The 68441-nt window shown below is 34.5% G+C and overlaps 3 protein-coding genes and 1 pseudogene across 4 annotated transcripts; 2 read left to right on the top strand and 2 right to left on the bottom strand.

Moving 5' to 3' along the window:
- Positions 1 to 25246: 25246 nt before the first annotated feature.
- On the bottom strand, positions 25247 to 31490 carry LOC129879519 (putative late blight resistance protein homolog R1B-16; annotated as a pseudogene).
- Positions 31491 to 32628: 1138 nt separating this feature from the next.
- LOC129880018 (prolycopene isomerase, chloroplastic) lies at positions 32629 to 39139 on the bottom strand. The gene is made up of 10 exons (XM_055953823.1): positions 38903 to 39139; positions 36738 to 36961; positions 36127 to 36237; positions 35817 to 35870; positions 35347 to 35634; positions 34834 to 35025; positions 34590 to 34748; positions 34130 to 34366; positions 33382 to 33523; positions 32629 to 32945 (listed from the first exon to the last, which is right to left on the bottom strand). Exons 1-10 carry the CDS (start codon positions 39027 to 39029, stop codon positions 32773 to 32775), a joined length of 1707 nt encoding a protein of 568 aa, XP_055809798.1. The 5' UTR covers positions 39030 to 39139; the 3' UTR covers positions 32629 to 32772.
- Positions 39140 to 56796: 17657 nt separating this feature from the next.
- On the top strand, positions 56797 to 58778 carry LOC129880019 (protein SLOW WALKER 1). Its single transcript, XM_055953824.1, has one exon. The coding sequence runs from the start codon at positions 56941 to 56943 to the stop codon at positions 58540 to 58542; it is 1602 nt and encodes a 533-aa protein (XP_055809799.1). The 5' UTR covers positions 56797 to 56940; the 3' UTR covers positions 58543 to 58778.
- A 3805-nt stretch (positions 58779 to 62583) lies between these two features.
- LOC129880020 (uncharacterized) lies at positions 62584 to 64915 on the top strand. Of its 2 annotated transcripts, XM_055953827.1 has the most exons (3): positions 62588 to 63079; positions 63125 to 63241; positions 63762 to 64915. In XM_055953827.1, exons 1-3 carry the CDS (start codon positions 62880 to 62882, stop codon positions 64630 to 64632), a joined length of 1188 nt encoding a protein of 395 aa, XP_055809802.1. In that variant the 5' UTR covers positions 62588 to 62879; the 3' UTR covers positions 64633 to 64915. The 2 variants fall into 2 exon arrangements, with proteins under 2 accessions (XP_055809801.1, XP_055809802.1); XM_055953826.1 differs by having other exon boundaries at positions 62584 to 63241.
- Positions 64916 to 68441: the final 3526 nt, after the last annotated feature.

Here is a 68441-nt window from a genome sequence, read left to right on the forward strand (position 1 = left end):
CCATCGCTGATCCCTTAAAGTTGGTGATAATGATGATGATGATGATAATAATAATGATAATGATGATGATGATGATGATGATGATGATGATGATGATGATGATGATGATAATAATAATAATAATAATAATAATGATAATAATAATAAGGCCAAACCCATCGCTGGCCCCTTAAAGTTGGCGTCAACTTTCACTTAGACACCTAAACCAAGATATGTTCATTTTAGATACCTAATGTAAGGGTCTATTGTGTCATTTTGATACTTTTTAATCAATCTGAAGTTTGAGTGTAGAACGTGTATTACACTTTCCTCCACATAGATTAATTGACCAATTAAATCCTGCCAATACTATCAACTTTACATGTCATATAACTTTAAAATTAAATACCCAAAACTTGATCTTCAACACAGTTCATTGTCTCTTCAGTTCAAAAAAACCCTCTTTTCCTTCTTCACCGATCAAAACCCACGCAAGTGTATGGTGGTGCAATCTTGATTTTCATTCAATGCCCAGAACTTGAACTTCAACACACTGTGTCCATTGTCTCTTCAGTTCAAACGAAACTCTCTTCTTTCTTCACTGATCAAAACCTAGGTAAGTATTTGAAAGTTCAATCTTTCTTGATTTTCATTCAATTCTTAGTTTGTACTAACTGTTATGTTTGTTTATGTTGCCAATTTCCAGGTTTAAAGGTTGAAATCAAGTGTTGGAGATTGCATTTTTGTTGGGTGTTTTGACATTTGTATCAACTGCTTCTTGAAGTGACATTAGTTTGTGTTTGCATGTTTCATCCTTGAAGAAGAAGGTGTATGTTCTGATTTGGTTGTGTCTACTCTCTGTTAGCATTTTGTAACTAGGTTTTTTTTTGGAAATTGCACTGATAAAGTAAGGAGCTTTTTGGGTATTTCCTTGTTGAGATATGAAAGACTATATATTGACATATTTTCATCATGGGGGTCATGTTATCGTAGACCCTAATCCTAATTACAGAGGAGAAGTAGATGTATTTTCCGTTGCCATTGATAAAGATCATTTTAGCCTTGTCGAATTTCTTTCATACACTGAAGACCTTGGGTACACAAATGTGAAGGATTTTTATTGTCAAAATGAAGTTAATAATGAATTTGTCCAAGTTACTTCTGATATTCAGTTGTTAGACTATGTGAAAGACTTAATAGATGGTGATGACTTTCATGTTTATGTGGTCCATGAAATTGATGAGTTAGAGAAATTACCAACTCCAGCTGGTCTTTTGCCATGGCCAGGCTCTGTTGATGTTGGAAATATGGAGAATGAGGTTGTTTCAGATGTGAATGAGACTGAGGATGTTTCAGATGTGAATGAGTCAGATCTGCATAGTAGTGACTCAGATATAAATGTCATTCCTGATGAAAATGGTTCAGATGTTGATAAAGAATTGAGATCTTTTAGATCTGAAAGGAGGAATAAAAGAAATCTTAATCCTAAGAGAAAAAAGAAAGTACCTGAAGAAATACCAGTAGGTGAAGCTGGTATTGATAGAGGCTTTGAAGATATTGAAAGAAATAAGAAGGATAAATATGTTGGCAGATTAGGAGGAGATGAAGAGTATATTGATAGCTCAGACTGTGATAGTGTTAATAGCACATATATGAAAAATGTAGAAGCTGTTAGGGGTGTTGATCAACCAGAAAGAAGGAAGAGTAAAAATGTCAGGTATGATGCTGAATGTGAAGTCTCTATTTTTGAACTTGGAATAATTTTTGAAAATGCTAAACAATTTAGAAAGGCTTTGACAAATTATGCAGTAGAAAATAATTATCAGATTAAGTTAAGGCTTAATGAAACTCATAGATTGAGGGCTAAATATAAATTCAAAGAAAAATAGAAATAGTTATGTTATTGTGCAACATAGAGATTCTGGTAATTTTTTGATCAAGAACTATCATCCTATACATAAGTGTTCTCCATCAAATAAGAAAAAAATGTGTACAAGTAAATTCCTAGCAAACAAATTCATGAATGAAATAACTAATGCAAGAATTGTGCAGGGAGAAGTTAAAATTGTATGTGGGTAGGACCATCTGTTACAAGGCAAAGCTAATGATTCTTAGAGAATTCATGAGTGACTGGAATATGAAATTTACAAGATTATGTGATTATGATGAGGTTATAAAACAGACCAATCCTAGTAGTTCTATTTTTTTAAGAATGGATGGAGAAACTGCACCAGAAAAGAATTTGTTTGTGTACTTCTATGTGTGCTTGGAGGCATTGAAAAGGGGGTGGAAGAAAGGATGTAGAAGAATAATAGGATTTGATGGATGTTTCTTAAGGGTGCTTGCAAGGGTGAACTTCTAGTAGCAGTTGGCAAAAATGGAAACAATCAGATGTTTCCTATAGCCTGGGCAGTTGTAGATAAGGAAACTAAGCATAGTTGGAGTTTCTTCATCAATTACTTGAAAGAGGACCTGCAGTTGAGTATTGGACAGGGTCTTACTGTGATGACAGATATGCAAAAGGTAATTACATATTGCATTTGCTAAAGCTATCAAATTATCTATTAAGTATTGAATTGCATTTTATTTTCTTTGCAAGGTTTTCATGCAGCAGTTACTGAACTGCTATCAAATGCTGAAGTTACAATGTGTGCTAGACACATTTGATCTAATTGGAATCAAACCTGGAAAGGAGAGGAAAAGAGAAAACAATTTTGGAGATGTTCAAAGTCAAGTTTTGAAGTGAAGTTCAAGGATGAGCTTCATAAAATGAGCAAACTTGGTAAGGATATTTGTGTTGACTTATTACATTATCCAAATGTGTCATGAGTTAGGGCATTCTTTCAAGAGCATTCCAAATGTGATGTAGTTGAAAATAACATGCGTGAGACATTTAACTCATGGATCATATCATATAGACACAAATCTATAATAACCATGTTGGAGGAAATTAGGAGAAAGATAATGACAAGAAATGTGGACATGATCAAGTTTGCCAACACCTGAATATCTGATATTGCACCTATGGCTAGACTTATCTTAGAGAAAAATAAGGACAAGTCTAGGACATTCAAGGTGCTTTGAAATGCTGATGTTGGGTTTGAGATTGGAGAAGGGGAGTACATGCATACAGTTAACTTGGCTAATAGAGTTTGTAGTTGTAGAACTTGGCAACTGAGAGGCATTCCATGCCAACATGTTATTGCTGTTGTGTTCCACATGGAACAGGAGCCTGAACCTCTTGTGGAGCATTGGTATAAGAAGGATACCTTCTTAAAGGCTTATAGTCATTTCATCCAACCAATTCCAGATATAAAGATGTGGCCTAAAACTAACAATCCAAGGATTGAACCTCCTAAACCTAAACCAATGTGTGGCAGACCTGCAAGAAATAGAAGAAAGGGAAAAGATGAACCAAGAAAGAAGTATGAAAAACTTTCTAAACAAGGGGTGAAACAGACTTGTTCCATGTGTAAACAACAAGGTCATAACAAGAGATATTGCAAGGTAACATAATTTATACTTGCTTGTGTCTTTTTTAATCTCTTGTTGAATTTTTAATGAACATATATTTTGTGGTTAAATATTCAGGTTGCTGCTCAAACTTCAGAAGTAGCTGCCCATAACTCACAATTTACTGGTCAAAGCTTACAAGGAAGTAGTCAACCTCAACCAAAAAACTTCAGTCAACATGAACCAACAACATTTAGCCAACCTGCATCAACCACATCAAGCAAGCATGCTTCTACAACAACAGTTTGTACTGATACAAGTTAAATACCTCAGAGGAGAAAAGGGACTGTTGGACAAAAAAGAGGAGTTGATAATAATAATGATAATAATGATGATGATAATAATAATAATAATAATAATAATAATAATAATAATAATAATAATAATAATAATAATAATAATAATAATAATAATAATTTATTTATTTATTTTTTAAAAAAAACTAATCATTCCTTCGTGACAACAAAGACGGCGCCACACTTTTTTTTTCTTTTCTCGTAGTAGTCAAAATCAGTTGCCCTACATTCAAATTTTGTGTACAACATGTTTAATGTGAAACCATTAGTAGATATTTTATTTTATTGTAACATCAACATACTTTTTCATCCATTATACCTTTAACAAAAACTCTATATAAAGCTGTGTGCACATTATTTCCTTACATCAAATTCCAAAACCAAAAGAAAATATGAATCCAGCTTCATTAACCATGTCCTTCTTCTTATTAAGTATTGTTTTCATCTACATATTTAAAATAACATTACAAATGTTTCCTCAATCAAAGTTACTAAACTACATAGACTTTATATTTTGTCAAATGAAATGGGCATGGAATGTTGTCCTCTTTCAATCTTTCTCTCATTCTTGTAGTAATTACAATTTCACTATTAATTCTGAAGGTGCACCTCATCATCATCGCAATAATAATGAGCTTAGAGTAACGCGTTTCGAGCACGATAATTTGGAGGAGTCATCAGTAGAATGTGCAATATGTTTGTGCAAGATTGAAGATGGTGAAGAAGTTAGAGAGTTAAATTGTGATCATCTTTTTCATAGGGCTTGTTTAGATAGGTGGATGAATCGTGGACGTATGACTTGTCCATTGTGTAGAAATCATCTAATTAAGCCAAACACAATTTACTCTGAGCTTCAACAAGAAGTGATTAATTTGGATTTCTTCTCGGGGAGATCAAGAAATCGATGTGAATGGTGGCTAAGGTAATTAAATACATCAAGGCGCGACAAGGGTAAAATTGTAAATAATTTTTGTACACAAGAAAGTTGGTTTTTGTAGTTGGCTCCGCCATAATTGGCCGGGGGTTATAATTTTGGATTTAGTTTTATTTGTTTGATTTATTTATGTGATGAACTCTTTGAAAATTGAGGAAATTAAACAATGAATACATATGACTTGATTCAATCATTTCATTTTAATAAGGAACTTTTATAATTTCAATGTTATCTATTTACTTTGAGAAAAGACTTGGATCTCAATATAATTGTTCACGACATGATTCAAATCGAAGACATTGCGTTTGCCTCGAAATTCCAAGTTTTCGATCAATAATGGACAAGGCCAATTTTTTTGTTAGCCAGGACTACTACATTGTAAAGCACTGGATATGGACAATAAAAAAGTTTCTTTGTCTAGATATGTGGTCTATGTTACTAAAAAAAAAATATAACCACAAGTTAGTGATCGTTAACCTATATGTATCATAAATGAGTTCACTTTCCTTCATTTTCTTTAATAACCATTTGATATCTATGACGACTTATGTCTTAAATTAGCGAGTTGAGATGAATTTCGACTCATCAAAATAGGTTCAATGAATAAAGGCGAAATCCGTCGGTGACCTCCTAAAGTTGGCACCAACTTTCTCTTAGACATCTCAACTAGGCTTTGTTCATTTTAGACACCTTAAGTAAGACTCCGATGTGTTATTTTGACACTTTGTGCTGACTTGACACATTGTGTGTGCTGCACCCATTTTAAGCGCGTGAAGAACATTTTTTCTTAATTTCTTTTTGTTCTTCTTCTTCATTTGATTACAAATAGTTTTGATTTTTTATTTTTTTTAAGTTTCAGAAGCATAATAGAGAAATCCCATTTGGCTAAAATTCAAGGATTTGCAGCTTAAAGGTAATTTTTTTTTACTTTACTTCATTCTTTACGTAAAGAGGAGCCAACTGTAAGTTTTCATAGCATTCGTAAGACTATTTCAAAACGATTCCTAAGAAGTTAATTTTTTTTTCGTGATTTCGAACCACATCCCTAAATCTCTCTCTTACACCATGGTTCATCTTCTCCATAAAGATCTGAAATTGGAGGAGAAGAAGATCTGGTGGAGTGGGGGAGGGATTGGGGTTGGGATGGGTGGGGTTGGAGAAGACGACGGCGGGGTGGGTGGTGTTGGAAGACCACTGATAGGGTGGGCGTGGGGGTTAGTAGTTGTTAATTTTTATTTTTGAAAAATATTATTATTTGGATTAAAAATGCCACGTGTCATCAAATTATTGATCAATTTTTCTATTCAAAAGTCATTATTTGATAATTATTTTTGATATATATATATGCCACGTGTCTTTATTTAATTTGCTGGTTTTGACACGTCAGACGAGTGCATTACACACGCTTAATATATTTTGGTGATTGTCAAAAAAGTGTCAAAATGACACATCGAAGCCTTACTTGAAGTGTCTAAAATGAACAAAGCCTAGTTGAGATGTCTAAGTGAAAGTTGGTGCCAACTTTCGCCATTAATAAATAATAAATGAACAAAATTAACGTGCTGAAATGTTATTTGCCTTCTTAAAAAATATTACGACAATTTTTTTTTATTGATCAATTTATAACTACATACTTATCCAACTTTTAGATAATTAAGCTGAATTGCACTAGTGAAAATGAGCTACATTTGCCAGGACCCCAGTGAAACTACTAACAGATAAATTTATATATTGGAATAATTATAAGTCTGAATCATCCGATCATATAATTCATAAAACTAGTTTATTGTATGTGTTTGCACATATACAACAATAACAATCCAGTGAAATCCCACAACGTAGGGTCTGGAGAGGGTAAAGTGTACGCAGACCTTACTCCTACCAAGGTAGGACGACTGTTTCCGAGAGACCCTCGGCTCAAAGGAAGCATAAAGCTATATTTAAAAAGAACAAAATTATTTAAAATTGCAATTGACATTAAAATAAATGCTATATTTATTTAAAATAATAAGAATTTCATATATGAATGTCAAAGTTATTTTTAAAAAGGTAAACCTGTATCTTTAATATTTTCAATTCTTTTATGTATTTATTTTACTTACCATAGTTTAAGTAAAATTTATATAGTGTTATTTTAAAATTTTAAATGTTAAGACTTTTAATAGTTCAAATAAGGAAAGATTTAAGAAGCAAACTTTTATTCAATTTTAAAGTACTAAATATTAAGAGTACTTATCTATTACAAATGAGTAAAGATTTAATAGTTATAACTTTAAATAATTTTAAAGTCCTAAATATTAGGATATATTTAATTGCTAGTTTAGTATTCGTGCATTGCACGTGTATGCAGATTCAAAAGCTACAAATTGTAAATTTATTGAAATAACATGCAAGATAAATCCTGAAATCTGATTTCAAAGTTATCTCATTGTAATGACCTGTTCCCCGTCGTTAGGAATAGGACAATCGGGAAGGATTTTAGGCCAGAAAACTTCGGGTAGTAACTTTGGAAAAATTTAGCTTAGGCTAGACTTGGACGAATTCTAAGTCAGGTGAAGTCTAGGGTGATCATGTGAATGATGGGAGATCAAATCTCTAATTTGATTAGATAGGGTAATAGCCAGGACGATACAAAGCATTTACGGCTTCGCGGAATCACATTCGGGCGAGTAAAACTCCCGAAATCAAAGTTGGCATGAAGGGTATATTTTAATACGGCTTGGGAAGAGAGTATGTTGTAAAATGGGAGAATTGGAGACTCTTTACGAGCTCTCTGTCTCCACCTATCCCGCCAGAGCGGGACAGTCATGGAACTTAAGTCGTGAAAAACCCAGAACCGTCTTTTTCTACAAAAATAGTTCTTAAGTCTTCAAGAGGCGACTTAGGAAGAATTCTATCAATTTCCCATGGATTTCCACGCTTAAGGTAAGGATTTTACTCCCCAAATTCATAATTTGATTCCTAGAACCTAGAAAGTATGGTTGGTAATCATTGGGGGGGGGGGGGTGAACTAAAAACTAATTGTGGAAAATAGCCTTAGGGTAAGGTTAGGATCATATATTTGGCCTAGGGTGTGAATTGTATTAGATTTCGTGATAGTTAGGCCATTGTGTTGATCCTTTATATGTATTTACTTTTTTCTAGACCAAGTACGAGAAGAACGAACCCGAAAAGGGAAGACTTTTGTATTGTAAGTTGAAGCTTGAATTTGAGGTAGATGATGGTATAGTTTTCCGTATGTGTTTCATATACCTGTTAAAAGCCTTCATAATATGCATGTGTGTATATGAATAGGAAAACATGCTGGATTGTGTGTGAAATGATCATTTGTTGGCCTGTTTTGTGATGAACTTGTTCTTGATTGTATAAATATCGTAAATACTAAATGTAATTGTGATTGTGGTATGCTTGGATCGGGTGTCACATTTTGATATATATTTGAATCGGGTATCACGTTCCGACATACATTTGGATCGGATGTCACGTTCCGACACAAAATTGATTGTTTGTAGGTCCCTTGAGAGAACCCTTGTGTGAAGTTATAGCATGTGGAAGGTATTGAGTTATGATATTGCTAAATATGGTTGAACTTAAGATTAGTTGACTTATTTTGTATATGTATATCTATTGTATTGAATTTACTTGTCTATGATCTGCTTACTGGCTAACCACATGATTCTACCAATACACCATGGTTTTTGTGTGCTGATACTACTATTGTTCTGCCTTTTATTGAGTATAAGGCATATTCAGTCCGCTACGGAAAGGCCTCGCCTAGAAGAGTAGAAATCTTGTTCAAGTCCAAAGGTGAGCTATTATGTCATGGTGCCGTGGACTTTGTCATTGTCAAGTTCTTCGTTCGGGACTTAGATTTTCAGACACTATTTTTATATTATGACTTCTTTTGGGGAGTGTTTCCCTTTTCCTGTTTAGATATTTTGTTAGAGTTTTGGTACGGACGACTTTCAGTTTCTAAGATGTTTCCGTACTCCTTTTGATATTTAAATTGCTAGCTGAGTTTATGGGGACACACTCTTATTCTAGTTTTATTCCTGCTTTCGCAAATTTTTAATTGTTTATCTCATAAGTTTGATAAATTGGACTGAAAGAAATGGCTCTCCCACTGGAGGATTATTGTGGGTGCTAGTCACGACAGTTCGGAATCGTGACAGTCGATTACTAACACATTAAAACACACTAATGAATAAAAAGAATGATCATTTATAATTATGAGCATATGAAGATCTACAAATTGTAATACAAACTAATAAATTAAAATTGTTAAGTCATGAATGGATTTTCTTTTATTTGTAACAATATCATAAAGGATCTCAATATTTGACAATATAATGCCAAATATTTAGAAAGAAAAATTTGAGCCATTAGATACCAAAAAATAAAAGGTGGGCTACTTTATGCCAAATTTTTGTCCATGTTATATTGCCATCACAAAATTTCTCTTGGAAAAAGTATTTGAGCTATTAGATACTAAAAAATAATATATGAACTTTTTTATGCCAAATTTCAGGCCACATTATTATGAAAAAATTCCTAATTTTTCCTAATATGATTTTATTTTGCTTCCTATCTTTTATGATTCATTTTGTTTATAATATAATTTTCTCTTACCATATATTTTAAAACTCATTAATTATTAATTCTTCTAACACCTCTTATTATTTATTTTTAAAACTACTTAATTTTAAATAGTCGGGCCCTTCTCCGAACCCTGCACATAGCGGGGACTTTAGTGCACCAGACTGCTCTTTTTACTTAATTTTAAATAGTATCCATAACTTTTCCATCTATGTTTTGATCAAACTTGCTAGGATATTTTTGTTGACCAATTTCATAAATATGACTCACAAATAATATCTTATAATTCAGAATGTGTTCATTACACTCAATTTTTCAGCCACTAACTTTTTCCTCCAAACTATAAAAAGCTAAATCCCATCTCTCAATATTTATCAACAATCACATTCTCCACCAATCTACTCTCATCTTTCGAATTAAGCTTTCGAAAATGAGTCCATCTTCATTAGCCATGTCCTTCTTCTTTTCCAGTATTATTTTCAGCTACATATTTAAAATAGCATTACAAATGTTTCCTCAATCAAAGTTACTAAACTACATAAACTTCATATTTTCTCAATTGAAATGGGCATGTAATGTTGTCCTCTTTCAATCTTTCTCTCATTCGTGTAGTAATTACAATTTTACTATTGATTCTGAAGGTGCACCTCATCACCATCGTAATAATAATGAGCTTAGAGTAACGCGTTTCGAGCACGATAATTTGGTGGAACCATCAGTGGAATGTGCGATATGTTTGTGCAAGATTGAAGATGGTGAAGAAGTTAGAGAACTAAATTGTGATCATCTTTTTCATAGGGCTTGTTTGGATAGATGGATGAATTGTGGACGTATGACTTGTCCATTATGTAGAAATCATCTAGTTAAGCCAAACACAATATACTCCGAGCTTCAACATGAAGTGATCAATTTGGATTTCTTCTCAGGGAGATCAATAGATCGTTGTGAATGGTGGCTAAGGTAAATATATCGAGGCGCGACAAGGGTAAAATTGTAAATAATTGTTGTACACCTGAAAGTTGATTTTGTACACAATTGACCGGGGGGTGGGTGGGGGTGGGGGGTTAATGTTGGGTTTAGTTTTATTTATTTGATTTATTTCTGTGATGAACTCTTTGAAAATTGAGGAAACAATGAATACATATGACCTAATTCAATCATTTCATTTTAATGAGGAATACTTATTTAAATGTTATATATTTACTTTTAGAGAAGACTTGTATCTCAATATAATTGTGCGTGACATAGCTCAAATCAAATCGAAGACATCTAGTTGCATTTGTCCTGAATACCAAGTATTCGATCAATAATAGACAAGGCCAATTTTTTTGTTAGGCAGGATTGCTACATTGTAAAGCAGTTGAAATGGACAATATATAAGTTTCTTTTTGCTTGTGACCCATATTTTTGAAACATAGTCTCTGTTTTTGTGTTCTTCACTAGCATATCTGCAATTCTGTTCTGCTCACAATAGATATGTCGATGCACTGATCCTCCTTTAGCAAGTACCATGATGATTTTTTCCCTATGGTATATAAGTAACTAGAATTAAATAGGTAATAGACGATGACTTTTTCTCCAATACATAATGTAACTCACCATTTTGTTAAAGAACAATTCAAGTTCATCTAACACAAATAAATGTTCTTATACTACTATCTGACTATAGCTTCCTTTATGGACTAAGGCTTAGTTATAATTTTATAATATAAAAATCATGTTTAGTGTAGATGGTGATTAATATAAATTAAAAGACTCATCATCCCTTGTATAAATCTTACTTTGAGGGCTATGCTACTAAGAGAATTTAACCACTATTTAGTGAGCATTATGCATATGTAAAGGTGTCAACTCAACAAAATTTAGTTCACTCAATTTTATTTTATTTTTATAGTTCACACTATATGTATAAAATTAATTCACTATCAAAAAATTGCTAATTTTTTTTATGAAACGTTCTTTGAAGATTAACAATTTTCTAATAGTGATTTAAGAAGAAAATACTATCTCTGATGAATTTCTTCATTTCAAGAGTTCAAAACTAAAATATCTGATAAAAATGGAGAAATCACATTCACTCTGCACAATACAAGAAAATACAAGAAAAGCATTACAAATGTTTCCACAATCAAATTGTAATGACCTGCTCCGGTCGTTAGGGATAGGCCAATGGGAGAGGATTTCGGGCCAGAAAATTTCGGATAGTAATTTCAAAAAATTTAAGAATGGGCAGACTTGGACGAATTCGAGTCAGGTAAAGTCTAGGGTGACCATGTGAACGATGGAAGGTCAAACTTATAAATTGATTGGACAGGCTGATAGCAAAGGTGAACAGAGCATTTATGGCTTCGCGAAATCGCATTCGAGCGAGTAAAACTCCCGTAATCAAAGTTTACGTGAGGGGTATATTTTAATACATCTTTGAAAGGGGTGTGTTGTGAAATGGGGGCTTGGAGCACAAACTCCGAGCTCTCTGTTCTCGCATATCCATCCAGAGCAAAATTATTCCCGCCAGAGTAGGACAGTCGCGACTGAAGTAGTGAAAAAGACAAGAAACGATCTTTTTCTGCAAGTTCAGTTTCTAAAACCCCAATATGCGACCTAGGGCGATTTCAATTGATTTTCCACAGATTTTTACGATTAAGGTAAGGTTTTTACTCCCTAGATTCATTCTTTGATTCTTAGGAGCTAGAAGTATAAGTGATAATCATTGGAGGACGGTTTGTACTAAAAATTTAAGGTGAAAAATAGCCCTAGGGTAAGGTTAAGATCATAGATTTGGCCTATGGAATAAAATTATGTTATATTTCTTGATAGTTAGTCCATTATATTGATCATTGATATGTATTTAATGTTTCTAGACCAAGAACGGGAAGGACGAACCCGAAAAGGGAAGGCTATTGCGTTGTAAGGTTCTGAAAGCTTGAATTTGAGGTAGGTGATAGTCTAGTTTCCCACTTGTGTTTTATATACTTGTTAAATTGCTTCATGATATGCATGCGTGTATATGAATAGGGAAACATGCTAGATTATATGTGAAATGATCATTTGTTGACCTATTATTATGATGAACATGTTCTTGGTGGTATAAATGTTGTAAACATTGAATGTTCTTGTGATTGTGATATCTTGGGATCAGGTATCACATTCCGACACATATTTGGATCGGGTGTCACGTTCCGACACATATTTGGATCGGATGTCATATTCCGACCATATTTGGATCGGATGTCACATTTTGACACAAATTTGATTGTTTGTAGGTTTCGTAAGAGGACCCTTGCGTGAAATTATAGCATGTGAAAGATATTGAGCGGTGATATTGAGATATAGTTGACTTATTCTGTATATATGTATGACTATTGTGTTGAAATTTACTTGTCTAGGATCCGCTTACCGGCTAACCGCGTGATCCTATTAGTACACCATTGTTTTTGTGTACTGATACTACTCTTGCTCTGCCTTTTGTTGAGTACAGGACATATTCATCCGGTTGTAGAGAGACCTAGGTTGGAAGATTAGCAAGTTGTTCGAAGTCTAAGGGTGAGCTATTCTGTCATGCTGCCATGGACTTTTCTATCTATCTCAATCCTTCTTTCAGGACTCGGATGTTCAGACAATGTTTTTGTTTATTATTTATTTCTATTGGGAGTTTTACTCCTGTTCTAGACTTATTAGTTAGAGTTTTGGTACGATGACTTTCAGCTCCTAGAAGATGTTTACTTCCGCATTTCATTGTTATTAACATGGTTGACTGAGTTTATGAGAATTCAGCATTATTTCTGATTTATTCATGTTTCCGCAAGTCTTTAACTGTTATCTTCTAAAATTTGATAAGCTGGTCTGTTGTAATGACCCATTAAGTCATTTTGAGTACTAGAACTTTTTATTTCATAAAAAACTCATTCCGTAAATTTTTAATGAGTATTTTGGATTATTTGACAACTACGGTTAATTAGTTGAGGGGTAAGTTTGGATAACTAATTTAATTAGTGGACTAAATTGATAGTTTATTTTATACTCTATACCACTTATCTCATATTTAGTAAAATAAAGTGCAATAGGGTTTAATATTTTATTTGTGCACTACTAAGCATAACTGAAAAGAGAAAAGAGAAAAGACGAGAACTTACACGGACGACGAATACAGGTACGAATCTGAGAAATCTCATATTCTTATGAATATACAAATCAATGATTGAGTATGTGGACAAAATATATTAAACTATATTGTTGGGTAGTGGATATATTATGTTAAGATTACTTTGGCAGAAATTGATAGAAATAGTAGGAAAGATGGGTATATAATCCTATGGCCTAATCATTAGGAATCATTATGATCATATTTGGTGAATATGAAAAAAAAGAAAACTATGATCCTGTATATGTTTCAAATCTGTGTCACCACTGTTTCTAGCAGTTGGTCTTGCCTTTAGTTATTTTTATTTAATTATCATATTATAATTCAAGTTTTAATATATTGAGATAGGTAATTAAATGTTAGGTGTATTGTATTATATCAAAATCATTAGATTTATGTTATTGGGGGAATTGAGGCTTATCCCTAGGCTTGAGTTTTAGGGAGTTGATTATAGAATTTGGTGAGTTGTTGGGTATAGGTTAAACAGATATATAATGTTGGTGTCTACGAATTCGTTTTCTTACGAATATTGTATACTTGATAGATTGAAAAAGTTTCAAGGCATTGAAGAAAGAAAAAACATTGATGGATTAGTGTCACGCCCCGAGAGGGTACCCTAGGCGTGGCCGGCACTCAGAAACCATTTCTGGCTTCCGAGAGAACCACTTGGTCTCATTTCTTATTTATTCATCAGCGGAAGACTTAAGAATACTAATGTGGGCTTGTCATCATCAAAGGAAAAATAGATAATTCTTAGAAAAAGTAATTTCTAAGGAAAACTACTCCGATTACATCATCAAACTCTGTCTATGAAGCCTCTAATACTCTTAGATGGTGCCAATGACATGTCCATGGCTACCTCAAAAGAAACATCACACTCAACAATAATAAAAGGATAAGGAGTTCCTTCGAATACAAGAAGGACTCACCAAATAGCCGAAAAGAAATGATCTTCAACGATGCGCTTGTTGATGATCTCTAACACCTGTATCTGCATCATAAAATGATGCAGGTCAAATGACGTCAGTACGTGGAATGTACGAGTATGTAAAATGGCAGGAAGGTAATGACAGATATCAAGAAACTCCTCTCAAGAAAACTCAGCTCAGAACTCAACATCATCTCAACATGAATATGTAATGCAAGTTTAAAATATAATAATAAAAATAATAGTAATAAGCAATGCTTACTCAGTTGGGAGTTTCTCTAACCGACAACCATCACTTATGAGCTAGCGATGATACAACGAAATGATGTCGTTGCCACATCCATCCAATACCTTGTCAGGGTAAAGGACATCACCATCTTGGATCCACTCATCAAAGTCCTCTTTTTGGGACTTAAGAGGCACAGCCTCCGTCCTACGCTGGCTACGTAGTTCTGGGGTTTGAGTCAATTAAACTCTTACCCAACTCGGTGCTCAATACTACTCCCAAAATATGTGCTCATATTAAACTCATCATCTAGTCTCATTGGACTTTAATTTAAATCATCAAACTCATCTCATTTCATGTTCATCAATCATTATACTTCCAAAAACATCATTTACATCTCATCAAAACATCTTGCTCAAAATATTATTTGTTCAAATTCATTCAAACTCAACTCTTTTGCTTTTTCAAAACTCAATAAAATACATATATAGTATTAATTCATATAACTTTTTTTTTATCAATGAAAATAATAAAAGCCATCATCTTTACTCAAAACATGTGTAAAAATATTCATGAACATCAAATCAATTAGGATTCATGGAAAAGTAGCCATGAACAATAATTCCAATAATATGAGAGATAACAATAATAATAATATTAATGCATAAATATATCAAACTCAATAGAAGAAGAATTAATTTATTTAGAATTCAAGATTTGGATAAAACTCAACTATAACTCAATTATAATGAATTTAAATATTGGGCGCATGGACGAACTCAATCCAATGCTATGAAAGCCTTACATACCTTAAATCCGAAGGTTTACTACGAATTGAAACACTCTTGGACCCCTAGCCTTTTCTTCTCGCCGGAGCATTTTGTGTACTACCCGGAGTATAAGAATCACCGGAGTAGTATTTTTATACTACTAAAACTAAAACTATATTTGAAAAGAAGTATATAGAGAGAAGAAATGCTTAAGAAAGCTTGATGAATAAAATGAGGAAATAAGGTGGGTATTTATAGGTGGGAAAGAGTGACCTAACAATAAATAAAATAATTATAAAGAAAAATCTGAAAATTTAATGGAATATATTGATGTCATGGATGATGTTAAATGGAGTACAATTTATGTCATGAATGATGTCAAATGTATCTAGATGTTTCCATGGTAGGTAAGATGAGTTCTTTTTAACAGAATACTCTTTTTCGAAGCTGCGTTTGAATAAGATAAATTCCTTATTAGGATTTGGTGTCTCCATAAGAATTGTAGATATGGAAGTCTAGTTTCATATCGTTCAAGAATCAACCAATTTGGAGCAACCTACAATGAGATATGAATTTTCTTCTATAAACACTCAATTCCGTCATAGTACTATATCTTGCAAAGATTAATTTATTTGACCTAATTATACTCCGAATATTAAGATATGTTCTTCATGAAAGTTGTAGGTAAGGATGTTGTGGTTACTTAGAAATTTGAATCACCTAATTTGGACCAACCTATGAAAAGTTATGCCCAAAATACAGAGGCTGTATTATTTTCATCGAGAATTGAAATACCGACATACAACATTTTAGGGATTGTTGCAATTAGCTTGCTTGACTTCGATTCTTCGGTTGAGGTAGGTTATGGTTTTTATTCTATATCATAGATAGACTCTTAATAGCGATTGATAGTCATTGAGTAATGTGTGAAGTTTACTATGCATTTAATTGTCGTGATTTGGATGGTTGATATGTTGTTGTGATTGGTCTGAAATCAAAAGTGATGCCTTGAATAAAGAAGGCTTGATGAAATATTGTTAATAAAGTGGAAAGTAATAATAAAGAATGATAAATTAATTATATTTGATTCGGGTGTCACATTTCGACACGGTATATTTGAATCGGGTGTCATGTTCCAATACGATATATTTGAATCGGGTGTCATATTTCAACACGATATTATTAGATCGGGTGTCATGTTCCGACATGATATTATTGGATAGAGCGTCACATTCCAACACGGTATATTTAGATCGGGTGTCACAAGCTGACACAATATTATTGGATCGGGTGTCACGTTCCGGCACGATAATATTAAAGAAAAATAAATTAAAATGACTTAATGATACCCAATCTCAAATAACTCATTTCCTTAAAGAGCGTGATATGGAGACCTAGGTCCTCATGTGTGATCTGAATATTGTTGACTGGTTATGTAATTGTTCATTGTGCTGTCAGTTGATCTTGATCTTATTGGTTGTCACCTGTTAAGTGCTATGGTTGATTTTTCTCTATTACTTTATGCATATTGATTTCTATTTCGAATCGACTGATAATACCTACTCAGTATGTCCTGTACTGACCCCTACTAGTATTTTTCTTCATTTTTTTGTGGAGTGCAGCGAGTGTACCAGGAACTTCGACTCGTCCTCAGCTATAGCCAGTGTCCAGCACACCAGGTTTCAGGGTGAGCTATTCATTCTAGCTTGTGTCTCTCGGATATGGCATGATGTCCTTAGATTTTGGACACATTAAACTATTTATTTATTATGGTGTTTGATATTTTCAGACTTAGTATTTTAGAATTAGATGTTCTTGAGTGATGACTTTCAAGTTTTGGGAAAACGTATATAATAGACTTAAGTGGTTTTATTATTTCTTACTCTCATAAATTGAGCTTTCGCGTTATTGTCATATTTTATAAGTTAGAGTTGTATCGTTGGTTCTCCCGTCGAGGAGGTTAAGTGTGAGTGCCACTAATGGCCCATTTTGGATCGTGATATCTGTAGAAATGATTCTCTCACGAGAATAAGTATTGTGGGTGCCAATCACGGCGGGTTAAGGTCGTGACACAAATGAACTAAAATGCATAAACTTCACATTTTCCCAATTGAAAAGAACTTGGATTTTTATATGGTGTTGAATGTTGAAGTGCCACTAAGTCTAATATATATATAGAGAGAGAGAGGGGGGGGGGGGGGGGGAGAGAGAGAGGGGTACAGATGTACAATCATATAAAATTAAATAATATTTAAAATAATCAATTTGCCAAAACAGTATTCAAATTCATCCAACATAAATTTAATCAAACATCTTATGCTAAAATGCTTTTGGCGGTTGATGAATTAAAATAAGCACTACTATTCTACAAACAGCTTGCTTTATGGACTAAACTATAGTTTTATTATAATATAAATTATAACAAAACATCATGGTATTGTTGCTTTTTTTTTCTTGTCTAGATATGTGGGCTATGCTATTAAAAAAACTCTAACGACTATTTAGTGATCGTTAACCTAGATATATCACAAATGAGTTCACTTTCTCATTTTCTTTTATAACTATTTGATATCTAGACTTAGATGTTAAACGAGTGAATTGAGCTAAAAATTTCAATAAATCAAAATAGGCTCAATTAATAAATGAACACTCATTAACGCGTTGAAATGTTAGGTGCCTATTTAAAAAATGGGTAAAAAACATTTTCACCCACAACTTTACTTTTAAAATCAAACTCCCTTTTTAACTTTAAACAATAATCAAACTCCCACTTTATTTCATGCATTGTCCATTTTACCCTTGTTATATCACATCTATTTAATATTTCTTTATATTATATATAATTTACTTTTTAACATAGATATTTATAATTTTTTCTATAAGTTCTTTAACATTATAAGTAGAATAATATTTTAAAGAATTTATCACAAAATTTAATATTATTTTTATGACCCTTATTTCAATATAATATGCATTAAGTGTGTGTATATGTATGTATACGTATATTTTTTCTTTTCTCTATTATTTTACTTCATGCGTTTCATTACTTGATACATATGACACCCCTTAAAAAAATTAATTATTCTTTCTAAGTATTATTTTCAGCTATATATTTAAAATAACATTACAAATGTTTCCACAATCAAAGATACTAAACTACATAAACTTCATATTTTTTCAATTGAAATGGGCATGGAATGTTGTCCTCTTTCAATCTTTCTCTCATTCTTGTTGTAATTACAACTTCACTATTAATTATGAAGGTGTACCTCATGACCATGATCATAATAATTATGAGCTTAGAGTAACGCATTTCGAGCATGATAATTTGGAGGAATCACCAGTGGATTGTGCAATATGTTTGTGCAAGATTGAAGATGGTGAAGAAGTTAGAGAACTAAATTGTGATCATCTCTTTCATAGGGCATGTTTGGATAGGTGGATAAATTGTGGACATATGACGAGTTCATTGTGTAAAAAATCATCTAATTAAGCCAAACACATTATACTCAGAGCTTCAACAAGAAGTGATCAATTTGGATTTCTTCTCAGGAAGATTACTAGATCGTTGTGAATGGTAGAAAAGGTGAATTTATAAAAAAAAAACGTACAAGAAAAAAACCTTTACACTTGTTATTCAAGAACTTGTACGTTCAAAAATACCGTAATGAAAGTAACATAGGAGTTAGATGGGAATATTATGCTAGCCATGGAATCTACAGTGGTTTCTTTGCAAATGACTTGACTAAACTATTTTTATTTTAATGAGAAAATCATATTTCATTAGTGTTATATTTACTTAGTGAGGAGGCTTGAATCTCAAATTAATTGCTATTACTTCAATTAATTGTTAACACTTTGTTACGTATTCCTCTGTTCATATTAATGATGAACTTTATACTTATTTATTATAATTAATCTTTTATCATATTAATCTCTTTCCAATTAATGCTCTATTAGTGTTAAGGGTAAAGTAAAATTGAAAAGATATCATTATTTCTTTCTTAATTTTCTAAAAAAGAAATGTGAAATATGATAACTAATATTTGGGACGGATGTAGTATCACCTATGTGGAATTTTTTCTTCCATTATGTCCTATCTTTAGTTAAGTCTGTATTAATTTCAATGATTTGTAAGTATTCAAGAAAACTTCCGTTCATGTAATTTTAAGTCTATCCCCCCCCCCCCCCTTCCCCCGCCACCTAGCATTTTCATTCACCGTAATTTTTCACCTATAGATTAGTGCATCGTTAGGATAGTGCACTATTAGGTCAACGGAGGACATGACAAAACTCTCAAGCGACCTTCTCTCATTTTATCCTCAATGTATGCTACAGAGATCATGTATTTTGTTATAATATATCTTAATTATTAGTATTACTATGAAATATCAAAACCAATATTGAGATTCAAGTCTTCTCCAAATAAATACTAACAAATGAATAAATCAGTGTCTTTTGGTCAAGATTGAACAGTTATGTGGTGCATGCACTGTGTGACTTTTATTTATTTATTTATTAGTTATTATAAATGGTTATAAAGATGATAGTCAATTTCTACGTACTAAATAAAGTAAGCTCACATTTGTTTGTAAATTGATGTTAAGAAATTATATAACATTCTATCAATTGAACATGTTGAATTTAATCATTTTGTGAAATATGCATGCGAGCAATTGAATAACCTTTGGCTGTTACAAAGTGTCACTACTAGGGGTGTACATGGACCGGGTTGGTTCGGATTTTTTACAAACCAAACCAAACCAAACCATTTGTGTCGGGTTATTAAATCTATAAACCAAACCAAAACAATAAAAGTCGGGTTTTTCGATATCAATTTTTCTCGAGGTTTTTCGGGTTTTTTGGTTTTTTCGGGTTTTTGGGGGTTTCTCGGGTTTTTCATAGTATCTAATAAAAAGTACAGAGCGGTACTTCTTAAAAAGAGTTCTAGTACAAAATATCAACATATAAGATGGAGGCAGAACAATGTTTGAAGTTTTAACTTTATAATATAACTTTATAAGATGAGCTTTTTTTGTATATTATTTAGATGAGCTTATCAAATCCAAATCTAAATGTAAAAAAGAAAACAAAAATTATGAAAAATTTTAAAAAAATATTTATAAATTACATTTTAACAAATATTTTTATGTATAACATAATTTAAAAGTAGTATATCTATAATCGGGTTGGTTTGGGTTCGGTTTGACTTTTTTTAGTTAAAACCAAACCAACTCTATAATGGTCGGGTTTTTTTTTCAAACACCAAACCAAGTCAAACCAAACCACTAGTCGGTTTTTTTTTCCGATTTGGTTCGGTTTGTCGCTTTGGTTCGATTTATCGGTTTGCCCTGTACAGCCCTAGTCACTACTACTAGAAACATAAGTTTTTTCCATCATAAATTTCTAAGTATTTTTATCAAATTTCAAACAATTTTTTTACCCTTATTAAATGTTTGTGTTTAAGCATTACAAATATAGAAATTTATGATAGAAATGCTTCCCTCTTAACTCACTATTAGAAAATTGTTGATTTCTTATGGACGTCCCATCAGAAATTAGCTGGGTTTTTTTGACAGCAAACCTTTTATGATTCGATTTTGAATTAGACTGAGCAACCAATCTATAAATGAAATTGAGAGAATTAAATTTTATGATTTGATAGCTTACACATGCATAATGATCATTAAATAATAGTGGTTAGATTTGTTTTTAGTAACATAGCCCATAAAGTAAGATTTATTCGAGGAATGATGGTCTTTTATATTACCACCATTTACACTAACCCTAACAAGACTACGTCACGATGTTGATATTATAATTAAAATAAAACTATAGCTTAGTCCATAAAACAAGCTATTTGTCATATAGTAGACTTAAAAAGCCTACGAAGTCCCTCGATTTTTGTTAAAAAACAGAAAAAATTATATTGTTTATATATAATTAAAATTATTTTTTACGTATATAGTAGATGTTGAACATTCTTTCGCCTCTTTGTGTGTTTACTTTTTAGATTTCAAACCCCTTTAGTGAAAATCCAACTCAGCCACTGCCACTTGAAATTTATAGTATGAACTCACTACAGGTAATAAATTTGTAAGAAATATTTACATAAAATTACTCTGTTTATCCTTTAAATTGGCTTATCTTTAATTTTTCTTTTTCAAATGTGTTGATATTTAAGTTTTGTGATGACATGACAATATTTTGAGTTTTGATAAAAACAAAATGAACCGGGTTCACATTGTTGCATGACATAAACACTGAAGATGCGGGAGTAGCATAAATCAGGAATAAAAGGCAAGAAGGCAAAAATAAGAAAAACAAGTGCAATAAGACTCCTATAAGGAAAAGAATTAGTTGGGCGAATTGTTTTTCTTAAAGAACTCAACTAGGGTTGTTATTGAGTGATAATTCTCTAAAGTAGAAATAGAGTTTTGTAACAAGAAGTGGGTTTGACTTCTTGGGAGCATTTAGTTAGCGATTATAGTTAATCGTTAGGAGTTGAGGTACTAGAGTTATTCTTTGATTATTGAGTTGTAATCTAAATCCGCTTTTTGAAGTTAGTGAAGTTGATTGGAAATCATACGAGGGGTAGGTTGTGGTTGTTATTCCCTTAAGTAAGGAGGTTTTCCACAATAACTCTGTATCTTGTTTTTACTGTTTTATTATACTGTTACTCATGCACGAATCTAATTCTTGTAATCCTTAGGTGGTTTAGGTTTTTTTCTTTTGTCATTTAGCAATCGAGCTTTAGCAATTATATTGAAATTTAAGTCTTCTCCCCAAGTAAAAATAACATTGGAATACATAGGCTCATACAAATGAAATGATTCAATCAAGTCATGACAAATTCATTGTTTCCTTAATTTGAAAAGAGTTCATAACCAAAATAAATCGAATAAATAAAACTATGCCAAAACCCCAGTAAAATGGGGGGAAGCAGGTGATAGCCTGGGTGGATGATTTCTATATAAAAAAGTTGTGGTGGAGTCGACTGCAAATGTGTACAACAATTATTTACAATTTACCTACTCCATGCCACTTTTGTAAATTTATCTTAACCACCATTCACAACGATGTCTTGATCTCCCTGATAATAAATTCAAATTGATCACTTCTTGTTGAAGCCCTGAGTATATTGTGTTTGGCTTCATTAGATGATTTCTACACAATGGACAAGTCATACGTCCACAATTCATCCACCTATCCAAACACGCCTTATGAAAAAGATGATCACAATTTAACTCTCTAACTTCTTCACCATCTTCAATCTTGCACAAACATATTGCACATTCAACTGATGACTCCTCCAAATTATCGTGCTCGAAACGCGTTACTCTAAGCTCATTATGATCATGACCATGAGGTGCACCTTCAGAATTAATACTGAAATTGTAATTACTACAAGAATGAGAGAAAGATTGAAAGAGGACAACATTCCATGCCCATTTCAATTGACAAAATATGAAGTCCATGTAGTTTAGTAACTTTGATTGAGGAAACATTTGTAATGTTTTCTTAAATATGTAGATGAAAATAATACTTAGAAAGAATAAGGACATGGCTAATGAAGATGGACTCATGGTTATTTTTTTCCTTTGTAATTCTTGAAATCTTAAGAGAAAATAATAAATTTGGTTTAGGAATTTTCTATTGTGGAATAATTTGTAGACTTGGCTTTGAAATATATATAGTTGTGGCTAAGTGAGAAATATTTGGTATTAAATAAATAATATATTAATTAATTGTTTCCAACAGTAAACATATTGTGTACACAAATTTTGACTATACAGTAAGCAGATTTGACTTATTTTTGAGCCAAGATTGAACAAGTTAATTATGTGTTGCATGCACTAAAATTTTATTTATTTGATACTAATACTAACTAATATTATTTTCTTTGATTTTATATGAACCTAATTTCCTTTTTGTCTGCGTAAAAAGAAAATAATTCTTTTTAAAACGTGGTTACTCTTAATGAGAATACTTGTCAGAGACACATGACAAATATAACGACATGCGTAGTATCATAAGTTTAAAAAATCTTATAAAAACACATATAAAATGTCATTATAACATATTTAAGATCACAATTTTTTTTTAAAAATTCCTCTTAATTAATTAAACTTTGTGTCCGTTTAATTAGTTTAACGCAAATTAAAACAGAGAGAATAAATAATTACAATAGATGATAGTCGATTACTAAGTAAGCTCTGGCATTGTCTTGAAGAGGGGCGGAGCCAAGTAAAAGCAAAAGAGATGCTTCAGCGAAAACTTAATTTTCTATAGTCAAGATTATTATTTTATATATAATAGATTTTCAATTTCTTTTTATTACCTTCGAATAATTACTTTTTCATATTTTAAATGCGTCGTTGATCTTTCTTCTTTGAGTGTATTAAGAAAATAGAAAAGGAAAGAGGGAAGAAGCTGTGACTAAAGGTGAATAGGTGAGAGAAAGATAGGTGGATCAAGACAAGTCAAATACAGTAGTCTCTTTAGAACTAAAAATACTTTTAATTTTCATATTTTTTTTCCGGAAAGTTTAAAGGTAGTTTAGTCATTTTAATATTTTATTAACAGCTTATTTAATATATTTTTTATCAAATACATTAACTGTCGAAATCATTTTTTAATTTAAATATGTAATTACTTAATTTATAATCGAGAGAGTATAATTAAGGGTGGCAATTTAAGCTCGTTTAAGTAAAATGAATCCATTTAGCTCATATTTATTTAAATGGATCACTCATATATTTTTAAGGAAAAATTATCAAATTACACACATTATATTTCTATATTTTCAATTATTCCCTACCATTTGTAAAAATTTCGAAAATTCCTCTTCTGATACGTAGGAATGATGCTGATACATCGCGATTTGATACATAAGTCTTTTTCATGATACATCGCTAGTTGATACAAACCAAACACAAAATGTATCAGTAAAACATAAGTTTTACTGTTATTTTTGTTGTGTTCATGATATATTAGGTGTTATAAGCTGATTCATAAGTTTTATTGATATTACAATGTTTGGTTTGTATCAACTAGCGATGTATTATGAAAATGACTTATGTATCAAATCGTGATGTATCAAATCGTGATGTATCAGAGTCATTCGTATGTATCAGAAATCTGGGGAAAAAAAGAGGGAATTCGGTAATTTTACCATTTTCTCAAGCCCCAACACTTAAATTTTGGTATATAATTTTCTTGTACCCCTCCCCCGGGTTGTTCCTCAATCATTGAGCATGGGGTTATTTTTTTCTATAAAGATTTGATCTTTTAATCTTTGATGTATAATGACTTTAGTATTGCTTAATTAACTAAATTATTTTTTTCGTGTAATAATAATTCTAGTATTGCTTAATTGAATCCACAGTAATTTTCCTGTATATTGTTCATGTACTATGTGTTAGTGTCTATCAAGATGCGTATGTTTTAATCAAATTTATTATTTTCAAACCGAAAAAATCAAAATTGAACCAAACCGACAATAACCAAACCGACGGTTATATATATCTAGTATTAAAGATACATGCTGACTATCTCGTTCGTCTTTCTCCTATCTCGCTCACCTCTCCCCCCCTCTCTCTCTCTATGTATCTGTATTTCAAAATGTATCTGATATCAAAAATACATGTATCTAGTATAACGTGCATTTCAAAGAAGTTATAAGCAGACGATTCAACATGCTACATTTCATTAATGTAAACAAAGGCAGAATTGTAGAAAGTATAATCAATGTTGAGCTTTATACAGAATGAGTTGAAGTTTTCGAGACTTCAAACCAACTTAACAGTCTTGGCATCTCCTCGATCATACCCCTATAGCATCAAGAAGCCGTGAATGTTCTGTCACAGAAACCAATGAATTTGTGTTGCGACAATGGCACCACTAGCAGGTACTCCAATGCCAGGAAAAGTAGAGTCTCCACAGGACAAGAGTTTGTGGAATTTGTGTTGAGTGTCCTGGAAATGTGCCTTTACCTGCAGACAAGAATCAGTTGGTTTAGAATAAGTTTGATCATATTATAAAGGTATAATACAGAAACAGACACTCAAACTTGGCTCAGCTGACAAGTAAGCACTTCAACATTGATTATGCAAATCTAAACACCCTAACTCATCTCCACTTTGTCAGTCGTATCCGCTATATCCAAGCTCTTCTAAACTAGTAGGTTTCATATCCTTTATTTACTAGGTCTTCCTTAATTAAGCTGCGAACAAATGGAATTTAGTCCTTATACTTCTTTATCGAACAATACAAGATGGAAAGAGAGGTGGAAGAAGGTGGCAGAGGAAGACGAATTTAGGAGGCTGAGAAAGGAACCTGTTTCCAAGGCCTAACTGATGCCCTAATTTAACATGCCTTTCATTCCAAGAAGGTCAACAAAGAACTCTAATATACTACGAGACCCGAACTTCATATACCTCAACATAAGAAGTTCTAGTGTTCCATGTACCTACTCCCTCCGTTCCAATTTGAGTGTCTTAGTTTGACTGTAAGGTTCTCAACAAAACTCAAAAATGGACTTCTAAGGAGAGAAAAAGCCAGTATACTATCCACTACTTCTCCATGGATACTGAGCTTGTTAACTTAAGAACATTGATGCAATAAAGAAATACAAGCTTGTTACCATCTCAAAAAATAAATACACATATCTGAAATACGAACAATAGCAACAGATATGCTTGTTCTGGTGTAAAAGAAAAACAAACGAGTGAAAAATGTACTCAGAAAGAACTTACCAGCCAAGATCAAAGAGATGATCTTGGAGTCCAATCCGGAGTTTGTATGGTAAATGTGAACGCATCATTTGCTATGTTATCATGTTGTGTTGTTTGAATTTCCAGGGCCGAATTGGCAACAGACAGGCAACACCTATTTACTTCAATGCTATTTAGAGATGTAGTTTCACCAAATTGAGAAGGGATTTCCTTAAGCCGCTCACACTGGTTTTTTCCCTGTTTGCTTGTACAAATCCTTCAGCTTGCCACAACCGAAACAATTTGGAGACATGAATATCCTTGCTCTTCAAAAATCCTCCAAAGTAGAGAAAACAAGGCCTCAGATGGTGTGGTATATTCGTATAACTGAATTCGATTAAGGACATGCTCTCCTCTTCCAAGCTACCACCGTTACGTGAACCTAGACTTTCCTCTATTTCTTTCCACAAATCTTCTTCCTTCTTTTTCTCTTTCAGAACACCAGCAACTAAAACAATGAAGAGAGGCAACCCTCCACAACCTTTTGCTATTCGATATCCCATATCAACAAGTTCAGGTGGATAATGTTGTCACACCCCGAGAGGGTACCCTAGACGTGGACGGCACTCGAAGACTATTGTTGGTCTTCAAGCGAACCACTTGGTCCAATCACACCTTCATTCAATCATATTCTATCAGCGGAAGACTCAACTTAAAAGAATTTTACTCATAAATAAGGCCAAGAGCCAACCATCTATCCAATCAACAACTAGTAAGAATGAAACTAGTCAAAACGAAACAAAACAACATTATCAACACTCTAGTCTGTGAAGCCTCTATCAACAATCTAAGAGGTTTCAATGACAGGTTCATGGCTACCACAAATCAAATAAAGGAGAGCTAGCTCAAATCTAAAAAGACAATTGCGGTATCCTCCAAAAACATGAAGGACTCACCAACTAGCTGGAAGCGAATAAATCCTCAACGGTGCACTTGTTGATGATCTCTAGTACCTGTCTCTGCATCATGAAATGATGTAGGCCAAATGGCGTCAGTACGTGAAATGTACAACAACAACAACAGCGACCTAGTGAAATCCCACAACGTGGGGTCTAGGGAGGGTAAAGTGTACGCAGACCTGACTCCTACCAAGGTAGGACGACTATTTCTGAAAGACCCTCGGCTCAGTAAAAGCAAAAAGGAAAAAGAAGAAAAAGAAGTCAGATAAGAATAAGAAGTTCAAAGCAATATGGAAAAATAAGTAACGAGTAACGAAAGCAATCCAGATAAGATATAACGATCAAAATACAGAAATTAATGAAAGTAATAAATAATAACAGGCATCAGGCATTAGACCACAAGGAAATTATAGTGCGCTAATATGCCGACTAATAAGGAAGAATAACGAAATTATGGACTAGTTTTCTACCCAAATGTGGGTCCTCCACACTCTCCTATCTAAGGTCATGTTCTCGGTAAGGTGTAAATGCGCCATGTCCTTTCTAATCACCTCTCTCTAATATTTATTCGGCCTACCCTTACCTCTTCTGAAACCATTCATGGCTAACCTCTCACACCTCCGCACTGGGGCATATGTGTCTCTCCTCTTTACATGCCCAAATCATCTCAGTCGTATTTCCTGCATCTTGTCTTCCACCGAGGCCACTCTTACCTTGTCCCGAATAGCCTCATTTCTAATCTTATCACTCTTGGTATGCCCACACATCCATCTCAACATTCGCATTTTAGCAACTTTCATCTTCTGAACGTGAGATACCTTAACTGGCCAACATTCCGCCCCGTATAACATTGCTGGTATAACCACCACTTTGTAGAACTTACCCTTAAGTTGTGGAGGCACCTTCTTGTCACATAGCACACCGGAAGAGATCCTCCATTTTATCCACCTTGCCCCAATACGTTGTGTGACATCATCGTCAATATCCCCCTACCTTGTATAATAGACCCAAGATACTTGAAACTACTTTTCTTTTGGATGGCCTAGTCACCAAGCCTAACTTCCGTGCCAACCTCTTGAGGTGTCTCACTGAACTTGCACTCTAAGTACTCAGTCTTTGTCCTACTCAGCTTAAACCCTTTAGACTCCAAGATCTGTCTCCAATCCTCCAGCATAGTGTTAACTCCACTACGAGTCTCATCGATCAAGACTATATCGTCCGCGAAAAGCATACACCATGGCACCTCACCCTGAATTTATCGCGTCAATCCATCCATCACTAAGGTAAATAAAAATGGACTAAGAGCTGATCCTTGATGCAACCCCATCACAACTGGAAGTGCTCTGAGTCGCCTTCGGCTATCCTTACCCTGGTTTCGGCACCCTCATACATGTCCTTGATCACCCTAATATATACCGCAGGTACACTTTTAGCTTCCAAACATCTCCATAGTATCTCTCGTGGCACTTTATCGTAGGCCTTTTCTAGGTCGATGAATACCATATGCAAGTTCCTCTTCCTCTCCCTTTACTGCTCAACCAGTCTCCTCATGAGATGGATGACTTCTGTAGTTGAGTGTCCCGGCATAAATCCAAATTGGTTCTCTGAAATAGACACGTCTCTTCTTACCCTCATCTCCACCACTTTTTCCCACACTTTCATAGTATGACTTAGAAACTTAATACATCTATAGTTGTCACAACTCTGGATATCCCCCTTATTTTTGTATAGAGGGATCATTATGCTCAACCTCCATTCTTCGGGCATCATTGCCGTCTTAAAGATGACATTAAATAACCTAGTCAGACACTCTAAACCTGCCGAGCTCACACTCTTCCAAAATTCCACAGGAACCTCGTCAGGTCCGGTCGCTCTTCCCCAACTCATCCTATGAACAACACCCTTGACCTCCTCGACCGTAATACTACTACAATACCCAAAATCGTAAGGCCTCCCTGTATGTTACAAATCTCCCAACTCAATCTCTCTGTCCCCTTCCTCATTCAAGAGTATGTAAAATGGCAGAATGAAACATGCATCAGGGTAGAATAAAATCAACTCGAAATCTCAACTCAGAAGAAGGAACAACTCAATCAAGATATCCTATGTCTAAATAAGAATATGATTTAGACAAGACCAATCATATACAATCTAATCCAATCCATTCCAATCCGACTCAGAGTATTATCAAGACTTATATGTGAGTTTCTCTTATCCGACAACTATCACTTATGAGCCAATGATAGTATAACAAACCGATGTTGTTGCCACGTCCGTTCATACCTTGACAAGGTAGGAACGAATCAACAATCATGAATCCATAACCAATCAAGTCCTATTATGTCAGGACAATAATTTAAGAAACATCCGACTTTAACGGTTCAATCTTCTCCTACATTTGGTGACATAGTTATTGGGTTTGGGTTATTACTTACTCTTACCCAATTGGTGCTCGATACTCTTCCCAAGACTCAATGCTCATAAAACTCTATCCAATCAGTTCAATCTAGTCATTTCGACAAGTCTCATTTGGACCCTTATCAATTCATCAATTCCATCACAATCAAACCTCTCGAACGATCATACTATCCAATCAATCCCAATCACATTTTTCAAGAGTAGTTCTGATATGTATTTATGACAACATTTAATCCTATCCAACCATTTCTCCATTCATTCAGCCAATATTTTGGGGCTAAAATCTGACTCATCAAGACTCCAAATCAACAATTAAGGAGACTCAACATATTTAAGTTTATTACAAAAATATGTATATCAACTCATGCCAATTAACTCTTAAACCCAACCATAGTATAAGAATATTGTAATATAGGAATCAGCTTGGGTTCATGGGATGAAGACATGAAGTATTTATCAATTTCTCAACTCATCAACATCAACATAACAAAATCAAGTTAGTAGATGTAAAAACTCATTATGACATAGATCTATCAAAAAAACCCAATTCATATGAACATTCAACTCAAAAAAGATGTAGGGCACATGAGTGAATTCAATCCATGTTATGAGCAGCCTTACATACCTGACTTGAAGAACAAATCAAGGATTTGATGGCCTTACTTGAAGAACTTGAACTCTAGCCCTCCTTCTCTTCTCAAATTCTTGCTCTCAATGTTCTTGGTTATTTTTGGAGAGAAAACTCCTTAGAAACTGATATGGGGGCAGAATTTAGCCCTAAAACGTAGAGGGAAAAGGTGGGGAAAAGACCGAAAAGCCCCTCCCAAAAATTAAAAACGGACAAAAATTTGAACTAAAGTGGAACAAGTCAGTGTCGCGAAGTTGTTCTCCCATAGTTCATTTTTTTGAACCAAAATTGGACAAGTCCGCGATGCGGACTGGTCGCGAACCCTTCTGGTTAACTGGACATAAATCTTTACTCCAAACTCCAAAAAAATGCAATATTTGTAGCGTTGGAAAGAAGACTCAAATACCTTTAATTTGATAGGTGGTGGTCCACCTAACTCTTAATATTCTGAAAGTTATGATCGTTTGAAGTTGACCCTTATACGGACTCATTCGAAAACTTAGCCGATAGAAATTCTTTGGACTTGGCTTGGTTTTAGGGATCCCTTATGACCCTAGATCACATCTAATAAACTTTAAATACTTAGGAATTGATCCTAGATCATTTATACAATTTGAAGTCTTCGAGTTCAAGCCTATACACATACGAAGAATGGTCCGAATCTTAGGGTAGAAATTTTTTGAGGTGTAACAAATGTCTCCTTGAAACACCTGTTACTGTAATAATGTCCAACTCTCATCATCTCTGAATAAACAAAGATGATGGGGATTGCTTTCTCATTTAACATAATTGGCAATGGCAGTCACATGGGTCGTTGAAGTAATTCTACTCCCACTATGAGCACCTTTGAAGCACATACGTAAATAGTCCCATGCTGTTGTATCCCATAGATCATCAATGAGATTTAAGAATCTCTTGGTTAACAAAACTTGACGCAGCTCATTAGCTATTTCACCATCTTCTTTTTCACTGTGATCAGCAGGATGAAGAACATAATTCAAGATGGTAAGCAGCAATTCTTTCCATGAATATACTTAAGTCACATGACACTTAGCGTGAACATCAAAGTGAGGGGTAGATATGAGATCATTGTAAATATTCTCTGCAAGAGTGGTCTTCCGATTCCAGCCATACCAACTATGGAGATAATATCCAGATGAGAAGATCTTCTAAGTATCTGCTTCTTTATTTTGTTCATTGCCTCCTGAAAACCCTCCATTTCTTCATTTGTTCTTGGAGTATTACCTGATAAAGATGGTGCAAGACTAACAGGGGTATTTGCAACTTTATGCACTGTCAAAAACTGAAGAACAAGATTGGCCTTCCTACTTCTGTTGCTATCCACAGAGAGAAAATTTAGCTTCAATTGCAAAAGTTCCAAAATCATTCTGCTTCATGCATTCAATGCTCTGAACTTGAGGATCAACAAGATATGTTACTAGGAGCAACAACCCATAGTAGTACTTTTTAACCTCATTTGCAACAGTAAACATCGAATAACTTTCATCCTTCAGTAGCATGTTGCCAAAAATTTATTCATGAAACCCCATCAACACCTCATCTATCTTGGGGATTTTAGCATGCTGAAATAAGAATCAATGACATCAAAGTCAACAGGAAGAAAATTCAGAAGATTTACTGTAGGATGATCCAGTGTCGATGATGTACAAATGTTGGGACACATCTCTCTAATCACAACCTTAATAAACTCGAACTTAAGAAGCAATTTAAAATGCAAGCGATTAATTTCCCTCGACATGTCTTCTTGCTTTGAGTCACGAGAAAGAGATTGAATGACTGGCCATGCGTGGTTAGTCACAGACTGAACAAGGGTAAAAAAATCAGTTATCTCAATTTGCTCTTTGCACTGCTCCAATGAACATATTTCGTGCAGACTAAGAAGATTCAATGACCGGTTTTTATCTTGTATTCGGTACCCAATGACCGGAAACAGTCTTTCTATCCCCACAAAAGTAAGAGTAATATCTACGTATATATCCTGCCCTCTTCCACTTGTGAGATTAAACTGGACCCGGTCCTACTATTAGTATCTCCATTCCAAAAGTTACTCTAGTTAAGGATGAACACATTTCATCCATCTCACAACCCAAGAAGGAGAAGGTACACTGACTGATTGATTAGTTTTATCTCATTTCCTCAAATAATGGTCCTTTGCTAATTTTCAATTGTACTTATTTTCATGTTAAAGACAAAAAGTTACTGTTAGATAGCATAAACAATGATTATAAGACAGACTGAATAATGGAATAATTTATACCCTTTCATACAATCTGTCATTGTTTCATTTGCTAAACAAATAGTACAAGCTAAAAGAGGGCAGCCCGGTGCACTTAAGCTCCCGCTATGCGCAGGGTCCGGGGAAGGGCCCGACCACAAGGATCTATTGTACGCAGCCTTACCTTGCATTTCTGCCAGAGGCTGTTTCCAAGACTTGAACCCGTGACCTCCTGGTCACATGGCAGCAACTTTACCAGTTACTCCAAGGCTAAAGTAGAAGCTAAATAGTACAAGCTAAAGTAGAAAATATATTTCAATAATGTAAACAAAGGTAGAATTGTACAAAGTACAACCAATGTTAAGCTTTATACAGAATGAATCAAAATTTTCAGGACTAAAAACCAACTTAACAGTCTCGAGAGTCTCCTCAATCATATCCCAATAGCATCAAGAAGCCGAGAATGTTCTGTCACAGAAACCAATGAATTCGCGACAATGGCACCACTAGCAGCAACTGCAGGTACTCCAATACCAGGAAAAGTAGAGTCCCCACAACACATGAGTTGTGGAATTGGTGTTGAGTGTCCAGGAAATGTGCCTTTACCTGCAGATGAGAATCAGTCTTGGTTTAGAATGAGAGTGATTTTGTGATAAATGTAGACCTTTTAATTCTTTTTATATGGAATGAAAGGGAAAAAAACACACCTAATGTATCCCGATTTTTCGAGTTTCATACATAAACTATCACCAACTATTTATCAAAACACAACTCAACTATCAGTTATTCACTTTTCTTACCTGAAATATCACCATCGTTTAGGTAGGAAAAGTGAACAGTTGATAGTTGAGTTGTGTTTTGAAAAATAGCTAGTGATAGTTCAGGTAGGAAACTTGCACACCTGATAGCTCAGATATGATACTCAAAAAATCGAAATACTTTAGGTGTGTTTTTGACGATTTAACTCTTTTATATGTATACATAGTTCGAGTCAAAAGTAATGACTTAAGTTGAACCCACACTAAATCCACCTCTATTTTACCTGCTAATATAGCTGGCCCATAGGTCCCTCTGTTTCTTCTAAGAAATCTTTGATGTGTTAATGGAGTTCCCACTAATTTCACATCACACTTATCGCGATTAAACCCTGGCCCAAGTGCTTTCTCTACAGCCTTCCACATTACCTGTCATGTAAAAGGAAAATCAGCTGAAAAGGGACCTCAAAGATACGTATAGAGAGGGAAAATGAAAGTCAATGAGAAGGAAAGGAACGGGAAAAAGAGGACAAATCAACATGTGATAAAAGATATCTAAAGCAGTGGCGGATGCAGTATATAGGCACTGGGTTCATCTGAGCCCAGTACTTCCAACAAGGAGCATAAGTTTGTGTAAAAGTTCACTAAAATTGCAACAAATAATGGATTTGAACCCATAATATTGAAAGTGTAATAGGTTTCAATTCCAAGAATCTTATAGATTGAACCCATAGTGTTCAAATCCTGCATCCGACTCTGATCTAGAGCATAGATCAGCTAGGCACGATGGCTTGAGCATTGTGACTAAGCTTCTGATTCAAGATGAAAGATGCAGCATCTAACAATGTGTTACCTAACATCATACTAATGTAACGTGATAAAGCAAGTTGATCAGCCATACTATCATCTCAAAATTATGTAAACAACGAAAGCTAGACCATTGTTTGCCACCCCACGTGTGGTGGGACTATACCGGGTAAGTCATCGTTGTTGGGCCACTGTATGTCATTAATAAATAAGAAAAGAAAAGAGTACCTCGGATCTTTCAGCCTTGAGGTTTTTGTACTCATTGCTTCGGCGATCAAGACCTTCCCAAATTTCAAATGGCTCAGTTCCAGGGGTATAAGCATGCAAAACATGCTTTCCAGGTGGAGCAAGATCTGGACTAAGCACGCTTGGCACAGATATCAGCACAACGTTCTGATCAGCATCAACCCCTCGGTCCCAGTCATTAACTACTATATGATGGATTCCCAGGTCATCAGATATACCCTATAGATACATTACAATGACAATTAAAGAAAGCAATGAAAACATAAAAAGGGAAATCTCTCTATAACCCCCCACAAGAGGTAGAGCAAAAAAGAATAGTATAACATAATTAACCTGAATATGACCTTTCTAATTATTATATCATGATTCGCGTTTAGTTTATGTGGTCTATTCCTTTCAGTCCATGAAAGCTATTACAATGCATCGTTGTGCTGTCCCTTACCTCTGCATCAAAACCCAAATGCAGATGCATGAATGATTCACACTGTTGGGTCGTTTCAATCCCTTCCTGGTATGATTTCGGGACAACTTCTGGAGGCAATAAACTCAGCGTATCCCACATAGATGCATTGCTGACTACAGCCTTCTTGGCACGGACAAACTGCAACACCACGAAGAAAAAGCGGAACCATAATAAAAAAATCATGTATCCATTTCACTATGCATCATAATTTTTATTTACTCACTTGGCCATCTCTTAGTTTGACTCCAACCGCTCGACCCTTTTCAACGACTATATTTTCTACGTGACTCTTGAGAGAAATCCGTCCACCAAACTTTTGTAATCCTCGAACAAGAGCATCAACAATTGCTCCACTTCCATGAAGTGGATATTCTAGAGTACAACCTGGCTTATACCATTCTGAGAACATGTACACCTATGAAGCGTCAAGGATGATGTTAATGAAGTTGCACAAGAACCGTAGACATTCCATGTGTGCGAACCCAAATTCGACACATTAATCGAAAAGGTAAGTTTCCAGATTCCAACAATAGGGTGTGGGGTGCTATTTGTAAAAGTTGAATGCAGTATTTAAATTCTTTAGCGAAACCGACATAAACAGCTCCATTGTCACCACACTTGTTTCTACAAAATAACATCATAGAGGAAGCAACATGCATGATTTTTTCTGATAGATGCCAACTACATAACTTCCAAGAAATATCTCTATAAAGAAATATGCATGTTCCATAATTACCATTTCTGCTGAGAGTATGCCATTAGTTTTGACCCCGGCAAGCAAGAAGGCTAGGAGATCCAGCCAATTTCGTATAAAAGGGTCCTTTATCCCCAAAGAATCAATGATTTCCGAAAAGGGCCTGAGAAGCTTGGTAGCACCAAGGGCTCCTTCAGGCCCCATTTGAGCGAAAGATTTTAACAGAGAAGGTGCATATCTAGCGGCAGCAGTGGAAATAACACCCAAGTCCCCTCGGATAGATAGTGGAGGAAGAGCCATAGCAGCTGCTGAAATTGGAAGTATTGCGTCCTGTAAAAACAACACTCTATGCAAATGAGATAAGACTAGAGAACAGTAAAGAGCTCTTATAAAAGTTTGAGAGCAAGGGACTGTCAAGAGATCTCATTTACATTGTAAAAAAGGCATCTCTGGGTATTAGAACAATCTATTTAAGAAACGACAACATGTAAGGGTAAGTATGCAATACTCACAAGAAGTTTCCTCCACTCTCTCGCTGAATCTGCTCCTGCATACTTCTCCAGATCCTGAATTGTGAGAAAGATTACCATGAAGAATGTTATAAGGAAATTTAACCATTCAGTTAGACGATAAAATGGTTTCATTAGGCTAGGATCACATAAAAAGGAAGTCTTACAGTCCTCTACTGTAAGCATCGTACACTAGCTCAACATCTTAATATTTTAAAAGTTGTAACATGAAGCTTGCATAAAATGGAACACATGGGAAAAAATCCGATGATGTCTATGAAACATGTTCACAAAAGCAAACAGCAGTTCAGACCTTAAAAAACTCTGTTGGGCCAATGCGTGACAGGAATTCACCTTCTGGTACGTATACCATCCACGAGTCATAATTGACACAGGGAATCGATTCACCTAACGCATCAAGAACCTGAGAAACATATCAATAAGTTGAGTTGCATTTGCTAAGAAGAAACCATACTAAATGTACAATAAATTACAGTAAAAAACTACTATAGTAAATTAGGCCAAGCAAGTAAATTACTATAGAAAATTGCTGCAATTGTTGTGCCATATGTGTGTTACTATTCATTATTTATTAGACGACTCTTAGGTATTCAACAAAACTCTAGAATGGACTTCTAGGGAACGAGAAGGCCAACATATTGTCCTCAGCTACTCCATGGATGTTGAATTCGTTAACTTCTCATACATTTATTTCATGAGTAGTAGCTTAAGAACATTGACACGAGAAAGGAAATGCTAGTATATAAAGCCCTTAATTCGAGTTCTCTCCACATTAGACGAATACTACACTTGGAAGGAAGGTCTACTACGGACAAGGGAAGAAAAAGACTTATATACTAGTGCCTTTCAATTCATTTGCATTCTAAACAAACAAAGACAAATTATAAACATATAGCGTATAACCTGTGCTAATGGATTTGCCTGAGGACCTCTTGATTGAAAACCGGAGAACAATGATGGACCAGAGTCAAATTTGTACCCTTTAATATCGAACGAGTGAGCTGCACCTCCAGCTACATCATGGCTTTCCAGTACTAAAACATCTTGGCCATACCTAGCAAGAAGTCCAGCACAACATAGCCCACCTATACCGCTCCCAATAACAACGATATCTGCTTCTGGCTTGCCTGCACATTATTCTGCAGTCACATAAACATGTTCCTGTAGTGAGAGAACTTATCCGCATTATAAATCTACACAGGCAAGATCCTTAGAAAGACGGTGTTTTCCTTCAATGGAACATCAATTTACACCTTGAGGTCCATAATCAGGGATTAGCAATACATCACGAGTTATCATGTCCCCCCAAATACCAATCTGTTGTATGCTAAGCATAAAGAGAACAATTTTAAAAGACGTTGGAAACTAGGAAGTTACAACAGAGAGAAATATCGTGCATATATTTATTCCTTTTTTCAGGAAAAAGTACTCCGTTTGTCCCATGTAATTTGACTTACCTATGTTACATCTGTTAACAAAGGAACAACGTATAAGAAAATGTTAAGGAAGTCATTCCTTAATCTCATCAATGTAGTTTCGTGAACCAAGCAATGGCGGAGCTAAGTATGTTGAAGGGAGTTCAACTGAAACCCTTACACAGTACAACAACATACTCAGTGAAATCCCACAAGTGAGGTCTAGGTCCTTACACAGTACAAATACGGTAAAAACATCTTTTTTATACATGTCAACGGTTGAAACCATTTAATATTCAACTTTATACAATCACTATGCAAGTTCTTTTATTTTTTTCCGAATCCCCTTAAAATTTCTAGTTCCTCTACTGGTGTCAAATTAGCCCATAAAAATATGATCGACATAAACCATGCATTTATAAACGCAACCTATTATGAACTAGTCCAATTCAACTCATCCAAAAGAAGATAGACTGATATGTAGATCAAATTAATCCATGAAAACCTTATCAAAGTATTTTAATTTTTTTGTTTGATAAATTACTTTTTTTATTTTTTATTTTTACCCCTCCCTAAGAGCTGCCGTCTTTTTTGCTCCCTTGGTGAAAGGCCGGCCATAGGCTAGAATCCTGCCACCTTTCTTGTGGATCATCCTGTGGTTACCGGATGATGGGAATAACAAAGCAAAAATTTAGAAATGAGCACGAAATCAATATATGATTTGTTTCATTATTCGTTATTTCCGGGTCTTTTCGTTGCATTCACTTACAACAAGAAACAACCACCAGTGTTTGGTGCAGCACTTGTATTTTGGTGTATTTTTCTTTCTTTCCTTGGTTGGTCTTTCGTTCCGTCATATCCCTAATAACTTATCCAATTACAACGTATTAACCGCTTATGCACCTTTCTTTTATCAAATCTCAAGGACATGGTCTAATCATGAGGGTAGTATTTTATCATGGTGTCGGATCCTAAGTTTTTATGGATTCCTTTTTTGTTACCGGGGTCTACCCCTAAGCCATAATGTCTCAAAACGAGAAGCTGAAAGTCAAGTACTTGACTATAAGGAGAGGAGGCCATGGAACCATAGGCTCTTGTGCTGGGAGCATTTCGGGGTATAGGTCTAACCACCTCAACTCCCTGTTTCTGGCATACTATAGTTATTAAAATCTCTCGACGATGGAAATAGAAGATTACCGGTAAGTCAGATGCTCGAAAACCCACAACCTTATCATTGGAGGTAGACCTGAGCAACCACTCTTTTCTTTTGATATATTATATAAAGACATAATAATAATAATAATAATAATAATAATAATAATAATAATAATAATAATAAAGTTTTATAAGTTAGTTAAATAAATGATTAAAAAACAAAGAAATAAGAGTTAGGAGATGACACATTGTTTAATCCATTTTGACCAACTCCAATTCAGTCCAAGTAACACCTGTTTTGACCCGCCTATTTATAACTCAGCTACTTTGACCCGTTCAAATACAGGTCAATCCATTCATTTGACATTCTCTATCAATAACTATTACAATAATAAATTCAATATAATCTCACGGGTGGGGTCTAGGCTTTATCTCGGCTCCCGGACCTTGAAACATATACACAATAACAATAATAATAATAATAAATCATAGCAATACCTGGAATGGGTTGCTTGGAGGCAAGAGTAGCAGAAGTAGAAACTTCATTGCGGGTGAAAACTGAGCGTTTTCGATTTGTGGAGCTGAAATTGAAAAGAGGAGAAAATGGAAGAAACCTTAACGCCATTGAATAATTTGAATTTTTGCAACTAATTTTCTAACCACCAAATGCGTAATAATATTATTCTTCCATAGAAATTTGTTGATATTTGCATTTCCACGTTCAAAGTTTCTTCACCACACCTTCCATCTCCATATCTCCTTTAGATTTTATATTGTATCTCACATAACTTATACAAGTTGTGTGTGGCTCCTTAGAGATTGCCAAGTGGAAGGTGGTGTCTACTCCTAGGTAAGTTTGACAAAAATTAGTATTTTATTTTTTGTTAATGTGAAAAAATATCATCAAGTATTCGTAGAAAATTAAGTCTCTACGTAACAAAATATAATTTAACAAACTAATCATTTAAATAAAAACGATCACACAATTTAATATTATACTAAAAACTGGAAAAAAAAATACTGAATGCAGACTTCGTCGCCACCTATTTATTGGAAAGAATTCGAAGAATGATAATTAAATAACTTAGTTTTTTTTCCCCTTTAAATATCTTTAATATGAGAACTTTATTGTGCATTTTAATAGTGGTAACTTGTAATCAATTTTCTTTTAAGTTTTAATGCCTTTTACTTGAGATATTAAGTGACAATATTTATTATATTTATTCCTTCATAAATGGTAGTACATTCTCTAAAAAGAACATATGGATTATTATAAATTGAATATGCGTTAAAATTTCTTTTAAAAATATATTTCTCTTTCAGTATTTAATATTTTCATATTCAAAATTAAAAAATAAAATCTCTGATTAAGGACGGAGAAATCTTATCCATCGCATTTCAGAATTTTTTTTTTTTAAGAAGCGCGTGAACTTTTAGTGTAAGACATCATAACTCTTGTTGGTCATATGTTAAGATTGAATTGTTGTTTTGTAGTGGCAATGGCACGATATTATATTCTCATGTGTCTGTTTCATTCATATACCAAATAAAAAAGTTTATATAGACAAACATTATTAATCATTTTGAACAAAATAAAACCTTCGATCGATAATAATTATAATTATAGACTTCCAATCTGGGTATAGAAACTTTGTACTACTAAATTTCTAATTTCTATTACATGATTCAACAACTCAATAAATACATACTAATTTAGATAAAAATATTATTTATTCTCCCATTAGAACGACATAAACATATTAATTAATAACCATAGGTACTTCCAATCTAGGTGAAAATTCAATCACTAAATTAAATCTTGCACCAATCACAAAATATAAGATAAGAGTCTAAAACTTTTTGCCTGGCTTGATTGGTGCTGGAGGGTCATATGACGGACTCTCAGCCCTATTAGGGCCACTAGGAACCAAACGATATGAAGACCCTGGCCCTCGTAGACCATCATTCAACTTCTTTGATGCCTTCAATTTATATAACTTTTTGTCTGACCTGATTGGTGCTAGAGGATTATTTGACGGACTCTCAACTTGATTAGGGCCACTAGGAACCAAACGATATGAAGCCCCTGACCGTTGTCTAACATCATTCAACTTCCTTGAAATCTCGTGAACTACTAAAAAAGGTTGAAATATTTTTTCACTTTTTGCTAATAAACTCTCATGTGGTCGAATAGCTTGAACCATTTTTTCATTACTAGGAACAAAGAAAGCAACAAGAACGAAGAAGATTAAGTGAAAGAGATTCATTTTGCCCTTTGGCTTCTTTTTTTTCTATTGATGAATGACTCTTAAATAATTATTGTAAATGTGAATGTAATAAAGTTTATATGGTATGGAAATCTTTGAAGATTAACTTAGGTATTATATATTAATAGATTTTATTTACAAATTATCATGATGATTTGAAAAGATTTTGTGTTGATAGCATTTGATGTTCTTATTGTACTCACTAATTGTTTAGGAAATTATCAAAAATTTCCTAATTAGTAAATGTAATATTATGCTCCATATATGTAGAATATTTTCTAGAAACCCCAAATTATGTGAATCTGGTTATAAGTTTGGGTTTATTCTTTAATTTCAATTTTAAAAAAATTAACAAATCTGAATATTTTTGTTCATCTTAAGAATTGCAAGATTCAATGCATTCAATTGAGTGTAAATATATTATATTAAATTTACCAATTTGATTTCTTCACTTTTGTTATTTTCTTGAGCCGATTATCTATTAGAAACAATCTATTTACTTTTTAAGATATGGATAAGATTTGCATACAGACTTTACTTGTGGAATTATACTGAATATATATGTTGTTATTGTATCATTAAAAAACCACAGAAAAGTCTAATTGAATTAAGCACTAGAAAATAAAACCAAAAAAGCTGAAAATAAAATTTCCCCTTTTAACTCCGCCTTAAAAATTAAATTCTCCCTCCAACGTTATTCTATTTCCTTTTATATTATTAAAGTTATTATATATGTAATTTTTTTAATATTAATATTTTCATTTTTTCAAGTCGTTAATCTATAATATGAAATATAAGTAATTAGATTGATTGCTTCATTTTTCCTATCATACTAAAGTTTGATTAAATTTGGGGTTTAAGAGAAGTATGTTTGAATCCTTTGACCGTGGCTTAGACTTCTCTATTAATCCTTGTGTTCTTTTTATAGTGTGTGCTACCATACCATTTATGAACTACAAATAAATATAACAAACTTTACAACAATTAAAATGTACAATAAAGTCTTCATATTAATGACATTTAATGAAATTAAAAGGTCACCCCATACATTAACGTTACATCCTACAATATAAATATGGCATATCCTCCTTCTAAATTTTCATCAAATCCCAAATCCTCTCTAACTCCAAATACAATTGTAACAAACTTATATATTCGATAAGAAAAATGACTTCTGTCTATGCATATGTACTTATTTTCTTGTGCATATCAATTGAGGTTTCTCCGAGCGTCTCACAATTACTTGGAGGAGGAGGAGATGGCCTTTTACCAAGTTTAGGGGGTCAACTCGATAATGGTCTTTTTCCGGATATTTCCAAATGCTTAGCATCAGTGTTCAGTGTTCCTGGATGTGTTGAAGAGATTATAACATCTTTATTAACTATAAGACTTCGATTAATTGGTCCTCAATGTTGCAAAGCTGTATTAGACATTCATGAAAGTTGTTGGCCTAAGATTTTCCCTTTTGGTTCACTTTTACCTTTAACACTTAAGAGTTTTTGCCCCATTCAAGGTTCATTGCCACCAACATACCCTCAACCTCTAGTTCCAAATAGTGGCATGAATATTGTACGCGAAATTAAGAACTAAGTTGTTTAATTATCGCCTTTCAAATTCTTTTTAATAAAGAAGTGGCGATGAGATTTGGGAGTTTTTTTTTTTTTTTTTAGTACAATGTTGTTACATTGTGTGATCGTTTATGTTTAAATAATTAGTTTGTTAGATCGATATATTGCACACTTTTATTTATGTTGTAACACTTGTTAGTACAAGTGCTTTATTCAAATAATAATAACTATATCTACACAATTAATAAGTACAATTTTGATTGTTGTGAAAAAAAATACTTCATGAATTTATTCATTCTAATCAATTTAAAACTAACAATAGATATATGGTAAGAGGCTATCAACATGACTACACATACCAATAATCTCAACTTTTTTCTACAAGCTCTTTCATAATTTTAATATCTCATCTTCTTGAAATCATAAAATAGAATTTTATTTGTGTTGAGGCTGGAAGTTGTAATAAACGCGATTTCACCATCTATACTACAAAATAAAGCAAGACAAAAAATATGATTCCAAATTCAGTCGACGAAAGTCAATTGTGTGCCCACTCTTCAGTTTCGAACTCTGTAAAATCCTTATAGTCATCTCTCCCATATTTACTCTCGAACGATCTAATTCTATGAAGTTATAGTTCCTTTTTGCACGTAGATAGGTTTGATCTTTCCAAGGTGAGATAATTTTGAAATTCTTCGTTTTTACATTAAATGCCGCTATGTTGAACTTTTAATCTCTCTCCACGATTCACTTGTGCCTAGAGTGAAAACCCAACATCTCGTGCTCAAATAACGAGACCCTAAATATGCCTGATAAGTCCAAATCAGTAGTAACTTGATTACGTAGAAACTAGACTTCAATATCTACGACATATCAAATACATAATCAAAAAGAAATAATTTACAAATCAGAACGCATTTTCGCAGACATCAGACACTATACTTACAAAAGAAATATTATGATTCATGGTTAAGGTGAAGTGAATCAACTGAAAAGAAGCTCGTAAAGCTGATCCCGTGTTGGGACTGGCTCAAAGATACTGTCCGTTTTGCCCAAAAGGTCTCACATCACTAATATCCGACATCTTATAATGTAGAAACAAGATTCTAACAGAATGACATTCATAAGAAATTAAAATTTCATTAAGGAGGAATAACTTGACTTTCTGGCGCCTGAAACTAATTAGAGACAGATCCAGAATTTAAATTTAATGAGTTCAACTTTAAAGATTTTCACTATTGAACTCATTGGGGTAATAAGATTATGAGTACAAATCTAATATTTGATGAAATGTTAGTAGATATGTACATGTATGTCAATTCTCCGTGTTGAAAGTTATAGGTTCAGAACCTGTAGCCAAAAAGCTACGTCCGCCCCTGCCAAAAAGCACCCAAACAACACTAACAAATCATGTGTTGTTGATGTTGTTGAACTTTTAATCTCTCTCCACGATTCACTTGACCACCCTAGAGTGAAAATCAAGTATCTCATGGATGTATTATAAGATCATGTAATCATCAAAATTTTGTACTTCTTCTTGTCAGGTTCAAAAGCTATCGAATAGTAACAAAAGGTTCCATTGTCAATGAAATCTAGGCAAGGAAAAGATGTCACTTTTCTTGTACTGGGATTATAAATAACAGGCTGCAACAGTAGACTACATAAACAGAACAAACCTTTAACATAAGTAAATCTATCATACCTAATGTCATATAACTCCACAATACAAAGAGCGAAGGCTTTTCTATGTTTCACGTTCAGGTCTATGGTGTAAATACGCACTTGAAACGTATTTAAGACTTGATAGGAAGCCAAGAGAATATATCAAATATTATATCCGAAGGTATTTTGAATTTTATGTCAACAGTGATCTCCAACGGCTAGTTAGACTTTCATTAATAACTAAATACTAAGCAGGTGTAAGAAATAATATTAGAAAAAAATCTAATATTAGTTAACGGCTAGTTAGACTTCAATAATTACTTTTATTTAATGATTCTCTCCGATTACTTGTGGAACTAAAAGTAGCCTCTATAGTCATTTTAGCTTGAAATATTTTTCCAAAATCTTGGAGCCCACTATATATGAGTCCAGGTAATCCATAAGACTAAAACCCTCAAAACTATATCCCTCTTTGTTCCAAGGAAGTGACAGTTGTAGACGCCCAAAACTCTAATCTTTTCAAGGAAGATTGCAAAGGAAGAAGAATCTCTCATGTCACGATGACTATGGATCTTCCAAGGGTGATTATGTATAATATATAAATTAAATCTATATATTTAGAATAAAGTATTTATTTGTATAAGTATGTATATGATATGTACAATATATACATTAAATCTATATATTTAGAATAAAGTATTTATTTGTATATATTATACATATGTTATAAACTAAATAATATAATTATTCATGTCTGTAGTTGTTCCATTAATTCTACCTGTTCGAACTAGGATAGTTTTAATTAACTTCCTCTTTTTTGACCCAAAATTGTCCGCAATGTTAGCCAAGCAATTCATTTAGTTCCTAAAATCTCTGCGCCATGAATATCTCCTTCTGTTCCACCAACATCTTCCACCACGAAGAACTACATTTATCTAAGAAGAATAAATGAGTTTATGTAGGCTCTAAGAAGAATAAATGAGTTTATGTAGGCTACTCTATATCACTATGGAAATCATTAGTACTTAAAAATTTGTTATGTTAAAGGAGTGAATTTTATTGTTCGTAATAGTACCTACTCATTTAGAGAGTTATTACATACAGTGCAAGTCAGCTACTCTCTGTAGACAGCAAGATCTATACTTTTGAGGTATGTTATTATTTCATATGTAAGTACGTATACATAAAATACATACTTATATTTTCTCACTGGAAAATGTATAACAAAAGATCATCTTTGGACTGTGAGGTGAACGATATGAGCTTTCTTAACGAAGAACTGCTCAGAACTTCATTGTTGCTTCCTTGTGTTGGTCAAGTTTATTTTTCAGCATCTTTTATCGAATTCAAATATATTTTTGAAAGATTAAATATTAACATGCCGTCTTTGGATATAATCAGTCAAACATAGATAATTCCCCAACTCTGCTAGCCTCAAGCACGAGGATGGAGTTTCCAGACCCGGTGGAGCTGGTAGGGACTTGATCTTTTCTGTCTCAATATCGAAGGAGTAAATGCTGTCATTTTTTTCCGCTGTCCATCCAATGAAGAGCACCATTGATATTAACCACGCCAAAATTATATCATACAGGACACGGAATTTCACCCACATTTCTCCAATTCTCTTAAACTCCAAGAGTATAAACCTCCAATTCCGATACTATAGTATGATCCCGAACCTCTCTATCTACTAATCTCAATACTTTATACTCTCCAGAGACTTTGCTAAAGAAAAATCCATAAGCAACTTGACAAACTCTTATCTCCCATTTGGGCAATTTAAGTTTGAAATACTCACCCAAAAGAGGTTGTTAATGTAAACAGAATGTTTCTCAATGTGCGTCAAACCACTTAGCAAACAAATGAATCCATTACACGAACCGACTAAAATCATATTCCCTGGAGGGAAGTGAAACTTAGTGGTCAACTGAATGGGTCTGTTACAGGGGTGATTATAATAATCATAACCTGCTTTGAGTTCTAGAAGCGAAGGATTGTACTGACCATCCAAAAGCAAAATGCAGGGGAAATTAAGGGATCTTGTTTGATACATTTTAACAAATAAAGTGTCGGGAGATAAAAGATTATGCCAGAGTTTACAAACAGCTTTACATCGAAAAATGGGCTTAATTGACAATCTTGAAAGAATTTTGATCATAATCACCCTTAGAAGGTCCATAATCACCATGACGTGGTACATTTAGATTCAGACGTTTTAATCCTAGGAGAAAGTGATAGATAGAATGTACATCTATGGATCTTCCAAGGGTGATTATGATCAAAATTCTTTAAAGATTGCCAATCAAGTCCATTTTCCGTTGTAAGATTGTTTGTAAACTCTAGTATAATCCTTTATCTTCCGACCGTTTATTTGTTAACATGTATCAAACAAGATCCCATAATTTTCCCTGCATTCTGCTTTTGGATGTTAAGTACAAACCTTCACTTCTAGAACTCAAAGCAGATTATGATTATAATGGTCGCCCCAGTAACAGACCCATTCAAATGAACCCTAAGTTTCACTTCCCTCTAGTGAGAGTGATTGTAATTGGTTCATGTAATGGGTTCACTTGTTTTCTGAATGGCTCGATGTACATTGAGAAACATTCTGTTTACATTAGCAATCCTCTTTTGGGTGAGTATTTTAAACTTAAATTGCCCGAATGGGAGATAAGTGTTTGTCATGTTGTTTATGGATTTTGCTTTAGTGAAGCGTCTGGACAGTACAAGGTATTGAGATTAGTAGTTAGAAAGGTTTAGGATCATGTTAAAGTATCGGAATTGGAGGTTTTTACTTTTGGAGTTTATGAGAATTGGAGAAATGTGAGTGAAATTCCATATCCTGTATGGTATAATTTTGGCGAGGTTAACGTCAATGGTGCTCTTCATTGGATGGATAGCAGAAGAAAATGACAGCATTTACTCCTTCGACATTGAGACAGAAAAGATCAAGTCCCTACCTGCTCCACCAGGTCTGGAAACTCCATCCTCGTGCTTGAGGCTAGCAGAGTTGGGAAATTATCTATGTTTGACTGACTATATCCAAAGACGGCATGTTAATATTAATATTTGGTGGATGAAAGAGTATGGGATAGCTGAATCTTGGACTAAAAATAGAATTTGGTGGATTCTATTCCGCCTGGTATGGTTAACTATAATTTTGAACCTATATTGATTTGGAAAGATGGAGAAGTCTTGATACAAAGTGGCACAAAACTAGTTTCTTACAACCCAAAAAAGAAGTTAAGGGTGGTTAATGTTTACGGTAATGTTACTACAGCGACTAGATACATTCCAAGCTTTTACTCGCTCAAGACTATCATGGGGGACAACTTTCAAGTCACAAATGTTTATCTGAAGACTGAGATAGTTTAGAATATTTGTTTTAACTTATTTCCTCCGAGATATTATTGAGCATTTTGATAAGGTGAACAAAGTCCGAATTTGTCACGTCCCGGGAGGGTATCCTAGACGTAGCCGGCACTCGAAAGCCATTTCTGGCCTTCAAGCGAACCATCTGGTCCAGTCACACTTCCATTCATTCACATTCTATCAGCAGAAGACTCAATCATAAGGATATTATTCATAATTTAGGGCCAAAGGCCAAACAAATACCCAATCAATAACTACCTAGAGTAAAACTAGTCAAAATGAACAATTCAACATTCTCACACTCTAGTCTATGAAGCCTCTATCAACAATCCAGGAGATGCCGATGACAAGTCCATGGCTACCAAAAATCAAAATAAAGAAAAAAAATCAAAGCTATAAAGATAATCTCGGTATCCTTCGGAAACTGGGAGGACTCACCAACTAGCTGGAAGTGAATAGATCTTCAACGGTGCATCGGTTGATGATCTCTAGTACCTGTCTCTGCATCATGAAACAATGCAGGTCAAATGGCGTCAGTACATGGAATGTACGAGTATGTAAAATGGCCGAATGAAACAAACATCAAGAAAGAATCAAATCAACTCGAAATCTCAATTCAGGAGAAAGAACAGCTCGATCAAGTGTCCTAAGTCTAAACAAGAATATGGTTTAGACGGGACCAATCACATATAATTCAACCCAATCCAACTCAGAGTACTATCAAGACCTATATGGGAGTTTCTCTTATCCGACAATCATCACTTATGAGCCAGTGATAGTACAACAAGCCAACGTTGTTGCCACATCCGTTCATACCTTACCAGGATATGAACGAATCAACTAATCATGGATCCATATCCAACCAAGTCCTATCATGTCAGGACAATAATTTGGGAAGCATCCGACTTTAACGGTTCAATCCCCTCCTACGTTTGGCGACGTAGTTATTGGATTTGAGTTATTACTTACTCTTACCCAATTCGGTGCTCGATACTCCTCCCAAGACTCAATGCTCATAAAACTCTATCCAATCAACTCAATCTAATCATATCGACAAGTCTCATTTGGAACCTTGTCAAATCATCAATTCTATCACAATCAAACCTTTTCCAATCATTCTATCCGATCAATCCCAATCGTATCTTTCAAGTGTAGTTTAAATAAGCATTTATAACATCATACAATCCTATCCAATCATTCCCCTATTCATTTAGCAAATCTTTCTGGGACTCATCAAGACTCCAAGGTTCTAAATCAACAATTTAAGGTAAACAACATATTTAAGAAAATTTACAAAACTTGTTTAACAACTCATATCAATCAACTCATACCAACATGTAGCACATCACTTCCTTAACTCAATAACATCAACATAATAAAAATTTAGTTAATAGTTGAAAGAAAGAACCATTTGGACATAAATCTATCAATAACTCTATTCTTATGAACATTCAATCTCAAAGAAAATGTAGGGCACATGGGTGGACTCAACCCATGCTTTGAGTAGCCTTACATACCTTGGTGAAGACTTTGAAGGAACCTTGATGTTAGGTCTTCAATGGGAGGCTTGAATCCTTGAAATTTTTGAAGGCAATTCTTATTGGTAATGGACTGAAAAGAAATGGTCTAACGTGACCAATTCGGTGCATATATAATTAAGGAAATGCCCAATTTGCCCTTCCTCAAAAATCTAGAAAAATGGGCTAAAACCCTCCTGGCGCTATTGTGGCGCACCGCGCCACTGCAGCGCCAAGTCAAAATAGGCTTAAAAACCCTGCAACCTAATAATGGTGCATCGCGCCAAGGGACAAACTACTGAGGCTTGTTTCTGGCGCTATAGTGGCGCGTCGCGCCACTGCGGCGCCAAGCCCAGATTTTTCCTCAGTTATAGTCCAGGCCTGAAATTCCAGCAGCACTAGTCCGTCGTAAGATAGTCATAACTTTTGACTCCGAACTCCAAAAAATGCAATCTTGGTGGCGTTGGAAAGAAGACTCAAAGACCTTTAATTTAATAGTCATGGGCCACCCAGTTCGATATATTCAAAAAGATAAGGTCGTGGGAAATTGACCCTTATACAAACTCATTCGGGAACTTAGCCAAGACGAGTTCCTTGGACTTGGCTTGGTTTTAGGGATCCCGTATGACCCTAAATCACATCCAACACTCTCCAATTTCTTAGGAATTGATCCTAACTCATGCATGCACTTTACAATCGTCTAGTACGATCCTATACGTACACGAAGAACGGTCCGAATCTTAGTGAAAAATTTTGGGGGTGTTACAGAATTTTCCATTTACATAGGGAAATAGCTACAATCTCGCAGGGCACAGATTTTGTTGCTACATATTTCACTAAATTGAGGGAGCTTTGGGCTGAGTATGATGCTCTAGTTCCTATGCCTGGTTGTGACTGCATCAAATCGAAGGAGTATATCGAACATTTACCGAGGCAGAGATTGCTTTAGTTTCTCAGTGGGCTGAATGAGTCCTATGAACAAGTACGTCGCCAATTGATGTTAAAAACTGTCAAACCCTCATTGAATCAAGCTTATGCTATGCTAAGCGAGGATGAAAGTCAAAGATCTTGTCCTTTTCCAGATTTGACAGGCAAAGGAGAACCTCTAGCTATGCAATTTAGTAAGAACAGTCATACAAAGGTAAGAAGCCCTTCATCAAATGTGACTGGTGTGGCAAGGGTGGACATGTTTGAGATGATTGCTACTGGTTGATAGGTCATCCTGGACAATCTGAAGATCCTACAAGGGCTCATGATGATGAAGCTAAGAAGAAACAGTATCAACAAGCACTGAGAAGAAGCCTTACCACCAGCAATTTGATAGGAAGCCGTTTTCGCGTTTTGAGAAGAAGCGGAACTTTGAAGCAAACAATGTTATGAATGACAACAGAAGAACTGACGTTCATGATTCTAATGGTCCTGGGAAGACTGGACATGGTGGACAAGTTTTTTCTGATGAACAGTACATGCAACTACAACAGTTGTATGGGAGGAATGGTCCTAGGTTCTCTGATGAACAGTATAGACAGATTCAGGACCTCATGAATGAGAAGAAGGAACCAACTGATCATCACGTCAACTTAGCAGGCATTGTTACCTCATTATTGGCTGAATTTGGTTCAAAAGAGTGGATCATAGATGCAGGTGCTACACACCATATAACATCCTTTATTAACATGCTAAGGGACATAATTAAACTATCATGCTCTAATAGTCTACAAGTTCATTTGCCAAATGGAGGAAATTCTGATATCACACACATACGATCTGCTGATTTTCTAGAGGATATGACAGTGGATAATGTCTTGTATGTGCCAAATTTCAAGTATAACTTGATTTCAGTCTCCAAACTAACCAAGAGCTTATCCTGCTCTTATCACATTTTCCCCTGATTTCTGCATATTTCAGGATCTTTACAGTGGCAGGGTGAGGGGAATTGATAAGGAAGCAAGTCTATACATTGTCAAGCAAGGTTTGAAGGATGATTGTTTCATTAATGATGCATTAAGATCCACAATACCAGCTGAGAAGTCAATAAGTTCTGAGCTATGGCATCAAAGATTAGGACACCCGTCATTGCAAGCTATGCACATGCTTGCAATAATTCAGAAAAATCTCTTAGATGTTGCTGAAACTAAAGACTGTCCTATATGCCCTTTAGGTAAACAAAGTAGATTAGTCTTTCCTCATAGTATTTCTAGAAGTACCGGATCCTTGGAACTGGTTCATCTTGATGTCTGGGGTCCTTACAGGACACCTACTCATGATAGGAAACATTTCTTCCTTACTATTGTTGACGACTACACTAGATACACTTGGGTTTACATGTTGCAGATGAAGAGTGAAGTAATCACTGTATTGAAGTCTTTCTTGTGCTTAATAAAGACTCAATTTGATGCTGTATTGAAAATTGTTAGATCAGACAATGACACTGGATTTTTTAATAAACAGTGTCATGATTTGTTTGATACTTATGGTATTGTTCATCAAAGTAGTTGTGTCTATACTCCTTAACAAAATGGTATAGTTGAAAGAAAGCATAGACACATTTTGAATGTGGCTAGAGCACTGAATTTTCAGGCTCATATTCTTGCTAAGTATTGGGGTGAATGTATTCAGGGTGCTGTTTATCTCTTGAATAGACTTCCTACTGAGGTTTTGCATGGTTATTCTCCTTATGAGTTACTCTATAGTAAGGTACCTTCTCTCACTCATTTGAGAGTTTTTTGGTTGTCTTGTTTATGCCACCAACTTGGTGAAGTCTGATAAATTTGATGTCAGTGTTAGGCCTGCTATCTTGATGGGGTATTCGTCCACCCAAAAGGGTTATAAATTACTCGACTGTGCTACTAAGCAATTTTTTGTAAGCAGGATGTCATCTTCAAAGAGCATTTGTTCCCTTTTACTTTTTCTTCTAGCTGAGTATTAGTCTATCCTTCTCATGATAGGGGGGATATTCCACTGGTAGATGATGATATAGACGACCATAATCCTGCGGATGCTGTGGTAAATCATGAGATAGAAGGTAATGAAGGTGCTATGGCAGACATGGAAGGTGATGCGGAACATGCAGAAGATGCTATGAAACATGTTGAAGATGTTATTGAGAATGCAGCAAATGAGGACAATGAGCATGTAGTTGAACTCAATCTTGATCCACATCATGATTCATCAATTACAGATGCACCAGCTCCACGAAGATCTGGCAGGACCCTTAAACCACCATTGTGGCATGAAGATTATGTTGCCACAAAAGGAAAGTGCAAGTCATCTTATCCTATATCCAATTATGTGTCTTATCACAAGTTGTCTGAAAGATGTAGGAAAGTATTAGCTAATTTCTCGGAAACAGTTGAACCACACAATTTTCAAGAGGCCTCTAAGGATGAAGCAATGAAGCAAGAGGTCAAAGATTCAGAAGACAACAATACGGGATATAGTTGATCTTCCGAAAGCTAAAAATGCCCTTGGCTCTAAGTGGGTATATAAGATAAAATACCAGGCCAAGGTAGAAAGGTACAAATCCAGGCTAGTTTCCAAAGGATATAGCCAAAAGGAGGAACTTTACTATCATGAGACCTTTTCCCCTGTGACCAAAATGGTCACAGTTAGGTCAATTATAGCTCTAGCAGCATATAGAGGATGGAATCTATGTCAAATGGATGTATTTAATGCCTTCTTGCAAGGAGATTTAGATGAAGAAGTTTACATGGCACTTCCACAAGGTTTTGAGAGATAGGGGGAGAGCAAGGTGTGCAAGTTAAGCAAGTCTTTATATGGGCTGAAACAGGCATCAAGGCAGTGGAACATCAAATTGACAGAAGCTTTAATAGACGCAGGATATTGTCAAAGTAAATATGACTACTCAATGCTTACCAAAAGAAGAGACAATGACATAGTGATTGTATTAGTCTATGTGGACGACATGTTGATAACAGGTAGTAGTGAGGCTATCATACATGAGACAAAGGAGGTGATGCACAAGAGGTTCAAGTTCAAGGACCTGGGAGAATTAAAGTTCTTTCTTGACATAGAAGTTCTTAGGTCCAAAGAAGGGATCATGTTGAATCAAAGAAAATATACTCTTGAGGTGATAATAGATTTGGGATTAGGAGGAGCAAAACCAGTGAGTACTCCCATAGATGTGAATCAGAAGTTCACTTCAACAGAACATGATGAATGCACTGGAAATAAAGGTGATGCACTGCTGGTCAATGTAACAGGATATCAAAGGTTAATTGGGAAGTTGTATTTGACAATAACGAGGTCAGACATAAGTTTTGCTGTACAAACCCTTAGTCAGTTCATGCAGGCACCTAAGAGGTCACATTGGGATGCAGCTTTAAGGGTGGTCAAGTATCTAAAGCAAGAACCAGGTCTATGGATCATGCTAAGCAGTGATGCAGCTGATTCATTGGGTTGTTTCAGACTGGGCTGCTTGTCCGAACACTAGGAGGTCAGTCTCAGGCTTTCTTGTCAAATTTAGAAAATCCTTGATATCTTGGAAATTAAAAAAGCAACATATTGTTTCCAGAAGCTCTGCAGAAGCAGAATATAGAAGTCTAGCTGCTGCAACATCGGAGGTGGTTTGGTTATTGGGATTGTTCAATGAGTTGGGAATTGAAGTGAAGGCACCAGTTGATGTGTATTGTGACAGCGAAGCTGCCCTACAAATTGCAGCTAATCCCATTTTTCAAGCACTAAGCACATAGAGATTGATTTTCACTTTGTGAGGGACAGGATTAAAGAAGGAAAAGCGCAGACTCATCACATTGGAATCAAAGATCAACAGGCAGATATCCTAACAAAAGCACTTGGCAGGAGTCAACATGTATATTTGTTAACCAAGCTAGGAATGCTTAACTTGTTACAGCATCCAGCTTGAGGGGGAGTATTGAGTGTTAGTTAGTTATCACAATTAGTTAGAGTGTCGTGATTGATTAGTGGATGATCAAAGTTGGTTAGATTAATAACTAACTTATAGATGAGCTGGACACAGTTGGAGTGGTCTATAAATGTTGAGATATTATTCACGCTGAATATACTGAATGAGAATATCAAAATCCCTTTCTTTTCTCTGAGCTATTCTGTTAAGATTTCCGCCATTGATGTAGCTCAAATTGCTAAAGCTAACAGATATGATGTTTTTCTTATGTGCTTCTGATATAATTTAGTCGCAAAAAGCTTATAGTCAAGCTAGCCATTTTCATACTACCAGGAAACCATAGCCGTTTGGTTTAGCTTGAAGCTATGTTCTATTCTCGCCTTGCTTTTGCGTCAAAACTTCTATTCCCACAGCTGTCTTTACTGCCTTTAATTTGTGTAACTACTTGTTTTTATGATTAAATTGACAGCTTAACTCTTTTGATCCTGTTTAAGATGAGAGAAGTTGAATTTATTGCACCTCTCTAATTACTACAAATCAGCTTCTTGTATAAAAGGAATAAGGTTAGACTCCCTTTATGATTCTCTGAGTTTTTTTACAGTTTAGAAATTCATACTCTCTTTCTGGATACTTCATATCTCTTTCTTTTGGTTGGTGCTCGGTTTTATGCCCCTTTTATCGAATTCAGATATAGTTGTGCTGTCCATTTTCTCTTAATTTTTCATATTGAAGGCGTCAAAGAAGCAGGAAGAAAAATGTTTTCTTAACCTTTACTAGGTTATCATATTATTCAGATGCATCAAGTATTCTACTGATAGCACATTTCTTATCCCTTATAGTATCCGCATCTGCTAGTTAATTTTTACAACTAGTTAAAGGGAGAGGTCACCGCAGATTTTACACACCGAAAAAATTTGAGTTCTTCTCTTCTTCTGCATTGTTTTAGAAAATAAATGTAAATGTCAAATGTGATTTGTACCATCTTGAGTTCATTGGAGTTCTGTAACTTGAAGTGTCGTCACTACAGAACTGTTCGTTGGAGTTCTGTAACTTGAGATGTTTTGCTTCTGTGTATCTGATATAGTTTAGTTTGAAACCTGACAACTTTTACTGTTTTGTGGATGCCTTTAAATTCTGAATTCCCAACATTAATTTTGTCATTTTGATAAGTGAACATTTCTACACAAGCGTTATTTCGTAGATCTCTCCATCTGTACTTTAAGTAGTATTGTTTCGTCTTTGATAAACACGAAAGGATTATACCATTTCCCCACAACAACTACTTCAGAACTTTTACAAGATGGTGCAAAATTGAACTCTGGAAGTTTTTGCCTCAATTCAACATTGAGGCCTTGAGTATCATCATTTAATTCATAACTTTTGGGAGTTTTAGCATAAAGATGCCAACCTTTTTGCCTTAGAAATTATAGCAGAAAACCATCAGGTGCAAGAGACTTAGCTAAAAAGATCCAATGGCTTCGTTGTAACGTCTCGTACACATCTGCAGAAACAACTGGTTTGCTTGTCTTCTTCTTTTGAACAAGTAAATGCTTGTCTGCAAAAAGTCATTCAGAAATTTTGATGAATGATAGACATCGCATTCTACATAGATGGACTGGATACATCTCTTCGTCTAATGAACACATGTGTCCTACGTAGATCGATTACATCTTTTCAGAAAATGTTGTGTCTTTTCAACAGTAGGCACATTAATTTCTGAATCACTCAACATAAAGATTCATTACCTTGGTTTATGAGGCAAAAAACAGAACATGAAAAAGATAGGTCGAGCCTTTTTTTCAGTCGCGAACCTAATAGTTGGACCCATGAGGAGTCAGGAGAAAGCCATTCATTCCTTCTTTGTTCGAAAAATGCATAGTGGAAAGGGATGCTAGTCCAAGGGTTTAAGAATAAGAACAAGTGATGGAGAAGTCGTTTACTGATTAGCTGCCGCTCAGTTGAAAACGATGAAACAAGTTTGCATGCTGATCCGCGATTACTAGCAATTCCAATTTCATGTTCCCGAGTTGCAGAGAACAATCTGAACTGAGGTCAAGCAAAGCGATATTATTTTCAATTCATTTTTGAAGCCCTGGGTACCATATACTATTAATACTAGTTAATGACAGTGTGACAGAGGCAGAATTTTCACCAAGGAATTCTTCATAACTATATATATTAGACAAAACGATAACCTTACATATATGTCGAAAAAGCAATAAATGAAATGTTAGTATTTTTATTATACAACTTTTAGTTATTATAAGTCATCTAAATATTAGAAAATAAATAGTACTAAGAGTAAAATAGATATAAAATGGTAAATTATTTCTTTAAAACAACCTTAATTGGTCAAATATAATGGTGATTTGAGCTGGTTGATTTATGAAAAACATTATCTAAATTTTAATATCCAAGCATGATGTTGACTAAAGGTGTCTACTGTTTCCAAACAATTGACAATAAAATATTTGGGCAGTTAATAGAATTTTTTTATACCATGGGTGTGTTTTTCAGAAAAATAAATAGGTTTCATATTTATTTATTTTTACATAGTATATAAGCAAAAAAAAAATATTTATATATAAGTTAGATATATATTATGATAAATGATGATAGGATAGACGTGAGATATGAGTGTGGAGGGTTGAGGATGGAGGTTATGGTGGTGGGTTAAAAGGAGGTGTGTTTGGAGAATGAGGAACACATAATCAACGTGGAATGTTGAATTTGTTTTTCTCAAAAAATTTAACCAACCGAACTTGATGAAATTGGAAAATTTTCCTTCATATTGTCGAATGTGTTTTTCCCAAAATATTTTATCAACCAAACTTGTTAAAATTTTAAAAATTTCCTCCATATTGAATATATCATTTTTAAAAGATATAATACATAAATATTTTGTTTTGATTTCAATTAATATTTATGTCCTCTAATTTTAGGTCGTGTACAAACACATTTAAACTATAATAAAATTAAATAAATAGACACACACATCTTATTTGCGTGAGAACAAACTCACTTTGGTTCGCTTTCCACTACTCGTGCTAATGAATTTTTAAAAAGAAACTATTGATGACTAGAATATTTTGGATCAAACTCTATTAACGAATGGTGTTTTTATTCAATTTTACTTTTCCCCCTAACATATATAAGATCTCTCTAAGTTTCATATTGATAAACCCTAAATCCAATCATCAAGAAGAAAGAGACCCTTAAACCCTAAAATTCATATTCAGCCGAAGTACTCTTCAGAGCTTCAACAATGGCTGAAAATCAATCCATTGCAAGAACTTTCCCAGTGAAGCCAAAATTGAAACCCACTTCAGCAAATTCATCTACACCAACCCCTGAATCAAAGTACTGGAAATCATTCAAAACCCCTAAAGAAATTCAAACCCCACAAACACTTGTTTCTTCCATCAATTCTATTACCTTCTCCTCAACATCTCCTCACGATTTCGCCGCCGCCCATTCCGCCACCGTCTCCATTTTCTCCGGCAAAACTCTTGAACCCAAAACCACCATCTCCTCCGCTTTCCGTGATACTGTCACTTCCGCTTCATTCCGCTCCGATGGTCGTCTCATCGCCGCTGGTGACCTTTCCGGTGCTGTTCAAGTTCTCGACCTCAAGACCCGTGTTCCACTTCGTCGGCTTCGTGGTCATACACGACCTGTTCGTGTTGTACGTTACCCCCGGGTTGATAAGCTTCACCTTTTCTCAGGTGGGGATGATGCTATTGTTAAGTATTGGGATATTACTACTGAGTCTAAAATTTATGATCTTTTGGGGCATAAGGATTATGTGAGGTGTGGGGATGCTTCCCCGGTTAGCGATGATATGTTTGTTTCGGGGTCTTATGATCATACGGTGAAAGTTTGGGATGTTAGGGTGATGAATTCGGGTTCGGTGATGGAGTTTGACCATGGAAAGCCTGTTGAGGATGTGATTTACTTGCCATCTGGTGGGTTAGTTGCTACTGCTGGTGGAAATTCTGTGAAGATTTGGGATATACTTGGAGGTGGGAAATTGCTATATACAATGGAGAGTCATAACAAGACTGTAACTTCAATTTGTGTTGGTAAAATTGGGAAGGAGAGTGGTGAGGAGGCGCAGCAATATCGGATTTTGAGTGTGGCTTTGGATGGATATATGAAGGTTTTTGATTATGCCAAGTTCAAAATTACTCATTCGATGAGGTTTCCAAATCCTTTAATGTCTGTTGGGTTCTCGCCGGATTGTTCTACTAGGGTGATTGGGGCATCGAATGGGACGCTGTATATTGGCAGGAGAAAGGTGAAGGATAGTGAAAGCTTGGAACTTGGGGATTTTGGTGGCTTCCGTCCGGTGGAAGAGCCTCAGAGGCGGGTGTTGAGGCCATCTTATTTTAGATATTTTCAGCGGGGGCAAAATGAGAAGCCCTCTGAATGGGATTACTTGATTAAGAAGCCTAAGAAGATAAAGGTGACGGAGCATGATAAGTTGTTGAAGAAATTTATGCACAAGGAGGCTTTGTTAGCTGCTTTGAATGGGAAGAATCCAGAAAATGTGGTAGCTGTTATGGAGGAATTGGTTGCTCGGAAGAAGTTGTTGAGATGTGTGTCAAACTTGGAAACTGAAGAACTTGGTTTGCTTCTGAAGTTTCTGCAGAGGTATTCAACCATGCCTAGATTTTCAAGGTTTCTGATGGGCTTGACAAAGAAAGTAATTGAAATGCGAGCTGATGATATCAAATCATCAGATGAACTGAGAGGTGACATTAGAAATCTTAAACGAGATGTGGAGGAGGAAATACGATTACAACAAACATTGCAACAGATACAGGGCATTGTTTCTCCTCTGCTCAAGATTGCTGCAAGGAGATGATAATTGCTTATTGTTGCCTGTCAATTATGTGGCTCTTCATTTTGCCTTTCTGCTGTCAACATTCCCTACAAAAAAAAATGCCCTCAGATTGTAGTATTCCTTCAAGAAATTTTGTTCTTTTACATAGGATTGTCCTTTTCCTTTGAAGTTGTTAAAGTTTATGTTTACGATTTGGCTGAATTGGATTAGTTTGTATGAGCATTTCTTTAAGCTTTAATCTAATCAGCTTATCCTAATTGGCATTATTAGCTACTAGTTTACTTGGAAATCTTTCTATTATAAAATAAATATCATGTCTTGGAAAATCTGCCAAGAAAAAGACACCTGAATTTGCTGAATATTGAAGAGTAACTTGAATCATTCTGTTAAGACAGGTACACACAACTTAAGTTCCTGTAAACTTAGTGCTAATATGCTTACTGCAGACTGCAATACAACTTTGAAGTGCATTGATGTAATGGCATCACTATGTGAAAACTAGGAAAAACTTGTTCCCAAAATGCATGTCATCACACACTTGCTTATTTATTTCAGGTCTAACAGCATTTCCCTCAACGTGTATACACATGATTCCTGGGTAAACACCTGAGAATATTTTTGTTGGTGGATGAAAATGAAACTTAACCATGACCTTTTCCTCGCTTTGGTGCCATGTTGAATTGGATGAAATGCATTAGCTAAAAATTGAACTGCTTCTGAGCAAACACTTCTATTTATTAGTTTTAGGTCTGCAAAAATCAAGGTGCAGAGCTGGCTGCCACCATTTTCAACTTGAAGAATCACAGAATATTGATGCTTTTCTGTATAAACACATGCTAACATTCACGTGTGACAAAAAGCCATATATTCTATCAGCTAATGGCGAAAAATATCTAGTATATTCTCTGATTAGCCACTATCAACTAATAATGACGCACTTTAGAAAGTCGAAGTTATTTAGGATGTTGAATAAAATAAATACTATCTGGATTTTAATTGCACCAGAGGAACGAAGCCAGGTTTAAGGTTATTTCAAGTTCCGACGTGGTTTGAACCCATGATATTTCTTTGCTTTCCCTCTCTTCTCTTTTCTTTCCCTTTATCTTTTTCTATTGCTGAAAGCACTGTGTATAGGGAATCTTCTTCACATTTTACTTTCCCTTGTATGAGAAATTGGTGGTTCAGTTGCTTTCAGATTTAAAAATAACATGTATGGATATTATCTCATCCATGGAATAGTTTTATCACTGGCTTTCATTGTGTGCCTCACTATATTGTCATGTCTCATATTGTTTGTCTTTCTGATAGTGAATTTTGTTGAAGCTATATATGAGAAATTATTTAATTGCCCATCTTCTTCTCCAGCTGTTTCCCTATCCACATGTTTGTTTGCTGATCTGTATATTTGCATTGCGGAGAAAACGCAGGGGTAGTGCTCGGCCTCTGGAGGACTGCTTTTGGGAGGCCTGGGCATGTCTCTGTTCATTATCTACTCACTGGAAAGTGTGATTTATCTTTTATCACATTTGATTTTGTTGATATAATGTAATCTTCTTACTGATTAGCAATATTTAGGTGTAACAATTATCATTACTAGAGGGATCTAGCATTTGACTGCAGCAAAGAACAAGAGTTGAACATGTAGTAGGATTCATCCTTGCCATATGGGGCATCCATTTGATTCTCGCCTATTGAGGACTATGACCGAATAATTTAGGGTAAGCTCTTGAAAATGCTACGTTTAAGCTTGATATCAGCAGGATGGAACTTGTTCAGAATGTCGCATTAAACTTGTTTGTTCAATGTTCTCGCCAAAAGGGACTCATTGAAATATACAAACATTTGGTCAATTATCAAAGTAATGTATTGTTTCTTGCCTAAATCATCTTTGTTTCATGAATTCTTTTTTATTGAATTAATAATCTGAAGAGGAAGATTTGGCAAGTCTCTCATTGTCTTCCACTGTTTTAAGTGCTGCATTCTGATAGTGGACCATCCACTGGTTGAGTGTTAAACTTGAGTTATATATCATGTAGCTTGTTTGGTTACGATGACTAGTTAGGTTCTTTTGCTCACTTCATCTGCCCGTAGACATTTGTAACAAAATTAGATAACAATGTACATGGATTAGTTTCATGAGTGGAACACTTCTTTTTCTAAGAGCATGGTTTCATCTGGCAAAGAACGTATTCAAACTTTGCAGTTTCTCTCACCTGGTGGGACTAAAATATAAGCAATTAAGACATGGCTTCCAAGAGGTAGTCTATTTGACTAGAATGATTTAACTAGTGATTTCATAAAGTTTGTATGTCTAAAAGTCATCTTCCATTCTGCTTTACATTCAGGCTGTTGTTTGTGGTATCTATAGACAAGGGAAGATAAATTTCCATCCAAGGGATGAAGAAGTTTTGGAAGAAACTGATAAAGTATGTTTCTAACATTAATTATTGCAGTTGTGTCAGCCATACGAATAATCCAACCATAGATGTTAAATCAACTTGGACTGTCACTGTGGTCTGTGGAGAAACAAAAATTCATATTCTAGCTTCCTTTCGGTGACCTAGTTTGTGAAAGTACAGCGATATATGCAGTACACTGCTTTTTATACCGATTTAATTGTTCTGCATCAGTCCTTTAGTAATATTGTATGCTACTTATTGATTTATAAACTGTACAACATCTAGTATAAGCCATCCTACATTAGTTTCAGGCGGGAGAAAGGAATATTAGCTAGAAGCAGAATGGTGTAACTGGTGACATTTTCTTAGGCAGGTATTTATTGCTTTCATGATTGTCATTGAATATGAAGGTGATTTATTTCCGCCAATAATGCCTTACATTTGGTCTTCCTATGGATCTCCCCTCATATCCTAGATCAGTATGAATGAGATAGGGTAACAACAATCAGTTGCTAGTTTGTACTTGCTACTTCGGTCTTAATGTAATCATCAGTTTTAGGGTAAGGATCAAGAACATTTGTAAGGGGTAAAAAGTGCTTACAGCATTAAATCATCCCAGGGGACATTGAATGCCCCTTTCTGGTTCCGATGATTACTATTTTGCTGTTTCGGTGTCGAGATCAGGCAGTTGAGCATATGATATTAGTTGCAGTGTCACAATTATAGTGTCAAGCAGGATTTTTTTGTACTGTTCACTTTGTTTCGTAATTGACTCGATCAAACAATATTATGCATGTTCTCATCAGTAAGTTCTGAAAATGTAGAGAGTTCAAATAATTTTTTGCTGTAGTCCCCTAATTTAGTTCTTGCATGATGATTCTTCACTTTGAGTCATTCAGGTTTTGTTTATTGGACCTGTTCATTGGGGACAAAAGGCTGCAGCTGGCATACTTAAATACTTCTGGTGAAAGTGACAATGCCATAAATAATTCTCACACTGTGGAAAAGAATGGACAATTTCAGAGTAACTTTGGAGATAAGAAACTATCTTTGTATCAATTATCAAATCACATAATTATATGAACCGTCACACACGATTAAATTTGTACATAAAAAGAACATATCATTTGCTCTTTCTATGAAGCTTGATAGCATATAATACTGATTGCAAGACAATGGCTTATCAAGAACTGGAATGAACATTACATCTTCCTTAGAATAATCTTGTTCTCACCATTACTATTCTGAGGTTAAGGCAGGTCCATCAGATCATGAGTTTTGCTATGTCCAAAACAACAATAAGTTTTAGATTCCTCATCTTGCTAACTTTTATATATATTAGGCCATGGAACCAGCTAGTTACTAGTATCATTTATCAACATGTTGATAGATCTTTTTAATTAGTTTGGCTTCTGTTAGCCTTAGGTTGACTTTCTACAGCAACCCACATAGGTTCTAAATTTTGTATTTTAAGAACATGCAAGGAATTGGATCAAGTGTCCACACATTGCTTGTGTTGAAGGATAATTATAATAATATCCTGTCATGTTTCTGAGTAGGTATTAAATTTACTTACTACACCACTAATATGTGCAAAATTCTAACAAAATTCTTCATCTAGGAAATTTCTCCCAACCTTCTTAGTAATACCATGACAGGATATTTAAATAAAAAATTGTTTCGCTGCAGTAAATATTCTTTGATTAAGCCCTTCAAAAGCAGTGTTGAAAACTCATCCCAAGACTAAAAAAAGGAACTTATCAACATGTTGCCTAGCCAGCTGGTTTCTATGCCCAATAAGAGTTGCCTTAGTTGTGTAATCTCATTAAGTTTGACTATTCTTCATGTACATGTCAATAGAAAAGAAGATTATTAACATGACATATATATCTCCTCGAAAGAAAATTGATAGACAGAAATTAAGCAAAGTTGGCAATTTATTTTTATTTTTTGCTGAAAATGTATGTAACAAGGCCTATGTCTTACTACCAAAAGAATCCAGATGCTCTTTCATTACCTCCTGAAGGTCCAAATTCAGGTTACTTAGTAATTCAAGATGAGGAATCTGAAACATATTGTTGTTTTGGACTTTGCAAAAATTATGATATCATGGACATGCCTTTCCCTCAGAACAAGAAGCTGACTGTTCGATACACATCGGGTTCTGCTGAGCACAGGAGAGTTAGCAGGGACGATGTAATGTTGGGTTCTGCTGAGCACAGGAGAGTTAGCAGGGACGATGTAATGTTCATTCCAGTTCTTAATAAGCCATTGTCTTCCAATCAGTATTATGCTATCAAACATCATGGAAAGCGCAAGGGGTATGTTGTTATCGAACATGCACTTTTGATCTTGTATGATATGATAGTTTAATTATGTGATTCGATTTCTTAGCTGAATAGTTGGTGAATTAGCGAGTTAAATGAGAGGCTAGAGTCAAAGACGAGGGTCTATTTGTTACAAAAGGGCGAACATCCCCTTTTCAAAACATTAACTTAGGTCATTAGGCAGACATCGAGAAGGGGGAGAAAAGAGTCCATTTACCTTAACAATATTTCGGAATGCATAACATACAATTGATTCTGGCAAATTTCATTTCTGGTTTTTTTCTGTCTTGATAAACCAAGGTCAGTGGCAGATTTATATGGTCCAAAGGAGGTTGAATTAAATCCCCTTCATCAGAAAATTGTACTATGCAAATAGGGGTATAATATAAAACTATATAATAAAATTGCTTTAGGCTGCAGGTTTCAATTCTTGAATTACTTTTGAATCCCCTTTATTTGAATTTTTAGACTGGCCAAAGTAATGGATCTTACAATTTTGAATGGCCTTTTGCAGACAAGCGTTTACTTGTTCAAAGGAAGAAGACAAGCAAACCTGTTGTTTCTGCAGATCTGTACGAGACGTTAAACCAAAGCCATTAGATCCAGAGGAGACATATCAGCAGTTTGAGATCTGTTTATATGATACAGGTTGCAATGCCAAAGGTAACTTTTTTGCCAAGTCTCTTGCACCTGACGGTTTTCCACCGTACTTTCTAAGGCGAAAAGGTTGGCATCTTCTTGCCGAAACTCCTAAAAGTTATGAATTAAACCATGATGCTCTAGGCCTCAATGCTGAGTTGAGGCAACAACTTCCAGGATTCAATTTCACACCATCTTGTAAAAGTTCTGAAGTTGTTGTCGTGGGGAAATGGTATTGTCCTTTCGTGTTTATCAAAGATGGAACAGAACTTAAAGAACAGATGAAGAGATCAATGTTCTATGAAATGACACTTGAGCAGAGATGGGAGCAGTTTTTCACTTGCCAAAATGACAAAATTAATGAAGGGAATTCAGTACTTGTGGATGTTGCACTTGACACAGAAGTTGTCCTCATAGCTGAAACTAATAAAGCAACATGGGATGATAGAAACGTCGTTCAAGGAGTAATATGGTTTAGAAGCTATGGTAAAGATGGAAATGAAGCAACAAGTTTGGGATTGAGACGAGAAATCGTTCAAAGAATGAAATGGGAACAAGAAAGAGGTGGATGGCAAAATCAAGGGAGGATCAAACAAGTTGAAGAAAACAGAGAAAATGGTACTAAATGGAAAAGATTCAGTTGCTATGTTTTGGTTGAGAGGTTTGTGTTGAGAAGAATGGATAGAAGCTTAGTGATGACTTATGATTTCAAACACATTGACAAGGTTAAAAGCATATGGGAGTAAGACAGTGTCAATGTTTCTGTGTGCATGTGTGACCTATGTGGCTCGGACTCCCAAAAAATGTTGCCGCACTTGCATTGAGTCCTACAAATACTCTACTTTTGGAAGATCTGACACAAACCCGGTGGCATTTTTGAAGAGTCCAAGAAACATATTGTGTGATTATGATTTATTTTTTTTATTGAAGGTAATGTATCAAATTATATCAGTGTGATTTAACAGATTGTAGTAGGTTGTTACTCTATTTTCCATTTTGCAATATCAGACTTACTATGAAGAGTACATGGGTATGTAAATTGTGTATATCACACATATATTATTGTATCTCATGTATACGTCTTATATATTCCGATTTAGTGAAAAAGGATCATGTTGATGGTCAATTTTTCTGGCACTTTGTGATCTAATCAAATATATTTGATCCAATACAGAAAGCCTTTCAACCAGCTGATTATTGGAAACAAAATTTATTTTCTTTCCTGCATCTTTCAAAATATTGATATAGTAGTGGATCAAGGAATGCAACGAGCAGAAAAGTCATGACAAAGGGTCCCGATCTTGGAAGGCATGCATCATTACGAGCAATTCGTTGAAGTGATATACTATTGGCCTTCTTATGAGAAGTAACTCCTATGTCACATAATGGTTGTAGACCTCCAAAAAAAGGCGTGTGTAGAACTAAACATCGAAGAAATCTCAAGAGAAATAAAAGATTCGATGACCTAATCAAATAATATAACTATGGTTTGAGAGGAAGTAGTGGATGTCCTTCAAGTGCTATTGACTTAGCAATAAAGCCACCCCTCTTCAGGCTAGTAATCTGAAATTGCTCATAATGTTGTATGAATGTTGTCCTGATGTTTTTAATTTATGAATGTCAACTCAGTAGCTTAAGTAAATTGTTCCCGGTTTTTCAATCATTTGATACATATTAATGAATAATCACTATGATTTGAACTTAACAAAATTTGATCTATCCTATTTTCAGTCGTTTTGGTGAAGAAGATTAATCTCTTACCTCTTTCTTATTTTTACATTCATCCTTTTGGAGAAAGTTAGTGTTGTTAGCATCTTGCTTTGTTTCAAGATATGTCAGCTAAAATGGAATAATTTTGTCCTGAGGTAAAACTAGGACCTTAACATTTTGAGCCAAGAAACTAAAACAACTTCTATTTATTTATCATGGCTATAGTTAATACATCAACAAACAAACAAAATTAACAAGTTTTCTTGAGGTGATTTCCAAGAATGACCTTGGAGGCGGTTGGCCTTGAACTTTTGACCTCGCTTTGTTCTATGAGCAAACCTTTCAGTTTCACAAGTTTTAATTTTTGACCTTAAGAGTTCGTCTACGAAGCAGTGTGGGTCTAAAGTTCAAGATCACTTATTTGCAAGATCATTGGGTGTAATTTCTTAGTTATCTTGTGGGTTAAATTGGACTATTATTTAGTCTAAAATTAGCCAAACTTTTAGATCTCTTTTGTCTACGCCCAAGGTGGCCCGTCATGAACATTTTCATTATGAGAGTTCGAAAAATAAAAATATAGTGCATGGAGTTTGAACTTGAAACTTCAATGGTGAATTTTGAAACCCTAAACCACTGAGTCAACCTTCAGTCTTATATATATATATAAAATACTTTATATATACAATACAATTTTTCGTTAAGGAAATTTGAACTGGATGACCACCCTGACAATTACCCCCTGCTCGCCCTTGATCATGAATATATGTCCATCTCAATTGGTCAAATTTAAACAGTTTAATCAGTTACATTTTCATGAGCTAATTTTGTAACCCATAACTCTATGCTATCCATCCTTGATGAACATGAAGGGGCATACCATTTTCCTACCGTATGATTTTTAGCCTTTGGCTGTAGTGGCATGCATTAATGTTGCAGTACTTTTCTTTTCAAGAAGATCATATATTGAAGGACAACTTTCAATTATGTGCTTTGACTTTACAGTGAAGATACCTAAGTTTGGTGGGGTCAAATGTTCTCTGTATTAATAGGGATGGTTGATTTCTCTAATAAAAATTGTGACATTTATTTTGGTTTTCCATCCGATATTCGAAATTTATAGAGCTCCGACTAAATTTAGAAATCCGCACTGCTGGGCCCATTCGGGATTGGCGTTTCCAACAGATTTTTTTTTTCTCAGGACTCGAATCTGAGATCTCTGATTAAGGGTGAAGCAATCTCACTACTATACCACAAAAATTGTAACATTAATAGTATTCAACTATATTTTACTTTTCATGACGGTGTGAAAAATCTAAATAAGTATACGAATGACTTTAAGTAAAATTTAACATGCGCTTAATGTAATTTTACATGCACTTATGTACACCAAATGAATGCAAGATATGTATTGTATTTCATCAATTTTTTTATTTTTGAATTCTAAACTATTATCTTTTTGCTTATTGAGTTCTGATAAATTATTTATACATATTAAATAAATTTTATAATATAAATATAGAGTTCGACTTTTGAGTCAGGACCAAATAGCTTTAAGACTGATTTCGCCCTTTGCTTTCATACATCTACATTTGGTTAAAGTAATTTACATCTCATTTTATCTTTTGTGACTAGAGTTATTCTGAAAGATAATTCGAAAAAAGAAAATAATTTCTTTCAAACTAATCATCAACTTCTTCTTATTCTTCTTCTTTCTTAACAATTAAAATAATTTCTTGAGACAAATTATTTTAGTGTCAAGATCATAGATTGGTCCCAAATCAGAAAATATAAAAAAGAAAAAGGAGAGAGAGACAAATAACAAAACCCTTCTTTTTATACCAAAACAAAATTTTATCAAACAAACAGGATCTAAAGGTAGGGCAATGGTTTAGATTTGGGCTTTTAAATGTTTTTTGTACAAATATTTTTGGACCACAAAACCATTGTGGGTAAAGCCCATCTATAGGATCAGTTTCAATTTCTGAAAGTGACTCAAAACCTCTGTGAATTGACCCACATTTATACCATTCATTCAGATCTTTAGATATTATACATCCAAAATTTATGTGATTGGAGCTATGTTGTTCGGATTCTTTAAAAATATCGTCTATTGTATTTCTGAGCTTTAGAAATATGTATTTCTGGAGGATCTAATATAAGTGCGACAATAATTTTGAAGAATACTCAAGAGTAGAGTAAACATATTTGAGCCCACAAAATTTTTTATAAAATGTATTCTGAATATTTGTCTTCATTTTATTTTCCTTTTATCATAGAACTTTTTTTTAATTATTTAGTATTCGAAATATACTTATTGTACTTACGTAGGTTCGTGTCTAGTAAACTCACTAAGCGGGTAAAGTGTTCCTTATCATAAGGTTCAGGTAAGCAAAGAGCTTTGGTCAGAATGTGTTTTTTTATTTGGATTTTGCATTCAGTGTTTGATATTCTCTTTAGAGTTCGACTAGCAAGGAGGATATGGAGATTGAGTATTAGGATAGAAGATCAGTAGGGTAGTCGTGTATTTTCTACTTTCTCTTGTCAATATTTATTATTATTACTTGTTTACTATCTTGTTTTTTAATTTTATTAGTACTTGCTATTTTCTTGTTTCAATTATCGTATTATGTGTTGTTGTTACTGATCTCTTTTCGATTATGTACAACATCACTGTTTCACTATAATATCTCCATTTTCATATTTGATTTTGTTATGCTTTATTTGTGCCAAGAATATACCGAAAATATCATATCTATCTTCATAAGATAAAGATAAGGTTATATATACACTATCTTTTTAAAACCCCACTATAAAATTATATTAATATATTATTATTATTTAGAGT

The sequence above is a fragment of the Solanum dulcamara genome, chromosome 2 (genome assembly GCF_947179165.1).
Source record: "Solanum dulcamara chromosome 2, daSolDulc1.2, whole genome shotgun sequence".
Taxonomy (NCBI): domain Eukaryota; kingdom Viridiplantae; phylum Streptophyta; class Magnoliopsida; order Solanales; family Solanaceae; genus Solanum; species Solanum dulcamara.

Excerpts from the sequence above, each read along its gene's own strand:
- LOC129880018 (XM_055953823.1), bottom strand. The coding sequence starts at position 39,029 with ATGGCGTTAAGGTTTCTTCCATTTTCTCCTCTTTTCAATTTCAGCTCC. Across the intron at positions 35,635-35,816 it reads GAGAGTGGAGGAAACTTCTT|GACGCAATACTTCCAATTTC; the intron begins GTGAGTATTGCA and ends TTGTTTTTACAG. Across the intron at positions 34,367-34,589 it reads ATTTGGGTTTTGATGCAGAG|GGTATATCTGATGACCTGGG; the intron begins GTAAGGGACAGC and ends ATGTATCTATAG.
- LOC129880019 (XM_055953824.1), top strand. The coding sequence starts at position 56,941 with ATGGCTGAAAATCAATCCATTGCAAGAACTTTCCCAGTGAAGCCAAAA.
- LOC129880020 (XM_055953826.1), top strand. The coding sequence starts at position 62,880 with ATGTATGTAACAAGGCCTATGTCTTACTACCAAAAGAATCCAGATGCT. Across the intron at positions 63,242-63,761 it reads CATCATGGAAAGCGCAAGGG|ACAAGCGTTTACTTGTTCAA; the intron begins GTATGTTGTTAT and ends GGCCTTTTGCAG.